Source organism: Rhineura floridana, chromosome 2, assembly GCF_030035675.1.
Source record: "Rhineura floridana isolate rRhiFlo1 chromosome 2, rRhiFlo1.hap2, whole genome shotgun sequence".
NCBI classification, from domain to species: Eukaryota; Metazoa; Chordata; class Lepidosauria; order Squamata; family Rhineuridae; genus Rhineura; species Rhineura floridana.
In genome coordinates this window covers 198,345,265-198,417,353 of record NC_084481.1, presented here as the reverse complement: position 1 = coordinate 198,417,353, position 72,089 = coordinate 198,345,265, and the positions used below count along the sequence as shown (strand labels likewise).

At 43.3% G+C, this 72,089-nt stretch overlaps 1 pseudogene; it reads right to left on the bottom strand.

Moving 5' to 3' along the window:
• Positions 1 to 56,275: 56,275 nt before the first annotated feature.
• LOC133378032 (calcium uptake protein 1, mitochondrial-like) lies at positions 56,276 to 63,316 on the bottom strand (annotated as a pseudogene).
• Between the last annotated feature and the right edge of the window lie 8,773 nt (positions 63,317 to 72,089).

Here is a 72,089-nt window from a genome sequence, read left to right as displayed (position 1 = left end):
ACTACACTTCCCAGGATTCTTTGGGGGAAACCATGACTTTTTAAAGTGGTATGTTACTGCTTTAAATGTATACAGCAGATGCGATCTAAATTGACTTGTTGGGGAAAATTCTGAAGGGGCAAGCCTGCCTAACACACATAGGCTATCCCCAGGAGCTAGAACCCTGAGTGTACAGGTTTCTACTTCACAGAGACAGCCGATGCACATTTGGGGGAAGGGTAGAGCTGATGTTGGACATGGCAGCATGTGAAAGGCCGGCATGTTCAGTCCGGGTGTCTCTCTCCACAAGATTGAGATTGCATAGAAAGAAATACCTGTATGAGGATACTGTGATGCCAGTGATCCACTTTAGGGGCAGGTGTTGGAATAACAATAGCAGGAATTCACACCACAAAGTGCAAGCAAAGGATGAATTTGTTCTTAGAGTTATAAAACAGTAACTGTAATCACAAGGGTAAAGCAGGGCACTGAGTTAATTAACACCTCTGGGTGCATCCAGAGAGCCTTGACTGCAAAAAGGGACTCACAAAGGCTCTGCTTAGCAACAGGGTAGAACCAAAGAAGTTCCCTTCCCTCCTTTTTTGTGCTTTTATAAAAAAAAACTCTAGCATGTTCAGTATGTTTTCCAGTAACATGTTTATTCTGTTAGAAACCTGACCTGATTTGTAAGCTGCTATGTACAGCAGTCTTACTGCTATAGTTTTATTCAGCCTGCCTACTTATGACTCAGTAAAGTTTGCCAAGCCCTCCACTTTCTGGATTCAGACTATTTATTCAGCTGCTTCTGCTACCAAGCAGGTAGGGAACGTACAAACAATATGGTGAGGCTGCTTAGGTTGCTCTCTTGATAAGCTATATTAACTCTGGAATAGCAGGCATATTGTCTTTATCCAGCAATAGACGTGTTCACTGGAGTCCCTTCATTTCTAGTACTGATCATCATCTTAGACCATACCACCCCCAACCCCTTTAGGATTTCAAGATGGTGCTTGCTCAAACACATGTTTGGAACCCTGGGGGAAGGGGCTAAAGGTGTGTGCAGCAGCAGAGTTAAGCACCCCCCTGTGTGTGTGTGTGTGTGTGTGTGTGTGTGTGTAAGTGTAAGTGTGTAATATTTTTTCCAATACGAACAGGCCTATTAGGCCTGTGGAAGTAATCAATAAAAAATAAAAGGGGGGGAGGGAAAAAGATAAGAGGCTGGAGAGGAAACAGAACAGAGAACAATAAAAAAGACATAATTATCAAAAAGGGGGGTAAAAAGAAGGAGAAAAAGAAATGCATACATTTTATAAGAAGAAGGGGAGAAGGGAGAAATAATATATTCTTACACAATTCTACAGAAAGGAACCCAGAATAGTGCATTTATCATAACTTCCAATGCATACCAATTGATAGAGCACCCCCTCTCATACTCTGTGTCATAAGAATGACTTATGGTCCTTCCAGGTGGAGACAATAACCACTTAACACGAGTATATCGAATCCAAGGCACTATGATTTATTGCAATAAAGGCAAACCATACATTCACACAAGGGGTGAGGCATGAGAGAGCACTGAGCCCCCCAAAACAGGGATTTTTGTACCCTCTACAAAACAAGCTGGTTAATTTTACACCCATGTTTGTTATGCTCTGCTTCATCAGTAGTCTAGTTAATCTTTTCCCAAGGGTTCAACAGTTTAATCCTTACTTTTGCAAACTCAAGTTTAAACAGTGAGTCACAATCTGCTGACCATGCCTTAAACTTTTAAACAAACAAACAAATACAAGCAGTATCTGACCCTTTGTCATGCTGTTTATGCTGTTTGCATTTCTTGCACACATCTTTTGGTTATACTTTACCAGCTTTACAAGGCAAACAGGAGACAGATAGTTAGCAAAACATCTTGAGCCAAATTCCTTAAATCATTAGGACTTTGCACATCTTAAGGAATTAGACTTTACTTTAGCAAATAGCATTCCCAAACAGGTACTTTGGAGTACCAAGGGCTAAAATTTTCATTTAACACTCTGTCTCCACTCCAAATTTCACTCCACTATGTCCCACCCCCCCTTTAAAAAGAGGTCATGGGGTGCATTAACATATAATAGTTAGGCCTTCAAAAAAAGTGTGCTTGTAATGGTATTTATGAAGCTTGGAAGTGCAATTAGCAATAGCAGGGAAGGAGTTGGGTTTGAACAAAGTGAGAAGAAGGAGAATGTTAGAGAGGAAAGGAGAAGAAAAATAGGTCCTGCAAGTTACTGCTCTAGATGAAACTGTTTATATTTAGTGGGGAATTACTGCTTTGATTAGTGTCACATGAAATAATGCTGAAGCCTATGGCCGTCCAGATGACTGCCATCATTCCCCTGACCATTGGTCATACTGGCAGGGGCTGATGAGAGTTGGGGTCCAACAGCTGCTGGAGGGCCACATGTTCCTCATCCCTGCTGCAGCCGACTTGTGAATACAAAACATCGTGTATAAAGCAGGAATGGGGAACCGGTGGTCCATCAGATGTTGCTGAACTACAACTCCTATCGTCCCTGACCATTAGCCATACTGGCTGGCTGGGGCTGTCATCCAAGAGGATCTGGAGGACCACAGGACCCCCACTCCTGGCATAGTGCTTTCCAGTCCATATCTTTATCTGCTTTTTTTAAAGCAACCTTCTTACAACTGGCAGAAGAAAAAACAATCCCTTACAGGCCTTGATAGGGTTCTCTGAGTAAGTGGTGTGGTCTTTTTTCCCTGTCATTGACTTTGCAGAAACAGGTTTTTCTTGCTCAGCCATAAGTTGAAGGTCAGTGAGCATCTGCGTTTCAATGAAAATGTGATTAGCACTGCTAAGGCAGTGAGTGTCTCATAATTATTAGACAGACAATATGGAAAGATAAATGGAGAGTTGCAGCTAATGGTTCTAAAGGCAAGTAGGTCACTTGGCCGCTTGTTGTTTATTCTGCCAAGAGATGTTAAGATCTATTCATTACAACCATTAAAGAGTCATGTATACAAGAAAACATATAGAGAAGGAAGTGGCAGCAGCTCTGCTGCTTAGTTTAAGTAGAAGATGCATTGCAGAAATAGTGAGTATGCAAAGGAAACGGAGAAGAGGTAAACCAGTTATTAATCCAGACACACCCTATTTATGGGTCTTGTCTGCATTCTACATTTAATATAATTATACCACTTTAAACACTGTACATATTTTAATTTATTTATTTATTTTGCAATTTCATGATGCCTTCGAAACATTTGGTTAGTCTGAGGCCACATTCAAACCATACATTTATTCCAGTATTATTCCACTTTAAATACTCATGGCTTCTTCCAAAAAAATCCTGGAAAGTAAAGTTTGTGAAGGATGCTGAATGTTGTTGGGATATCCCATTGCCCTCACAGAAGTACAATTATCAGAGAAGTTTAACAGTCAGTTCTTCCCAGTACACTCTATGAGGGGAAGAGAAGTCTTCTAACTCTTAGCACCCTTAAAAAACTACACTTCCCAGGATTCTTTGGGGGAAGCCATGACTGTATAAAGTGGAATAATACTGGAATAAATGTATGGTGTGAATGTGGCCAGAGTTGTTAAAACTGTCATTCTACAGGGTGCAGATCATCCACCACAGCTTTCCAGAAGTTAAATCATTCAGTGGATGCATTTTGTCTCCAATGCACATGGACATAAATGGTAAACCAGAGATGGGGCACCTGTGGTCCTCCAGTTGTTGCTGGATTACAACTCCCATCATTCTTAATAATTCACTAGCCTGACTGGGAATGATGGGAACTGGAGTCTAACAACATCTGGGTTTCCCATCCCTGTATTAAACACATGTAAACATTAGCACATAGTAGATATAAACCCATATACAATACTCGGCTTCCCATTTCACAGGACAGTGAGACTCATTTTCAACTGTTGATTCATAGTAGGACTATTATGTTTTGCTAGCATATCTTTAACCTGCAGAATTAAATAAGCTAATGCTAAAGTGAAAGGTCTCTACATTGTTCAAAACTTTGTGGGATTGTGGAATAAAATGGGGGGGGCAAAATTGCCCTCCACTTTTGCAACTGCCACACTTTGTTTCACAATGGTGGCACTGTTCTTAGCAGCTGATTATTGTCATTGTTTCCCCTCAAGGCATTGTTCCAAGGAGGTTTCTGGGGGGAAATGGTGGCCATCATCAGGAGCTGCCCTCCTCCCCTCGCCTCTGGATCCCCCTTAAATGATGTTATATCATTAGGTATGAAAGGATCTATCAATTTTAGTTCTCTCCATTTCTCATTTTTTCAACCTTAAATTTGGTTCTCCACATTTTTGCAGCAATTTGCTATTTAAAAAAAAAAAGATCTTCATGAAAATTCTTTATTTTAGTGCACATTTCTCCTAATAAACACATCTTTGTCTAATGTTTTTCCTAATATAATTTTTATATGTTATTTTCATTAATACAGGCATACCCCGCTTTAACGTATGCAATGTGACTGGAGAGTGTACTTTTAAGTGAAAATGTACTTAAAGTGAAGCAATTGTCTTCACTTGTACTGCACTCAATCACCACTAGATGACAGCGGCGTCATGCCAATAAAGTGTCCGTTATTGCGAAGCGCGCGTACTTTAAGCGGGGTATGGTGGAGTATGGAGCATGTACTTTATAGCGAGGCTACTTTAAGCGGGGTATGCCTGTATACTCATTTTTATGCATACTTTCCTTTAATAGATGCATTTTTGTACACATTGGTTGGAGAAGTGCATCACAAAATTTGGGTAAGTGTGAACAGCTGCAGCACTAGGGGGACTGAAGAAGACCTGCACTGGGAGTGAGTGTCTGAGCATCTAAGTGCTCGCTGCTCGCTTCTCTGGGTTCCTGCCTTTTGAGACAGCTGACGTCCCTGATAAGTGCTACAAGGACTGGGACCCCCTGCTTGACCCTTGCTCCAGAGAGAGGCTGCAGTTAATCTTGCACCCTCTTGCATCAGCTCCTGGCTGGGTCAAGAGGCATAAAAGCCAAGCTGCCCTTTGGGTCCTTGAGAACAGCTGCAGCACTAGGGGGACTGAAGAAGACATGCCCTGGGAGTGAGTATCTGAGCATCTGGGTGCTTGCTCCTCGCTCCTCTGGGTTGCTGTCTTTTGAGACAGCTGAAGTCCCTGGTAAGTGCTACAAGGACTGCCCCCCCCTACTTGACCCTTGCTCCAAAGAGAGGCTGCAATTATCTTGCAGTCTCTTGCATCAGGTCCTAGCTGGGTCAGGAGTAGGGTTGCCAGGTTCATGGCCTGAAACTGATCGTGTATCTTTAGGAGAAGAGAAAGTCAGCCAAGTGCAGGTGTTGTTGCAACACTGTAATGAGAAAAACCACAAGGTGGAATTCTCCCTTCCCCCTGCACACCTTTTAAAGATACGGAAGACTTCTTGGTTGCCATGCCCAGCCTCCAATATTTCAGCACGGGACTTCATGGCCTCCATGATGACCATGGGGCTGTTTCAAGTTGTCACCGGCCCGACGCATAGGGTGGGGCACACCCTCAACTTGGTTTTTGCTCCAGATGGAGGAAGGGGTGGTTTGGAGATGGGGGAGGTGGAGGTCACCCGATTGTTATGGTAAGACAATTCTACTGTTGCAAGAACACCTGCACTTAGCTGACTTTCTCTTCTCCTTAAGATACAGGATCAGTCTCAGGCCATGAACCTGGCAACCCTGGTCAGGAGGCATAACAGCCAGGCTGCCCTTGGGTGGTGGGACTGCCACTGGTGGGGTCACCACCGAAGGGGTGACACCAAAGGAGGTTGCTCTTCGGGGGGCCTCTTAGAGAGCACGAGGTGACTCCTGGTGAAGTTTAGGCTTATGGCTCCAATCCTTCCCTGCAGGGGTGGTGGACAGATTAAGATGATCTGCCCATGGAGACTAATAGAATCCACAGGATTCCTGAATGCCCTGGGAAAGTTCTCAGTAGATAGAGCAGGTGACCCTGTAGAAGCCCTTGTCACACTATGGAACAGCGAGGCACTTCAGGCACTTGGCATGGTTGCCCTCAAGTGCCCTCTCAGGCATTGTGGAGCCTGGTTTGCACCTTGGTACACCAGTGAGCTAAGGGCAATGAAACAGGTTGGATGATGGCTAGAGCAAAAGTGGCGAAAGACATGCTGTGAGGCTGATCGGGCACGAGTAAATAAAACATCATAACTGTGCCTACTGTGCAGCGGTAAGGGCGGCAAAGTGGGCCCACTTCTCTGCCTCCATCGCATCCTCAAGTAGCCATCCAATAGAGCTTTTCCGTATTGTCAGGGGTCTGTTGACATCAACTCCAGGAAATGGAATTTTAGACCCTTCGGAAGTCCACTGTGAATTATTTGCAAGGCACTTTGACAGTAAAGTTGCTCGCCTCCGTAGCAGTCTTGATGCCCCATCAACATCTACTGTAGTCCCCAATGAGATGTCCAGTGCAACATCTGCTGCAACTTCTTGGGAACAGTTTCAATTGATGCGGCCTGATGATGTGGACAGGGTGCTTGCGATGATGCGGACAGAAACATGTCCTCTCAACCCTTGCCCTTCTTGGCTTATTAAAGCTTGCTGAGGGGGGTTGACTGAGTGGATCCAGGGTGTGGTCAACGCATCATTGCGGGAGGGAGTGGTTTCAGCCACCCTGAAAGAGGCAGTGATATGACCGCTCCTGAAAAAGTCCACCCTGGACCCATTGGTCTGCTACAATTACCGACCAGTCGCAAATACCCCCTTCTTAGGGAAAGTGATTGAGACAGTTGTGGCGCAGCAATGGCAAGTACTCTTGGATGAAACAGATTATCTTGACCCATTCCAGTCTGGGTTCAGGCCTTGTTATGGGACTGAATCGGCCTTACTTGTCCTGATGAATGACGCGTATCAAGAGAAGGACAGGGGGAGTGTGACCCGGTTACATTTATTTTTATTTTTTATTTTATTTTATTAATTGTGCTTTTATACCACCCTTTAGCAATAAGCTCTCAGGGCGGTGTAGAACAATAAAAACAGGTTAAAATACAAGTGAGTATAAATAAAATGCACTATAAAACATATGTGAAAACAAGATTGCAACAAAAAAAAAATTAAAATTAACATTTGAAATTTAAAATTTAAATTTAAAAAGCCTGGGCAAAGAGGTAGGTCTTTACCTAGCGCCGAAAAGATAACAAATAAGGCGCCAGGCGTATCTCGTCAGGGAGGTCGTTCCATAATTCGGGGGCCACTACTGACAAGGCCCTAGTTCTAGTTATTGCTCTCCGGGCCTCGCTATGCGGAGAAGGGCCTTCGACGTCAAGCGCAGCGAGCGGGTAGATACATAGCGGGAGAGGCGTTCCGCCAGGTATTGAGGTCCGATGCCGTTAAGGGCTTTATAGGTAAGAACCAACACTTTGAATCTGGCCCGGAAACATATTGGTAGCCAGTGCAGTTGGGCCAGAATAGGTGTTATATGGTCAAATTTCTTTGTCCCAGTAATAACTCTGGCCACAGCATTCTGCACTAGCTGAAGTTTCCGAACCGTCTTCAAAGGTAGCCCTACGTAGAGTGCATTACAGTAATCCAATCTAGAGGTTACCAGAGCATGGATAACTGTGGCGAGGTTCTCCCTGTCCAGGTACGGTCGTAGTTGGGCCACCAGCCGAAGCTGGTAGAACGCATTCCGTGCCACAGAGGCTACCTGAGTCTCCAGTGACAGGAGCGGATCTAATAAGACCCCCAAACTACGGACCTGCTCCTTTAGGGGGAGTGTAACCCCGTCTAGGGCAGGTCGGACATCAACCATCTGGGCAGAGAGCCCCTCCACCAACAGCATCTCAGTCTTGTCAGGATTGAGTCTCAGTTTGTTAGCTCTCATCCAGTCCATTATCGCGGCCAGGCAGCGGTTTAGTACATCAACAGCCTCACCTGAAGAAGATGAAAAGGAGAAGTAGAGTTGCGTATCATCAGCATATTGCTGGAAACGCACTCCAAATCTCCTTATGACCTCACCCAGCGGCTTCATATAGATATTAAAGAGCATGGGGGACAGAACTGAACCCTGCGGGACCCCATTTTGGAGTACCCAGGGATTCCAGTAATGCTCCCCAAGCACCAACTTCTGGAGACGATTCTCGAGATAGGAGCGCAGCCACTGCCAAGCAGTGCCTCCAACTCCCAAATCCGCAAGACGCCCCAGAAGGATACCATGGTCGATGGTATCAAAAGCCGCTGAGAGATCCAGGAGAACCAACAGAGTTACACTCCCTCTGTCTTTCTCCCGGCACAGGTCATCATACAGGGCGACCAAGGCTGTTTCTGTACCAAACCCCGGCCGAAAGCCCGATTGAAATGGATCTAGATAATCAGTTTCATCCAAGAGAGCCTGGAGCTGGCGAGCGACCACACGCTCTAAAACCTTGCCCAGGAATGGAACATTTGCTACCGGTCTATAGTTGTCAAGGTTTTCAGGGTCCAAGGAGGATTTTTTAGGAGCGGTCTCACCACCGCCTGTTTCAGGCAGGGTGGTACCACTCCCTCTCGTAAAGAGGCATTGATCACCTCCTTGGCCCATCCGGCTGTTCCATTCCTGCTAGCTTTTATTAGCCAAGAGGGGCAAGGGTCCAGAGCAGAAGTGGTCGCCCGCACCTGTCCAAGCACCTTGTCCACATCCTCGAGCTGTACCAACTGAAATTCATCCAATAAAACAGGACAAGACTGTGCTCTGGACACCTCATTAGGTTCAACTGTTACAATATTGGAGTCAAGGTCCCGGCGGATGTTCATGATCTTGTCTTGGAAGTGTCTCGCAAACTCATTACTGCGGGCTATTGATGGTATTATTGCGTTCTGAGGACCAGAGTGTAAAAGTCCCCGAACAACTTTATAAAGTTCCGCTGGGTGGTTAGAAGATGACTGAATGGAGGCAGCAAAGTACTGCTTCTTCGCTGCCCTCACCGCTTTCACATAGAGCTTGGTAGAGGCCCTCACAAGTGCAAGATTACATCCGTCGGGAGTTCATCTCCATTTGCACTCAAGCCGTCTCCTTTCTTGCTTCATCACTCTTAGCTCTGGGGTAAACCACGGAGCCACTTGAGCTCTGCAAAGGAGAGGGCGCACTGGGGCGATCGTGTCAGCTGCCCGGGTCATTTCTGTATTCCACAGATCGACCAGGGTTTCGACAGGAGCATCAGTTTTATCAGCCGGAAAACTCCCCAGAGCCTTCTGAAAACCCTCAGGATTCATTTGTCTCCGGGGGCGGACCATCTTAATTGGTCCTCCACCCTTGCAGAGGGAAGAAAACATTGTGAGTCTAAACCTCAAGAGGCGGTGATCTGTCCATGACAAAGGAATAGATGTAAAATCCCTCACTCCCAGATCACCATCCCCCAATCCAGTGGCAAAAATCAAGTCTAGAGTGTGCCCCAAAATGTGCGTAGGGCCAGTAGCAAATTGAGACAGCCCCATGGTTGTCATGGAGGCCATGAAGTCCTGAGCCGCCCCAGACAAAGCGGTCTCGGCATGAATGTTGAGATCCCCAATAGCAAAAATTTGGGGGATCGCAACACCAAACCCTCGACCACCTCCGTCAGCTCAGTTAGGGAAGCTGTTGGGCAGCAAGGAGGACGGTACACCAACAGTATTCCCAGTCTGTCTCACTGACCCAACGCAATATGAAGACACTCCAGACCATTAGTCACCTGGATAGGGTGCCTAACAAGAGGTATCGAACTTCTATAGACCACAGCGATTCCCCCTCCCCGACCCTCGGATCTACCCAGATGCTGAACCGAGTACCCAGGTGGGCACAGCTGGGAGAGATTAATGCCTCTCAGATCGCTCACCCAGGTCTCGGTAATAAACACCAGATCGGCCGCCTCATCCACAATTAAATCATGGCTGAGGGAGGTTTTATTATTTACTGATCTGGCATTAAGAAGCAGCAACTCGAGATCCGAGAGTTGGCTGATAGAACTACCAGCAATCCTGTTGGTGTGGGGAGGACCAGAACATGGCACAGCCACCAGTTGTCTGGGCCGAGTTCCCCTAAACTGGCATGTCCTCCTCACAACGCCATACCTCCCATTACCCGTCACTACGCTAATAGGGGCCCTCTGGTCCTCCCTCCCTGTACCCTATCCTCCCGCCCAGGCACATGATAAAAATAAAATAAACAACAAAACTCATAATCTTTACACAGTCACACCCTCACTCATACAACCACTCATACAACTAGACAGTAACAGCGGCAGCGACGGCGATTGACAAACAGTAGTAATGGTAGCCGTCACAACAGGGGCCAAGAACAATAAATAGGCCCAGAAGCGCTAGATGGATGGATGGAGCCGACCCAGAAAACAACATTTACTTGATCTCTCAGCAGCTTTTGATACCATTGACCATGGTATCCTTCTGGGCTGACTTGGTGTGATGGGTATTGGAGGCACTGTTTTACAGTGGTTCTAATCCTATCTCCAAGGTTGTTCTCAGAGAATAGCATTGGGTGATTGTCTTTTGGCCCCCTGGTAGTTGAGCTGTGGGGTGCCACAGGGTACCATCTTGTCCCCCATGCTGTTTAACATCTATATGAAGCCCTTGGGAGCAGTCATCAGGAGATTAGGGGTGAGATGTCAGCAGTACGTTGACGATACCCAGCTTTATTTCTCTGTAACATCTGAATCGAGATAGGCCATGCAAGTCCTGGACCACTGCCTGGACTCAGTGGTGGGCTGGATGAGGGCCAATAAAGTGAGTCTGAATCCTAGCAAGATGGAGGCGCTGTGCGTTGGTGGTTCCTGAGTTCAGATAATTGGTCAGTTGCCTGCTTTGGATGCCGTCATACTCCCTCTGAAAGAGCAGGTCTGTAGTCTTGGGGTGTTCCTGTATCTATCTTTGTCGCTAGAGGCCCAGGTGACCTCTGTGGCTAGGAGTGCTTTTTACCAACTTCAGCTGATAAGACAGCTGCGGCCGTTTCTGGACAGGGATAGCCTGACCACTGTTGTCCACGCACTGGTAACCTCTAGGCTCGATTACTGTAATGTGCTCTATGTGGGGCTGCCCTTGAGGTTGCTCCGGAAGCTGCAGCTGGTGCAAAAGGTGTCAGTGAGACTCCTCACTGGCACAGGGTATTGCCAACATGTCACCCTGCTGCTGAAAGAACTGCACTGGCTGCCCATTTGCTACAGGGCCAAGTTCAAGGTTCTAGTTTAGGTGTACAAAGCCCTATACAGCTTGGGACCAGGATACCTGAAAGACTGTCTTATCTCTTATATACCCAGTCGAGCACTGCGCTCTGCAGGTGAGGGCCTCCTGCAGATACCATCTTATCAGGAGGTCCTTTCTGAACAAGATAGGAAGCAGACCTATGTGTTGTGGCACCTACCCTGTGGAGTTCCCTCCCCTTAAATATTAGACAGGCGCCATCTCTGTTATCTTGTTGGTGCCTACTAAAGACCTTCCTCTTTCAACAAGCCTTTTAAGTTGAGACCTTATCCCAGTCTGCGTCTGTGTTGGAATTGCTTTTTAATATGTTTTTAACCTTTTTCAAAAAATGATATGTTTTTAACCTTTTTTTTAAGATGTCTTCAAAGTTTTTTTAAAAAGTTTTTATAGATGTTTTGTTTTAATATATTTTAAAGTCTGTTTTTATAATGTTTTAAAATGTTTTTAGTGCTTTTGTTTGCTGCCCTGGGCTCCTGCTGGGAGGAAGGGTGGGATATAAATAAATAAACAAACAAACAAATAAATTTCAGTGACAGCTGTGTTCAGGTTCTCATACTTCTTTGGAGTGTGCAAATTTGATAGATTCACCTTTAAATCCAAAGTGAATCAATTTTTTCTCCCATCGTTATATGCCATTAAGGAAATGGATAATGGTAGCTTCTGGCAGGATCACTGCTGCCATCGGTGGTGAAACACGCTCACACACCATTTCACACATCTCCCCAAAGTCACCAAAATACTTCCTGTATGGCTTCAGGACAAGGGGCTGCATAGTAAATGCAGCAGACAGCAGACAAAATAGAGTCTTCAGTAATGTGTGAGTAATGTGGGCGGGGCTTAGACAGTTAGGTTTGGCTTGAAAATAAGGGTAGTACAAGCTTGCTCCTATTTGTATTTGTGAAATGGATAGGGATGGAAAGATCCACCCATTTTGGTTCTCTCAGTTTCTCATTTTTCCAGTCTTAAATTCAGTTCTCCACATTTCTGCAGCAATTTGCATTTTAAAATCCTCATGAAAATTCCCCAGCATTTTAGTTCCAAGTTCTTCTAATAAAAAACACATTTTTACGCAGTTTTGACTAATGTACACATTTTTGCAAGCCATTTCTCGTAATATCATGCATTTTTGTATGTCATTGTCACTCACATATTCATTTTTATGCTCACTTTCCTGTAACATTTTTGCATTTTTGCAAACATTTAGTGAACTGCATTGCAAAATTCAAATAAGTGTACACTTTAAAGAATAGCTGTGTTTTGGTTCTCATATTGTTTTGGAAAGTGTAGATTTGATAAATTTGGCTTAAAATATGAACTGAATCTAATTTCTCACCCATCCCTAGAAATGGGAAGGCAAGATTTTCACAGTGGATGCTACTATTCTATGATTCTATGTGGATCATTATGTGCCAGACACCACATTGAAGTCCATATTTTATAGAAGCTTTTTAAACTGTCTTCTCTGTGTAGGGTTTCCAAGGTGGAGATTCTGCATGTCACAAGTGAACAGGACTGATTTTACACTGTACTTTATTCAGTTATTCTGAGGATTTCTTACCTGGTAATTTGTGCATTATGTTTGATCTTTCACACAATGAGCAAGCTAGTTCCAGAAATCTTGTAGAATATAGTGCAAGTTTGGCACAACTTTTCATGATAAATGATACCAGAAATAATCCATTTGCAAGCTTGGATGAGATCTTAGACCTCTTACACAGTGGGGAGCTACAGTGCACATGTGTATAATAGGTGAGGGAGTAAAACAAGATGTTGCTCATTGCAGCAGTGTTTAAAACATTTGCACAAAATGTTGGTATATTGGCTGAAAAAGCTACTGTTCCTTAATACAACAGGTATTGAAGTGTGAAAGGAATTTTATAAATCCAGAGAGAAGCACTACCATTTTATTCTGTTAAACTAATGCAATGAGTCCCATGTCTGAAAGCAGCCCTATTTAGGGAACATTTTTCAGCCCAAGTGCCCCATTCCCTCATTTAAAGGGCCGTATCCCGATGGGAGGAGGGTCTGAAGAAAAAGTGGGAAGAGCAATGGATGTGGCTCTTTCCTTTATATAGTAGCCAACATTTCAGCCACACAAAAGCCAGAGCTTTCCATGGGTGCACACACACACCTAGGAATATAGGAAACTTCCTTGGACTGAGTCAAACTCTCGGTCCACCTAGCTCAGTATTGTCTACACAGATTGTTGTTGGAAGATTCAGGACAGACAAAAGCAGCTTCTTCACACAGCGCATAATTAAACTATGGAATTTGTTTCCACAAGAGGTGTTGATGGCCACCAACTTGGATGGCATTAACAGAGGATTAGACAAATTCATGGAGGATAAAGCTATCAATGGCTACTAGCCATGGTTAGAGGTAGCGTGCTTCTGAAGGCCAGTTGCTGGACGTCACAAGAGTGCTGTAGCACTCAGGTCTTGCTTGTGGGCTTCCCATGAGCATCTGGTTGGCCACTGTGAGAACAGGATGCTGAACTAGATGGACCACTGGCTTGATCAAGCAGGCTCTTCTTATGTTGTTATGACTGGCAGCAGCTCTCCATGGCTTCAGTCAGGAAACTCCCAGCCCTACCTGGAGATGCCAGGGATTGAATGTAGGACCTTCTGCATGCAAAGCAGCTGATCTACCGCTGAGTTATGCCACACGCACGCATACACACGTATCCACTCTTCTCCCAAGCAAGCAAGGGCACATCACAGTGTGGCAAACCAATTAAGGAGAGAGTGGAGCAGGGCCAGTGAGGGACGCAGCCAGAGGAAGAATCCCAAGGGCCATCCTATAAAGACACCTGGAGGGCCATATTCAGCTCGCATGCCTGCAGTAAAAGCTTGTAGGAAACATTAGAATGTGCAGCATCCACCTCTCCTGCCTCCAATAACAAACAGATCTGTCACTCTCTAGCTGTGCACCAAAGGCAAACAAAACAGAAGCTAGAAGAAAGGGTCTGTTTTATCAAAGGTCAGCAGGAGAAGATACTACAACAGAATACTCCCTTGCTGCCAACCAACGTGCTCTTACATGAAGCCTCTGTATCCCAGCAGTTTGCTGGAAGGTGTGCAGCTTTCCAAGGCTGCCAGTGTAAAAGATGTGTATCCTCTGCCCCCAGTTCACAAAGGCATAACTGTCAGAGTGTCTCCAGGCCAGATTCTGGCATCATTTATTTATAATTTTCTTATTTAAACAGCAGATGAATAATAATAAAAAGATCATATTCTGAGAGGCATGGGGGGAGGGTGGCAGGGAGGGAGTCTCAAGGGGACATGCTCTCCACTATCTGTCACCAGCTGTAGTCTCCATGCAGGAGACAGCATCCTAATAGAAGCCGGCTAATTTCTTTAGAAATATCTCATTAGTCCCACCCTTCCCAGACTGCCTCTCTATTAAAATGTGATAAATGAATTCTGCCATTGCCAATTCCAGTCCTGTCCCCTTAATGAAATGAAGATGCGTCATGCTGGCGAGCACTCAGGATAGAGATAATTATTCATGGGCCAGTGGAAGTATTTCAATCACTGAACCCATAAGCGCTTTGCAGTTAATAGAGATTGGCGCTCTCGCACACGCTCTCTTTCTCTCCTTTGTTCCGGAGGGCTCTGTAGAGAGGAATCTATGAGCTCCTTAATGAAAATGTCTCTCTCACTCACTTATTTTAGATATTTTTCCTTCCCCCTTCCCATCCTTTATTAGGAACTTTTAGTGACACAATGGTGCTGATGGGAGCAAGTGTTCAGTATGGCAAGGCTTTCCCCAATGTGGAATGTTACCCTCACAGCTTGATGTTTTTGAGTCAGGCTGTAATGTTCCTCCGCTGGCACCACCTGTCAGGCTACCACCCCTGGCTACCACCAGGGAGAAACATAGTTTTTATTTTTCTTTAGCTCACCCTAGCACAGATCTCACAAGTTCCCACTGCTAGGCAGCACCACCAGTCACTCCCCATAAACAATACTGCTAGAGACTTCGCCTTCGTCTCCCTATGGCTTGTTACTTTGTGTCTGGGTGCCCTTGCTGTCCACAACCCCCTTGTATCTTTGTCTATAAAGCATACAATCCTGGGTTGCTCTGGATACTTGATCAGACACTATCTCCCTTCACTGCTGCCACCGTTTATTTGATACAGTTTCCCTCCAGCCTTGGTAATTACCCTGCCCTCCCTTCTGGTCTGTGTATCCCCGGCTAAGGATCAGGCTTTTGGTAAACCAATAAAAGTATTTATTTGATAACACCAGGAAATAACAAGATTACTTTAGGAATGTTCAACAAGCATATGGTTTCATATAGTGTCACTCTTTATGTTTCCAGTCATATATATTCTGCCTAAATACCAGCCAAATATAATCCAACCCACAACCAACTCCAATCCACACTCCACAACCAATCGCCAACAACTCCCCCACCAAACAGAACTCTGAACCAACTGTCATCCTCTCATTTATACCTTCAGCCACTCAAACGCTCAGCCAATCATCATACAGCATTCTCCAGCATTCTGACCCATGTACTCCCCCCTCTAACTCAATCCACTTACCATATATACCTTAATAAACCTGCACTTACCATATTTACAGTCATAAAAATACAGAGGCATCACACAGGCCTCATCAAGCCTTATTTACAGAAGGCCTATAGCTCAGTGGTGGGCCTCATGATTTGCATGCTTAAGGCCCCAGATTCAGCCCTTGGCATTTTTAGCTAAAAGACTTCAGGCAACAGAGTAGAGAAGAGTTGGTTATAAGGTCATGGCATGCCTCAAATCCACAAACTCTTTATCATTATTTAAGGACCCATTCCATATCAGGTGTATGCTTGGACTGATGTTGCTGATCAACATGTATGGTAGGGACTAATGATGCTCCCTTCCATACAGTAGATGTAAAACAACCACTATCATAGCCTGATGGTTCTCAGTGGCTGATCTCAATAATCAGCAAAAGCCTGACTGAACAAATATATTTTCAGGAGGCATTGAAAAGTCAACACAGTTGGTGCCTGCCTTATTTCAAAGGGAAATTATCCCAGAAGGTAGGCAGTATAATAGAAAAGTCCTCGCTTTGGTTGTCACTAGATGGATTTCCACAGGCTGCAGCACAATCAGGAGGGCCTCATCCTGACATCAACACCTGGGCAGGTCTATACGGCTGAAGAAGTGAGCCAAAACAAATGACAGGCAGAACTACCTCCTGGTTAGTTAAAAAGAAGGCAGGCTGCCCTCATCAGGTGGTTGGCTGAGGGCAGACAGAAGTTGTAAGGGCAGTGCTCCATACACCCTAATGGACCAGCTTCCATTGCTTGGCCCAGTTGCAAACTGGCAGCCAGCAGTACTCCTTGAGCGATGGTGTCATTTGTTTGCAGTAGGCTGCTCTACCTAGCAGCCAAACAGCTGCATTTTTCACAAAATTCCCTTTCTGGATCAACCTTAAGGCCAGCTCCTTATAGAGCACATTGGAATAATCCATCCTTGAACCTACCAACACAATATTGCCAAGCTATGTCTTGTCAGAAGCAGCCATAGCTGATGCATGAGCCAAAACTAGGAAAAGGCACTGTGCCCACTTGGGTTTCCAGTGACAGTGATGGATCCAGAATTACACCCAAACTATACACTTGCTCCTTAAGGGGAAGTGCAACCCTATCAAGAACAGGCAATCTTCCTCATTCCCAGACCTGGAAATCGCCTCCACATTATCAAGATTTAGTTTCAACTTTGGGCACTCATCCAAACCATCACTGCTTTAAGGCACTGGTCCAAGACTTGCACATCACACCAATTCAGTTGAAACAGAGAAACAAAGCTGGCTGTTGATGACATCATACCCCCCAATTCCTTGATGATGGCTCCAAATGGCTTCATATATTCATGTTAAACAGCATCAGGGACACAATGAAATCCTGTGGCACCCTGCAACAAGACAGGCAGGGTACTGAACAATAGTCAATCAGTGCTACCTCCCAAAATAGACCTTGCAGAGGTAGGGGCAGATCCACTGGAACACAGTGCCCCCAGCCTGAACCCACACAAGCGGTCTAGCAAGATACTATATGGTCTCAAAATACACTGAGAGATTGAGCTAGATTGACAGGGTCACACTCCCCCGCCCCTCTCCCGATAAAGGACATCCATCCATAAGGACAAACAAGGTTGGTTCCCTTTCAAACCAAGGCCTGGACCCAGAATGGTATGTGTTCAGATAATCAGTTTCCTCCAAGAGTGTTTGGACATACACAGCCTCTACTCTCCTGAGTACTGGAAAAAGTGACCCCACTCCACACATAATGGGATAGATTCAACATAGCACTAAGGGAATCATTCTGTTAGTGCAAGGATTTCTCCTTGTGCAATGGAATATTCCCCCTCTTTTCCCTCGCATGCATCCCCTGTTCTGGGCGTTCTCCCAACTCTTTGGAGCAGATGGTGCATGGTGCACATGGGGGGTAGAGAGGAGGAAAGTCCCATTGCACTAGTGCTAAGCCTAGCATTACTGCAATTATTTAGTTGAATACTGCCCATATTTTTACTCTGCATAAATTACCCTACCCTAACAAGATAATATAGCATAGTAACTAAGTGTGTGAACTAAGAAGCCATTGGCGATAGTGGATAAAGAACAAACTCAAATTGATACTGCCTATTAGGTTGACGGAATGCTTGAAGCAGATCAGCTAACGGATCCCATATGCAGACTGTCAAGTTCTCCTACACATGCACAGAGTTGAGTTCCACTGAGCATTTCATCAGTGGCAGGCAGTTTGTGGGTCATAATGAAGCTGAGAATTTGACTGGCTTTCCTCTTAACTCTTTGCTCTTGACAAGCCTCTAGGGTTTCTCTGCTGATCTCCACAGCTGGTTAAGCTGGGCATTGATACGTCTCCAGCTATATTTGCATTCAGTTTCATTTGAAAGGGCAGCAGCAGCATTTTCCCTAGTACCACTGTTTTTCAGAGAGGCCAGGGAGGAGGAAGGCGGCAGCAGACATGAGCTAAGCAATACAGCAGACCAAATAAGTAATACCAACATATATTATATAACAGGGCATGAAGCATGAAAAACTAAATAGTTTTCACCAAACCAAAAAGGGAAATCAAATCTCCTTATTTCTTATTCCCAAATCAAGTCAGATTGATCTAACTAATATATTTAAAAGGCAAGAAATAGCCTGAAGTGATGGCAACAAATCAATGTACAAAGTATTCATCCTCCAGTTTAAGTGACTGTATCCATTCACCCTTAGAAAAGTGCATTGAGTTACACAATATATCCATTTGGATTCAGGGAATGAATTTTCCAGCTCAATTTGCAGTTGAATTTGGTTGTGATGGGAGGAGGAAATAACACTGGATTTGGTAGGAAATACGGTAAAAGCATCCTAATAAAGTAAGTGGAAGAAGCTGAGAGCAATGCCATCAGGAGTCTAGACTCCTAGCAGGGGCATCCAAGGCAGAATGGTCAACGCTGAGACACCAGACTAAGAGGCATCCAAACTCAGAGGAAGGCAATGGTAAACCAACTCTGAATACCTCTTACCACAAAAACCCTATGAACAGAGTATCCAAAATGCAATACGAGATAGCACTGGAAGAGGAGACCTCCAGGTCAGAAGGCACTCACCGAGCTACTGGGGAAGAACAAAGGACAAGTACGAGTAGCGCTGTGACTAATGATGCATCTGGATCAAAGCCGAAAGGAAGCCCAGAGGCTGAGGCGCACAGATGCAAAAGGGGAGTCCTGAGTTGTACAATATACGCAATAGGACCATGGAATGTGAGAAGCATGAACCAGGGAAAGTTAGAAATTGTCAAGAAAGAAATGGAATGCATCAACATTACAATACTTGGCGTGAGTGAATTAAAATGGAAAGGAATGGGACATTTTCAATCAGGTTACTACAAAATATTTTATGCAGGAAATGAGAAATTAAGAAGAAACAGGGTTGCTTTAATAGTGAGAGGTGATGTAGCAAGAGCAATTAGGAGCTATAATGCAAGGTCTGAGTGAGTAATATCAATGAGATTAAATGGGAAACCTATTAACATAACCATCATCCAAGTCTACGCTCCAACAGCGAACACAGAAGAAGAGGAATTGGAGAGATTTTACGCAGACGTACAGGAGGAAATTAATCACACACCAAAACAAGATGTGCTGATAATCATGGGGACTAGAATGCAAAAAAATAGGGAATAGAGAAGAACTAGAAATTGTAGGGAAATGGGACGTAAGAGATAGAAATGAAGCAGGAGAGAGACTTACTGAATTCTGCGAGGCCAGTAATTTGTTTCTTGCAAACACATTTTTTGAGCAACCGAAAAGATGACTGTACACATGGACATCACCAAATGGTCAATATAGGAATCAAATTGATTATATAATTGGTAGCAGAAGATGGAGAAGTTCCATACTTTCTGCAAAAACAAGACCAGGAGCCGATGGCGGTACAGATCATGAACTGGTAATATCGAAAATCAAAGCTAAAGAAGAACAACAGAGCAACCATAATACCAAAATACAATCTAAATAGCATCCCAGAAGAATTTAAAGATCATATAAGGAACAGATTTGAGGCTTTAAACTTAGTCGACAGAGAACCAGAAGAACTATGGAGTGAAATCAGAGACATTATCAGGGAAGAATGCAAAAAGGCAATACCTCTCGTTAAAAAGAGAGAAAGACCTCAATGGATGACTGACAAAACTCTTAAAATGATTAAAGAGAGAAGGAAAGCACAAGCAAAAGGAGATAGAAACACGGTCAGAACCCTAAAGGCAATAATAGATTGACTAGTACGTAGGGACAGAGAACTATTACAATAGTTATTATATAGAAATAGAAGAGGATAATAAAAAAGGTAGAGCAAGAGCCCTATTCCAAAAGATTAGAGAAATGAAAGGGAAATTTAAACCAAGAGTAGGGATGTTGAATAATCAACAGGGAAACACACTGACTGACTGAGATGAAATAAAATAAAGATGGAAGCAATATACTAAAGAACTCTATAAAAGATATGCAAGGATGGCATTCATTTACAGAGAAACTGTATGATAAACTCATTTGCAGTGTAGTGTTGGAGGAGAGCTTTGTGGATACCACGGACTGTGAAAAAGACAAATAATTGGGTGTTAGAACAAATTAAACCAGAACTATCACTAGAAACGGAGGTTATTGTACTTTGGACACATAATGGGAAGACATGATTCGCTAGACAAGACAATAATGCTGGGAAAAACAGAAGGGAGTAGAAAAAGAGGAAGGCCAAACAAGAGATGGATTGATTCCATAATGGAAGCCACAGATGTGAACTTACAAGATCTGAACAAGGTGGTTTATATCATGCTATTGGAGGTCGCTGATTCATAGGGTCAATATAAGTCGTAATCAACTTGAAGGCACATAACAACAACAAAATAAGTGGGGATGGAAGGATCTGCCATTTTGGTTCTCTCAGTTTCTCATTTTTTCAATCAAATTCAGTTCTCCAGGTTTCTGCATCTATTTGCCTTTTTTTTTTAACAAAAAAATTCCTCATGAAAATTCTTCAGTATCTTAGTGTGAATTTCTCCTAATAAACACATTTTTGTCTGCAGTTTTGACTAATGTACACATTTTTGTAAGCATTTTTGTATATTTGTACTGCATGTTCATTTTATACACTTTTCCCCCTCATATATGCTTTCAGTTTGCATGTGAATATTTATAATAATAGACAAATTCAATTTGCATCAGGTTGCAGGTGGTGGAGCAACTGCAAATGGTCCTGGATGACACTGTCTGAATCCACTTCAGTCTGGGTTTAGGCCTGGTTTGTGGATTGAATCAGCCTTGGTCACTCTGATGGATGGCCTGTATCAGGGGAGGGACAGGGGAATGTGACCCTGTTACTATTACTCAACCTCTGTGTGCGTTTTGTTACGACTGACCATGGTATCCTCCTGGACCGACTTTGTGGGATGGCCTTTGGAAGCACTGTTCTACAGTGGTTCCATTCCTACCTTGCATGGTCAAGTCTAGAGAATAGCATTGGAGGAGTGTTCCTTGACTCCCTGACTCCTGTGCTATGGAGTTCCACAGGGCGCTATGAATATGAGCCAACAGTGTGATGTGACTGCAATAAAGACAAGTGCTATTTTAGGCTGCATTAACAGAAGTATAGTTTCCAAATCATGTGAAGTATTAGTTCCCTTCTATTTGGCACTGTTTAGGCCTCATCTTGAGTACTCTGTCCAGTTCTGGACACCACACTTTAAGAAGGACGCAGACAAACTGGAACAGGTTCAGAGGAGAGCAACAAGGATGATTAGGGAACTGGAAACAAAACCCTGAGAGGAAAGGCTGAAAGAACAGGGCATGTTTAGCCTTGAAAAAAGAAGACTGAGGGGAGATATGATAGCACTCTTCAAGTACTTGAAAGGTTGCCACACAGAGGGCCAGGATCTCTTCTCGATCATCCCAGAGTGCAGGGCATGGAGTAATGGGCTCAAGTTGCAGGAAGCCATATTTCAACTGAATATCAGGAAAAACTTCTGAACTGTTGAGAGCATTACAACAATGGAACCAATTCCCTAGGAAGGTAGTGGGCTCTCCAACAGTGGAGGCCTTCAGGAGGCAGCTGGACAGGCACCAGTCGGGTATGCTTTAATTTGGATTCCTGCATTAAGCAGGGGGTTGGACTCGATAGCCTTATAGGCTCCTTCCAGCTCTATGATTCTATAATTCTGTGATCATTTTCAATTATATTTAATATCTATATGAAGCCATTGGGAATGGTCATTAGGGGTTTTGGAGCATGGTGTCATCAGCACACTGATGACACATAGCTCTACTTTTCTATAACATCTGAAACAAGCTCTGGAACAGTGTCTTAATGCAGTGGTAGACTGGATGAGTCTGAATTTGAATCTTGGGAAGATGGAGGTTATTTGAGTAAGTGGTTCCTATGTCCATAAGATAGGCCAGTTGCCTGTTCTGGATGGGGTTGCTTATTCCAAAGAATCCTGAAAACTGTAGTTTGTTGAAGGGTGCTGTTAGAAAATCCCTTTTCCCCTCATACAGCTACAATCCCCAATCAATCCCAGGAATTGATTGTTGAACCACTCTTGAAATTGTAGCTCTGTTAGGGGAATAGGGGTCTCCTAACTCTCAGCACCCTTAACAAACTACAGTTCCCATGAACCTTTAGGGGGAAGCCATGGCTGCTTAAAGTGGAATAATTGTGAAATATATGTATGGTGCCGATGGGGGCCTATTTTTCTGTGCTCTCTTTTTTGTCTCCTTGCCCTTTAGCACTTTCCCCCAAAACTTGTTGCTGTTGTCGCTCTGCAAAGTATTCCCCCCAAACCTGCTGATACCCTCCTGTGATTTTCCTGTATTAATGTATATATGGTAAGTGCTGTTTGTATAGAAGATATGTGGTAAGTGGAATGAAAGAGGAGGGGGGAGTAAATGAGCAGTAGAATGCTGGATGATTGGCTGAGTGTTTGAATGGCTGAGAGTATAAATGGAAGGATGACAGTTGAATCTGGGTGGACGTGAGTGGGTTGTTTGGTGGACGTTGGTGGGTTTTAGAGGTGTTTGGAGCTGGGTGTTTGGAGGTGGATGTGGGGAGAGTGTGGAGTTTGGGTTAATACTAAGACAAGTATCACAGGAATAGATGAAACCATATGCTTATGTGCCTTTATAAAGTAATCTTGTTATTTCTAATATTTAATAAACACTATTTTGGTTTACCGGAGGCCTGATCCTTGGCTGGGGAATATACAGACCAGAGGGGAGGGCAAGGTACTTACCAAGGCTGAAGGGAAACTGTAACAATTGGTGGCAGCGGTGAAGGGAAGAATATAACACCACAAGTATCCAGAGCAACCCAGAATTATATGCATTCTATATAGATCAAAGGGATTGGGACAGCTTAAGCACGCAGTCACAGAGGTAACCTGATTGAGAGAGACTCAGGCAGAGTCTCTGGGAATACTGATTATAGGACGTGACTGGTGGTGCTGCCTAGCAGGGGGATCTGGTGAGGTCTGTGCTAGAGCGGAGAGAGAAACCATAAAAAGGACAGTCCGGACTGGTGGAGTCCCTGGTGGTGCCTAGTGACAGGCAGTAGCCACGAGCAGGTAGGAACCTGACAGGGAGAGCCAGGGAAGGGCGCCACACCTCCCTCTTCCATGTGGATGGTTCCATTTTGGCCTCATAAGGATCAGCACTCAGAGAAGTTTGAAATCAGAATATGTGATTTCATGTGCAAGTTTGATATCTGTGCTTTTATGCTGCTTTGACATTTTGTTGTTGTTTTTTAAAATCTTAATTTTATCATTATATGTAATTACTATAAAGTTGTTTAAACTATCCTGGGATCCTTAAAATATGTAAGAAAATAAATAAGTCTGCTGTAAGGCTGGCAATGAATGTTCTATAGTTCAGACTTTGATATCCTTGGGGAGGGTGAGAGAGAGAGAGAGAATCACCCTTTCTGTGAAATGTTGTTTTTGCAGATGCAGGATGGAGTAGGGAGCTCTTCAGCTAAGATTAAACTATTGACAGACCAAGTATGATTTTATTCTCAACACACTTTTTGTAATAGCACTGCATCACAAAATATGGGCATTAGAATGTGCCATAAAATATCTGTAGAAATCTCTTCCCATTCTATTTTATTTTATTTAACAAAATTTATATACTGCTTGAATGTAAAGACCTCTAAGCTGTTTACATTAAATTATCAATAAAACAGTTAAAACAAGTAATTAAAAACATATTTAAAACAATAAAACAGCTACTAATTAAAAAGATTAAAACAGATGATCATCTATGTATCTGGAAAGGCTTGCCTAAACAGAAAGGTTTTAAGCAGGTGCCAAAAAGAGTATAGCGAAAGCACCTGCCTGATGTCAGTGGACAGGGCATTCCAAAGAACAGGTGCTGCCACATTAAAAGAATGATTTCGTACAAGTGCAGGATGAGTATTGTGGCACCTGTAACAGTGCATGTTCTGCAGAGTGAAGTGCTCACGTGGGCACATTTGGGGTAAGGCAGTCCCACAAGTAAACTAGTGCCAAGCTGTTAAGGGCTTTATATACCAGTAATAACATCTTGAACATGTTGCGGTAACAAAATGGCAACCAGTGCAGATCTCTGAGCAGAGGTGTTATATGCTGACATGGTCTCACCCCTGTCAGCATTCTGGCTGTAGCATTTCACACTAATTGCAGTTTCCGGGTCAAGTGCAAGGGAAGCCCTATATAGAGTGCATTGCAGTAATCCAGTCTTGAAGTCACCAGTGCCTGAACTACTGTGGCCAAGCGGTCCTGGTCCAGGAATGGCTGTAGTTGTCTCACCAGGTGCAGCTGATAGAAGGCACTTCTAGCCATTGAGAGTACCTGGGCCTCCAGTGACAGAGCTAGATCCAGAAGCACACACACCCCGACTATACCCACTCCTCCATTCTATGGCACATTCAACCAATGAAATGCCTAAAGTGGTCCAAGCAGAATTCACAGAAGTAGCCCTTCATTAGGGATGGAAGAATCTGTCGATTTTGTTTCTCAGTTAAGTAACAGGAAGCAGAGAGTAGGAATAAATGGACAGTTCTCCCAGTGGAGGGTTGTAGAAAGTGGAGTCCCCCAAGGATCAGTATCCTGTGCTTTTTAACTTGTTTGCAAATGATTTAGAGTTAGGGGTGAGCTGTGAGGTGGCAATATTGTTCAGAGTTGTTAAAACAAAAAAGGATTGCAAAGAGCTCAAAAAGGACCTCTCTAAACTGAGTGAATGGGCAGTAAAATGGCAGATACAATTCAATGTAAACAAGTGTAAAGTTATGCATATTTGAGCAAAAAAATCTTAATTTCATATATATGAACTGGCCATGACTGCCTAGGAATGAAATCCTGGGGTCATAATAGATACATCGACGAAGATGTTGACCCAGTGTGCGTTAGCTGTGAAAAAGGCAAATTCCATGCTAAGGATCATTAGGCAAGGTACTGAAAATGAAACTACCGATATAATTCTGTTACACATATCTATGGTGTAGCCGCATTTGGAATACTGTGTACAGTTCTGATCGCCTCACCTCAAAAACCATATTGTAGAACTGGAAAAGGTTCAGAAAAGGGCAACCAAAATAATTGAAGAGATGGAGCAACTCCCCTATGAGGAAAGGTTGCATCATTTGGAGCTTTTTAATTTAGCAAAACTGCGAGTAAGAGGTGACCTGATAGAAGTGTATAAAATTATGCATGGCATAGAGAAAGTGGATAGAGAAATGTTTTTCTCCCTCTCTCATAACACTAGAACTCATGGACATCCAATGAAGCTGGAAGCTGGAAGCCCAGGACAGGGAAAAGGGAGTACTTCTTCACATGCGCATAAATAAGCTATCAAATTCACTCCCACAAGAGGCAGTGATGGCCACCAACTTGGATGGATTTAAAAGAAGATTAGTCAAATTTGTGAAAGACAAGGCTATCAGTGGCTGCTAGCCATGATGGCTAGCATAAAAACACTATATTAGAAACTCAACTGGAGTGCATACCACAGATCAGAAAAGGTACCGCCAGGGCCAAGAAGATGCCAGCATGGTTAACGAGCAAAGTCAAGGAAGCTCTTAGAGGCAAAAAGTCTTCCTTCAAAAAATGGAAGTCTTGTCCGAATGAAGAAAATAAAAAAGAACACAAACTCTGGCAAAAGAAATGCAAGAAGACAATAAGGGATGCTAAAAAAGAATTTGAGGAGCACATTGCTAAGAACATAAAAACCAACAACAAAAAATTCTATAAATACATTCAAAGCAGGAGACCATCTAGGGAGACGATTGGACCCTTTGATGATAAGGGAGTCAAAGGTGTACTAAAGAACGATAAGGAGATTGCAGAGAAGCTAAATGAATTCTTTGCATCTGTCTTCACAGTGGAAGATATAGGGCAGATCCCTGAACCTGAACTAACATTTGCAGGAAGGGATTCTGAGGAACTGAGACAAATAGTGGTAACGAGAGAGGAAGTTCTAAGCTTAATGGACAATATAAAAACTGACAAATCACCGGGCCCGGATGGCATCCACCCGAGAGTTCTCAAAGAACTCAAATGTGAAATTGCTGATCTGCTAACTAAAATATGTAACTTGTCCCTTGGGTCCTCCTCCGTGCCTGAGGACTGGAAAGTGGCAAATGTAACGCCAATCTTCAAAAAGGGATCCAGAGGGGATCCCGGAAATTACAGGCCAGTTAACTTAACTTCTGTCCCTGGGAAACTGGTAGAAAGTATTATTAAAGCTAGATTAACTAAGCACATAGAAGAACAAGCCTTGCTGAAGCAGAGCCAGCATGGCTTCTGCAAGGGAAAGTCCTGTCTCAGTAACCTATTAGAATTCTTTGAGAGTGTCAACAAGCATATAGATAGAGGTGATCCAGTGGACATAGTGTACTTAGACTTTCAAAAAGCATTTGACAAGGTACCTCACCAAAGGCTTCTGAGGAAGCTTAGCAGTCATGGAATAAGAGGAGAGGTCCTCTTGTGGATAAGGAATTGGTTAAGAAGCAGAAAGCAGAGAGTAGGAATAAACGGACAGTTCTCCCAATGGAGGGCTGTAGAAAGTGGAATCCCTCAAGGATCGGTATTGGGACCTGTACTTTTCAACTTGTTCATTAATGACCTAGAATTAGGAGTGAGCAGTGAAGTGGCCAAGTTTGCTGATGACACTAAATTGTTCAGGGTTGTTAAAACAAAAAGGGATTGCGAAAAGCTCCAAAAAGACCTCTCCAAACTGAGTGAATGGGCAGAAAAATGGCAAATGCAATTCAATATAAACAAGTGTAAAATTATGCATATTGGAGCAAAAAATCTGAATTTCACATATACGCTCATGGGGTCTGAACTGGCGGTGACCGACCAGGAGAGAGACCTCGGGGTTGTAGTGGACAGCACGATGAAAATGTCGACCCAGTGTGCGGCAGCTGTGAAAAAGGCAAATTCCATGCTAGCGATAATTAGGAAAGGTATTGAAAATAAAACAGCCGATGTCATAATGCCATTGTATAAATCTATGGTGCGGCCGCATTTGGAATACTGTCTACAGTTCTGGTCGCCTCATCTCAAAAAGGATATTCTAGAGTTGGAAAAGGTTCAGAAGAGGGCAACCAGAATGATCAAGGGGATGGAGCGACTCCCTTACGAGGAAAGGTTGCAGCATTTGGGGCTTTTTAGTTTAGAGAAAAGGCGGGTCAGAGGAGACATGATAGAAGTGTATAAAATTATGCATGGCATTGAGAAAGTGGATAGAGAAAAGTTCTTCTCCCTCTCTCATAATACTAGAACTCGTGGACATTCAAAGAAGCTGAATGTTGGAAGATTCAGGACAGACAAAAGGAAGTACTTCTTTACTCAGCGCATAGTTAAACTATGGAATTTGCTCCCACAAGATGCAGTAATGGCCACCAGCTTGGATGGCTTTAAAAGAAGATTAGACAAATTCATGGAGGACAGGGCTATCAATGGCTACTAGCCGTGATGGCTGTGCTCTGCCACCCTAGTCAGAGGCAGCATGCTTCTGAAAACCAGTTGCTGGAAGCCTCAGGAGGGGAGAGTGTTCTTGCACTCGGGTCCTGCTTGCGGGCTTCCCCCAGGCACCTGGTTGGCCACTGTGAGAACAGGATGCTGGACTAGATGGGCCACTGGCCTGATCCAGCAGGCTCTTCTTATGTTCTTATGTTCTTATGTTCTTATGGCTATGTTCCAACTCCATAGGCAGAAGCAGTATGCTTCCAAATACCAGTTGCTGGAAACCGCAGGAGGGGGAATGCTCTTTGCATGCAGGTCCTGCTTGCGGGTTTCCCAAGGGCAAATGGCTGGCTGGCCACTGTGAGAACAGGATGCTGGACTAGATGGGCCACTGGTCTGATCCAGTAGGCTGTTCTTCTGTTATCTCAGTTTCTCATTTTCCCAATCTTAAATTTAGTTCCCCACATTTTGGCAGCAGTTTGTGAATTTTTTTTAATCCTCATTAAAATTCTTCAGCATTTTAGTGTGAATTTATCTTAATATACACATTTTGCAAGCAATTTCTCACCATATATTACATTTCTGTATGTTATTTTCACTAACATATTCATCTTTATGCACATTTTGAAAATATTATTCGATTGAAGAACTTTATCGGATAAGGGCAAATTTTGAAGGATGGCTATGTTTAGATTCTCATATTGTTTCAGAAAGTGAAAATTTGATAAATTCAGATTTAAATGCAAACTGAATTGAATTTCTCCATCTCTACCCTTCACTGGGAAAACAGCACAGAGAAGGAGAAAAAGAATGGTTAATCTCCTCTCTTCCCAAGATGTGATCCTGATCTGCGCCCCCTGACAAAAAACATGTTGTTTATAACAGTTTTAACAAGACAGAGATGCATGAAAGCTTCTCCATCCCCATGTCTAGTCTCGCCCCTAGCAAGAATGGAACAGTGGTGAAAAGGGTACTATATAATTCTAATATAAAGCAAAGCCTTATTCATTTTTAACTTAAGATTTCTGCACTCCAGGGCATTAATTGCAGATGTGGATGTGAGAAGTAGCCACTCACTTTCCAGGACACATTGCAGCCATTAGCACCTTGAGAAATTACCATTGCCGCAATCACTAACATTTCTTCAATTAGTACTAAGGGGGAAATGAGACATTTTTCTTTGTTAATGCTTCTGTCTCTTCATCTTATTTGCCCATCCATTTTATTCTTCCTGTTCATGCTCAAGCCAGGAAGCTTCATCCAGCACACTTCCTGCTTACATCCAGCAAGGCTAAAAATCATCACCACTTTACCCGATGTGTTCCCCAAAGAGACAGATGCTTCCCAAATTGTGCATAATTGTAGAATTTGAGTCTCAGCTTCCTCCTCTGGGGTTCTTCTGTGTCAAGCAATTATTGACTTGATCCTTTTCAAGCCTGCCAAAGAAAACTTTATTTGGAGGACACAGGAAGACCAAAATACTTGGTTTCCCCCAAACTGGATAAAATATCTGGAAAGAATAAAACCTCAGATGGGAGGTAGAAAAGGAAAATGGGCAGAGCAGGCCACAAAATGTAGTAGAGCAACATAACAGTGGGGCAGGAAGAGGCTATTTTGGCCATATGTGATGTATGGCCAAAAGTGATTAAAGCTCATAAAAGGAACAAAGAGGTGGAGTGGGGTGGTAGCAAGGCTTTCCAGTATATCCCAATGCATATTGAGCATCTGACTGAATCATTTTCAGTTGCATAGTAGGGGTCATTTTTTGTCAATTACCCATGTGGATATTGTTCTGCTGATTATCCTGAAGATTTTTGACATCCAGTACTATCTGACTGATTTTTGTCAGTGAAAAACTGTAATTGGTGGCTGGATGTGTGATCTCATGTGCAAGCCAGGCAGAAAGATTTAAGAAACAGTGTCTCAACTCACATAAGAATCAGTATTGAAATGTGCACACAAGTGCAGGTGTCTGTCAGTCCCGACAAGTGGTGTCTCCTGGCCTCTTCTGTCCTGTGGATGAAAAGGCAGACTGATCTGGGAGTACTCCCCCTCCCCCATATGTTCAAATTGCCATTCTGATTTATGAAGGCAAACGTAATTGCTACACAGGGCTTCTAGCAGAGAAGATAGGCTGGTTATATTTTGGCTCAGTTTTAAGCTTCCAGTAGCTGCTATAACAATGGCAGCTGAAGGGGTACCAGACAAAGATTGTTACCTTGTCACAAAGTACACTTCTGTGCAGGAGTTCAGTCAGGGCCAAGGTATTTTGCTGTCTGACGATAAGGACATGATGGTGCCAACCCTTCCGCCCCGCAAAAAAAATTTTCTATGTACTGACATTTGAATCTTACTTCAGCAATAGTGTCCTTCACCACACTTGAGGGCAGCAAGCTAATGATGGGAGTGAAGCATAGGCCACATGGAACACAGAGCTCTACCCTCCAACAGAAGGGTAGAGTCAGGTGGATTTGAAGGCTGCCCCCAGCACTTGCCACCTGAGGCAGTTGCTTCATTTTTCCTAATGGTAGGGCCGGCCTTGAGTTCAGTGTTAGATCTGCAAAGCGAAGGAAAAAAGAATTGGGAACCAGAAAACAACTAGAGACTGCCAATAATGAAGGTGTGGATACTTAGTAAAAAATGATTTTAAAAGAAATATATCACTATCACAGCTGATTAATCAAAGGTAGATGTAATCAATATATATAGCAACAACTGTTAAGGTAAAATATCACAAATACATAACCAATACAAAAACAGCTTATAAACTGAAAAACCTAAACATGTGACCAAATGCATTTTGACATGGTCTTCTTCAGTGGTCAACACATGTATGAACAACTACAACATAGTTCAACATTAAATATGACAATGTAATTCAAGGTGCAGCTCCTGCATAGATAAAAATGTGGTATATACATACTGGAAATATAATATTGATCCAAATAAAAAGTCTGAATATTCTGAACTGCAAAGCTCCACCCAATTCTGTGTCTCCTAAGGGCTGGTAGTCATCTTTAAAATCCATTACACAGGTTGTTAGACTAAGCGCTACCTGGACATGGCAGTTTAAAACCAGTGCCTCTTTTACTTCTGCATCTTGCTCTTCCTCCTTGTCCATTGTACCAAGATCAGTAATAGTGTCTGCAGAGATTGCAGATGAAGAGGTATCACATCACATACTCCTGCTCAAATTTGCCACATCTTCCACCTTTTAACATAGGAGTTATTGATTATTTATTTATTAAACTTCTAACCCACCCTTCTTCCCAATGATAACGTGGGGCATGCTCAGTAAGAACCAACTGTCAGTGTTCTAAAAGCCAGACTCAGAGCTGCTTGTCTTGCCTAATCAGGGGGCCACACCCACACCAGACTTTGATTTTACTTGAGACAGTAATGCTTCCCTCAGAGAATCCTGGGAAGTGTAGTTTGTGAAGGGTGCTGAGAGGAGACTCCTGTTCTACTGAGAGAGCTCCAGTGGCCAGACTGGTTTAACAGTCAGCCACTCTGACTGAAGGTCTGTGAGGGGAACAAGGCGTCTCCTAGCAACTCTCAGCACCCTTCACTAACTACACTTCCCAGGATTCTTTGAGAGAAGCCATGACTGCCCAAAGTGAAATAAAGGCCTGGTGTGGATGTGGCCAGGGACAGCTTTGGTTTAAATTTGGGTGGGAGGCTAAATGTGCCTGCTGTAGAATAAAAAGGTGAGGGAAACGCTGAAAAGGAACGATACTGTTCACAATGTCTTCCTTTTGGAAAGAAAAGGGGCTTCCCTTCTGCCCAGTTCCCACGCACCCAATCTCCTTCCTTCCCCATTCTCCACCCCTCCCTACCCCTCCCCTGGGTCAGTGTTGGACTACGACCTGGGAGACCAGGGTTCGAATCCCCACACAGCCATGAAGCTTACTGGGTGACCTTGGGCCAGTCACTGCCTCTCAGCCTCAGAGGAAGGCAATGGTAAAACCACCTCTGAATACAGTTTACCATCATCCTATTCAAAGGGTAGCCATAAGTTTGGTCGACTTGAAGGCAGTCCATTTCCATTGTCAAACATGATTGCACAGAAATAAATCCCATTGAACTCAAAAAGTATGCAAATGATCAAACCCACCATCCTTCCTCCTCCCTCCTATCCCCTCCCTCTTGCCCCTTCCCTCCCCCTTCCTTTGCCCCTCCATCCCCTTCCCCCTCCTCGCCCTCCCCTTCTTCCTCCCCATGGTCAGTTTTACCTATCTTAAGCGTGATTGCATGAAAGTAGGTACCACTGAACTCTATAAGCATGCAAATGATCAAACCTGTCATCCCCTCCCCCTTCCTTTGCCCCCCTCCAATGCGCTCCTTCCCCCTCCTCCTCCCCCATGGTCAGTTTTTCCTATCCTAAGCATGATTGCATAGGAATAAATCCCATTGAACTCAATAAGCATACAAATGATCAGACCTGCTTTTCCCTTCCTTCTCCTCTCCCTTTCTCCCTCCTTCCCCTCTTCCTTCTTCCCCCTCCTCTGCCCACTCCAGCCCTCCCTCCCTCCCCCCCCAGTCAGTTTTACCTATCCTAAGCATGATTGCACAGGAGTAAATTGCACTGAACTCAATAGACATGGAAATTATTATTATTATTTTATTATTATTATTATTATTATTATTTATTAAATTTATATACCGCCCGACTAGCGATAGCTCTCTGGGCGGTGAACATAAAATAGTATAAAAATACAATGAATAACAGAATAATATTAAAATACAATCAACAATGCAATAAACATTATTAAAATTAGATCAATGTAACTTAAAATGCTTCAGAGAATAGGAAGGTTTTGACCTGGCGCCGGAAGGAAAGCAGAGTCGGCGCCAGGCGTACTTCCTCAGGGAGACTGTTCCATAGTTCGGGGGCCACCACTGAGAAGGCCCTAGATCTTGTCATCACCCTCCGGGCCTCCCTGTGAGTTGGAACCCGGAGGAGGGCCTTCGTAGCAGAACGTAGTGCACGGGCCGGTTCATATCGGAAGAGGCGTTCCGCAAGGTATCGTGGTCCCGCACCGTATAAGGCTTTATAGGTTAATACCAACACTTTGAATCTAGCCCGGAAACATATTGGCAACCAGTGCAAGCTGGCCAGAACAGGTGTTATATGCTCGGACCGCTTGGTCCTTGTCAGCAATCTGGCCGCCGCATTTGCACTAGTTGTAGCTTCCAAACTGTCTTCAAAGGTAGCCCTACGTAAAGCGCATTACAGTAATCCAAACGTGAGGTTACCAGAGCATGTACCACTGATGTAAGGTCCTCTTTACTCAAATAGGGACGTAGCTGGGCTACCAACCGAAGTTGGTAAAACGCATTCCTAACCACCGAGGCTACTTGAGCCTCAAGTGAGAGGGAAGAGTCTAAAAAGACTCCCAGACTACGAACCCGGTCCTTTAGGGGGAGTGTAACCCCGTCCAGGACAGGGTATATATCCACCATCTGATCAGAGAACCCGTCCACCAACAGCATCTCAGTCTTGTCTGGATTGAGCTTCAGTTTGTTAACTCTCATCCAGTCCATTGTCGAGGCCAGGCAACGGTTCAGCAAATCGACAGCCTCACCTGAAGAAGATGAAAAGGAGAAGTAGAGCTGCGTGTCATCAGCATACTGATGACAACGCACTCCAAAACTCCTGATGACCTCTCCCAACGGCTTCATGTAGATATTAAAAAGCAGGGGGGACAAAACTGACCCCTGCGGGACCCCATATTGGAGAGCCCACGGTGTCGAGCAATGTTCCCCAAGCACTACCTTCTGGAGACGACCCGCCAAGTAGGAGCGGAACCACTGCCAAGCAGTACCTCCAACTCCCAACTCCGCGAGCCTCTCCAGAAGGATACCATGGTCGAAATAATAATAATTTAATTTCTGTGTCGCCTATCTGGCCAATGGCCACTCTAGGTGACGTACATGTAAACAGTTAAAACACAATGTGATAAAATACAGTAATACAATATAAAAACAATACAGCAGCAACAACAGCACTAATGCAGGGTAAGAGGCATTTCAGTCATAACAGTTAACCCTCCCCGGAAATCCCAAAGGCCTGTTGAAAGAGCCAGGTCTTTAAGGCTTTACGGAATACATTTAGGGAAGAGGCGTGCTGTAGATCTTGCGGAAGGGAGTTCCAGAGAGTGGGGGCCGCCACTGAGAATGCCCTCTCTCTAGTTCCCGCCAATCTAGCTGTTTTTGTCGGCAGGATTGATAGAAGGCCCTGTGTGGCTGATCAAACCTGTCCTTCTCCCCTCCCCCTCCTGCCTGCTCCCATCCCAGTCCTCCCCTCTGCATTTCCTCCCCTCCCTCCTCCTCTTCCTCCCCCCCTCCCCATTCCCTGTGGTCAATTTCACCTATCCTAAGCATGATTGCAGGGCAGTAAATCCCACTAAACTCAATAAGATTGCAAATGATCAGTCCATTCTCAGCAAACTTGGACAGGATCCCATTTCTTTCCTCCTGGATTAAAAAGCAGGGAAATTCACTAATGGGCAAAAAACCTTGTGGTTTAAGAACATACCTATAGCCCACAGATATTTCTATCAAACTTTAAAAAGCAGGGAAATTGGGCCGCTATAGTGAATGCACCAGGGGAGCAGGAGACCTGACCTCCTCTCTGAGATATTGTACTGCCCTACAAATTTATCAAAATGCAAACACCATTTGGGTTGGTCTTTCACAGTCCAATCCACTTCCTGTGTAGCTTGGAAGAATTTGGTGACATGTGCCTCTGAGTATATGGTGAGTGGTGGCAAGACCTGCAATCAGCGCAAATAATAGAAAGAAGACATGTGCTATGCTGATCTTGTTTTAGCAAGGAGGAAGCAACATTATTAAGACAGTTGATATAGTTCAGATGGTCACTTTAAATATGTCTGATTTCCTTTGCAATTTTAGTGAAGTTTCCTATAGGAAATCATTTTCTTTTGCTTCTAGTTCTGTGAATATGTGAAGTATAGCAAGACTTGGCAAAAATTACACTAAAAAAACTCCAAACATAATTTTGGAATACGTGAAGTACAGCAACACTTGGCAAAATTTACACTAAAAAAACTCCAAAAATAATTGTGGAATAATGGCACTGACTATTCTGCAGAATATTTGCCAGCGGACCTCAGGAGTGTTTCAATTTGCACAAGATAAAACAGTGGGAGGTGAAATATATTCTAGCAAAATTCTAGGTGTGCTCTATGTTTTTAATTGACCGTGCCCACCTTGACTTAAATAAAGTGGTTTAAACATAGCAGGCTGAAAACATGCATCCTCTTTTTCCCAACAGCTAGAGTCACTGCTGAAGTAGCAACATATTGTAATCAGTCTGATTTTACATTAAACTACAGTTTCAGATTCCACTGTTAATGCACCCAAAATAGAACTAGAACATAACCTCCAATTTGAAACACAAAGGGCTGTCTTTGCCATCATATGACATTGACCAATAAAAAGGCTTTGAAATTAATAAAAATAAATTTGACACATATTTCTAGGATGAATAATGAAGGAAATAAAATGTTCTAGTTTAGATTCTCTGTAGAAACATTAGTAACACAGGAAAGAAGCAAAGTAAGAAGAACACCAACAAACATACAAAAATATAATTCTCCATCTTTGGAGATGGCAGGTGTTGCCACCACTCACCATATGCTCAGAGGCACATGTTACCAAATTCTTCCAAGCTACACAGCAAGTGGATTGGACTGTGAAAGTCCAACCCAAATTGTGTTTGCGTTTTGACCAATTTGTAGGGCGGTCCAATATCTCAGAGAGGAGGTCGGGTCTCCTGCTCCCCTGGTGCATTCACTATAGCTGCCCAATTTCCCTGCTTTTTAAAGTTTGATAGAAATATCTGAGGGCTATAGGTACATTCTTAAACCGCAAGGTTTTTTCCCCATTAGTGAATAATTACTTTAATAGTCACAGCTTCCCCTAAGAAATCCTGGGAGCTGTAGTTCCTGGGAAGTGGGATTGATTGTTAAACCACTCTGAGAAATGTAGCTCTCAGACGGAAATAGGGGTCTCCTAACAACTTCAGTTCCCAGGATTCTTTGGGGAAAGCCATGACTGTTAAAGTGGTATAATACTGCTTTAAGCATGTAGTACAGATATGGCCTAGGTGCAATTTGTCCTTGGACAAAAGAGAGGCCAATGACCTTAAAGAGAAGGGCCAGAGCTCAGTGGCAGAGCATCTGTTTTGCATGCAGGAGTTTCCAACATCTCCAGTCAGGGCTGGGGCATGTGCCCTGTCTGAAACCTTGAAGAGAAGCTGAGCCAGAGCTTGGAAAAGTTACTTTTTTGAACTACAACTCCCATCAGCCCAATCCAGTGGCCTTGCTGGCTGGGGCTGATGGGAATTGTAGTTCAAAAAAAGTAACTTTTCCAAGCTCATGAACCAATGGTCTGACTTGACATAGGCAACCTCCTGTGTGCAGGACTGTCAGCCCAGCACCTCTCAGCAGCATCTCATTCATGACTCAAAACAAATCCTTCTGCTGAAGAGGGCTTTGGGCAGACAGATACAGAAGAGCACTGTGCAGCTGCCACTCAAATATCCATCCATTAATCAGACAAAATTGCTACCGTCAATTGGGATAACATCATAATAGGAGATAGCCGGAGAGGATCAATGTCTTTCGCTCTTACAATAAACACTTGGCCTGTTGTGTAGCAGTAGGAGATAATATCTGCCTATGATAAATTAAAGTCAAAGTCTGCTGTCATTATCTTTTCTCTCAAGAGAAGCACAAGTGAAATCCCCACAGTTAAACCCCCCATGCATTGACTCTCAGGAATCCAGGTTAGGGCAGAAAAATCATTGGCAACACAGCAGGAAATAATTGATATGTACACACAGATAGCACAGGGTACACTGTGACACTCTGGTAGAAATCCTCCTAGAGCACACACGATGACAGACTGATGTTATATAGATAATACAGGCAGGGATAAATTGGAGGCTAAAGCAGGAATGCAATTACAAATGCATCATAAAGAGAAGTTTTCCCTGTACTAAGGACTACCATTATTGCAGCTTTCACCTGAGTAGATGTGTTTCATTCTGTTCACAGATTGAAATGACTCATGAGAGCAGATCTCACTATAGGATTATGGGACAGTACCCTAGAACAGGCCAATTAGACATTTTTAAAAACACCTCTACTCACCCTTGGACTAGGGAACATGATAGGTAGTTGTGTTTTGTTTTGTTGTTTTGATCTTGTATCTTAAGTGCTTTTAACTTAAGCCCCTTTGAAGGCCTTAGAGGAAAAAGCAGTCTAAAAATATTTAGTTATCCCCCTACCCTCCTTAGCAATGTATTTGATCACTCATCCTGTTTAGACAATCCCCTTCATACATTTAAACCATGTGGGCTAGCCCTTGTCAGCTGTGTGACTAGGAAGCATATGAAACAGCCCTGCAAACGTACACACACAGAGCATTTCCATGCAAGGGGAAATCGGACAGATGACTTTGGCTATGGACCAGAGTCTGTGCTCATTGGATAAGAACAAAGTCTGATCCTTTAAATTATCCTTCTCCAGCCTAGTGTCCTCCAGAGGTTTTGGACTACAACTCCCATCAGCACCAGCTCAGGATGGGGGAGGAAATCATTTTAGTTTGCATTTAAAGGCAAATCTATCAAATATGCACTTTCCAAAACAACATAAGAACCAAAACACAGCCATCCCTTAAAATTAGCACTTCTCCAGATTTTGCCACGCAGTTCTCCACGCAACCAGTGTTTACAAAAATGCATATATTAGGAGAAAGTGCCCATAAAAATGAATGCATTGCTGAAAATAACATGAAACAATGCATTAGGGAAAATTGCAAAAATGTGTACAATAGTTAAAACTGCATAAAAATGTGTGTGAAGAGAAATTCATACTAAAATGCTGATGAATTTTCATGAGGTTTTTTAAAAAAACTGTTGCAGAAATGTGGAGAACTGAATTTAAGCCTGGAAAAATAAAAAACAGAGAGAATTGAAATTGACAGATTCTTTTATCCCTAGCAGCCAGACCGCCAAAAACCTCTTGAGGGCACCAGTTGGGGAAGGTTGTTAATCATGTTGTGGGGATGCTAGGTTGTATCCTATGCTAGTCATACTTAGAGTAGACCCACTTAGTAAACTAGACTGATTTGAGATTTCAGCCTGTTTTATGATATTTTGTGGTATTATTGATACTGTTGTAGTTTTTTTATTATTATTATGTTCTGAATTGTTTTTATCATATTATTTTGTTCTTGCTATGGAAGCTGCTTTGAGGTCACCTGGTGATGAAAAGCGGCATACAGATATACTAAATAAATAAATACTGAAATTAAGGTACATGGCTAATTTAGGGCTATTGATTTCAGTGGATCTGCTTAGTACATGGGTTCTCAACAAGGGGGGAATTCCCCCCTGGAGGGGAATTTTAGGGTTCCAGGGGGGGAATTGGGACCACTATTCAGCAAAGTGTGATGTCCTGTAGATTATGTACAATCTGTAAAATTGTAGTTTGTTTTTAATTTAATCTGCGACATTCAATAAAGTTTATTGAATGTCATAGATTAAAATCGATTCTTGAACATGCAGCATTATTTTCATTTGCAAAATTAAATTATTATTTAAAGACCAGAAAGTGCTCCAAGAAATTCTGTTATAATATAAACTAAGAAATTTTTCTCTCACGAGAAACACCACCGTCACTCGCGAAACGTCAACACGCTATGAGAGACTATCTTGGGAAGGGGGGAATTATATTCTGAACAATGGTGAAAGGGGGGAATGGAGCAAAAAAGGTTGAGAACCACTGGTTAGTAGAAATAAGTTGGATACAAAATAAAATAATAATAAATTTTATTTGTTAGTCGCCTATCTGTCCGAACTAACGGACACTCTACTGTTTCCAGAAGCTGCCCCATCTTTGGTATATAAGAAATAGTTCTGCCACAGGTTCTCATCCTCTGATTACACAGCAGTGACCAAGAACTGTTAATAATCACCTCTCCTTTCCTTTTGAAAGAAAGAAAGGAAGGAAGAAAGAAAGAAAGAAGTGCTTGTTGCCAAATGAGTTCTGTTTCTCAGTGAGGATTAAAATGGAAGTCCAGCAGGAAATGTGGGCAATGTGTGAGTGAGATAAGAAACCATTTCCCCAAACCATGAAGTCCCTACCGTAGATGGATTATGATTACTGACTTATGCAATCTTAGCTGCAACCAAGTGTTGTATACCTTGATTTACAACTCTCCCACCCCCACCTCCCCAGTCTAACACAAGCCAGTATCCCATGCAGCCGGGGGTGGTGTTGACCACTAGACTTGGTGGGGCTGCTAAGAGGTCACATGAGCATAGGCAATGAGTGGTCACAAGACTGTGGCCAAGTTGTGGTTTTCTCCCCATCCTCATCCCTTGTAAGATACTGTCGAGACTATTTGCTGTTTTACAAATAGTTAGCACCCAACTAAACTGAAAAATGTCATACTTTGGTTCAGAAGGGGTCCCTGCTGTCACAACTGCCTTACTGCTGGGAGAACAGTTGTATGGCCTCTGGTTCTCTCCCTGTTCTCCTCCTTGGGGGGGGGGAACTGGACACTTTAACATTGAAGTTTTATTAATATTTAGCACCTAAGTGTTAGAAGGACTCCCTACTGTCACAATTTCTGGTTTCATGCCACAATAGCCATACATAACTCAGAGGTAACAACCCACTGAATTTCATGGGGCTTCCTTAGTTAGTCTTAAGATTGCCACACAGGACTGTTAACAAGGGATCCCATACATTTTCAGACCTATGGGAAAATACTATTTTCCCCCTCCCCCCGTTTATTTATTTCTTTTCCCCCAGAAGGTAGAATAAAATGCAGGGAAATTAAGTGGATTAGGACCTGGGAGTGTTGGTGTGTGCAGTGTTGCGTGAACAACGCAGTTGCACTTTAGAGTAAGTTGGTCAAGAAACATCACAGAGGCAAAAGATCATGTTAAGAGTCTTTACTTAGACATTAAGGCTTGCAGATTACAAGTAGATCCATTCCCCCCCTCTGGGTAGTACTGCTCACTTCAAAAGCAAAACACAGACAGCACAGTAACAGAAGACTGTTGGAACTTTTCCCAGCTGATATCTCCCTAGTTACCATGACAACATGTCTGGCCTTGGCTGTCCGTTCCCAGGCCAGGCACAGCTGATAACACTGCTTCTTCTTCAGACTCCTTGAAACTTTCAGACTTGATGAAAAACAACCTATGGTATAGCCTAATGGGTCAACAGGGAGGCCACCATTAAAATCATCACTCAACCATGAAATTCACTGTGTGAGCTGCCAGTCATTGTATTTATTTATTTATTAAACTTGTATACCGCCCCATAGCCGAAGCTCTCTGGGCGGTTTACAATAACTAAAAACAAATACAATTTAAAATACATCTTTTAAAAAACAATTGTATCTCAGTGTATCCTACCTCATAGGTTTTTCGTGAGGATAACATGAGAGGGGATTTAAACCCTGGTCTCCCACATCCTAGTCTGACACTCTAACCACCATGCCACATTAGCTCTCACACTGGCCTTGGGCCAGGTACCAGCTCTCAGCCTAACCTATGTCACATGGCTGTTGTAGAGATAAAGAAGGAGGAATAAAATGCAAAAGGGGACTTAGTGCTTGTATCATAAGCATCAAATATTGGTTCCTTTAACCAGAATGAAGCATTGTTGTACAGTAAAGTGCCATGATTTTCTGCCCATCCCCGAAATGGATGCAAATTAGCGCAGCTCTTATGCTTCAGCCAATCTTAATCTGGCCTGATTATTGCATGTTTTAGATGAATAAATCCCACCTGTGTTCAACTGATTTTACTCCCATGTTAGTGTGCACAAGGGAATAATTCCTATGAAGAGTTATCTTAGGTCTACAGCCACAGGGGATGGGAGATTGTGGAAAGCAGAGTGATTTGCTTTCATGTTAAAATGAATAAGTAAGAACTTTTACTATTTTACTTTTGCAGGTAAAATAGGAAGGAAAAGCATATACTCAGTATTTTTTCCTAATTCCTCAATGAAAAACAAAAAAATTGTTCACACTTTCCAGCATTCTGCCTCAATGGCAAAACCATGGAGATAACAGGATTTTTAAATGTTATAGAAAAATTTTCCGAGAGAGGGATCCCTATAGCCTGGTGTCCAAAAACCTCACTCAGCAATCACAGCTCTGACATCATATACTGGCCAAAAAAATACTGAAAGGTTGGAGCAGCCACACTGGCTATAGGGGCAAATAAAAACTGTAAGACACCTAGATGTAATGAGGAGGCTTATTGTGGCATGCCCCAGTCCCTCTGTCCCATAATTCGTGTCTCAGACCCCTTATTTCTGGGGTGCTTATTGCTTTTGCAAACTGCTTACCTAGTACGGAAGTCTAAAACATTCACTTTAGAGCACTAAGCTCAAATTGAAGGCTGTCTGATGCTGTTTAGGAAGGAGCTTTTTCACTCTGCCTAAAAACAGAGACTGAGAAAGGAAGTTTAATTAGTCAAAACAAGCAAGAGAAAGAAGGCTTTCACACACTCTGAGAGGGCAGGGGAAGGCTTCACTGCTGCATTATCAGCTCTTCTAGGGACAACTCCAAGGTCACTGTGAGATAAACAAAAGTCAGAACTGTGAGATCAAAGACACTTGCCCTTGGGAAAGATTAAAATCTCACAGGTATAGGTGCCACCTGTGCCCCCTCCCAGAGGGTCTTTTGGGGTATAAATAAAGAACCCTCGATCTGGGCAGATAAGCCTCAACACCAGCTAGATGCCTCGGCACCAGCCTGCAAGGAAAGAGTGGTGCGGTGTAAATCTAAACTGGGCCACAAGGGATCTCTCTGTTTGCTGTCTGGGGGCTTCTGGAGGGGGAAAACAGAGGACGTAAAATAAGCTCTGTGCTCCTTAGTTACTTTAAATGCTACCTTTTCCCTGCAAGCCAACAGCTTTGCTTCAGTAAAACACTAAATTTTCCTTCTTCAAAAGTGTGTTTCATGGTCATTCAGATCTTGAACTTTCTTGCCTCAGGGAAGGGAAAAACGTTTGGCAAAACATAGTGTTGACTGAGAATAGCGGTTGCCAACCTTTTTGAGCCTAGGACTGCATTTGGATTTTTGGAAAAGTACCATGGGTGCCATTCACACAATGGCTGTGTGACCTAACAAAAAAGGAGCTACAGTTCTCAGAATTCTCTGGGAATAGGGACTGACTTTTAACTGAAGCTCCTAACAACTCTTAACACCCTTCACAAACTATACTTCCCAGGATTCTTTGGGGGAAGCTATGGCTGTTTAAATTGGAATAAATATATGGTGTGAATGTGGCCAATGACAACAGGCGAGATGGGAAAACTGCACAACCAGGGCACATAGCCAACAGCACTAGTAAGGTATATAAATATATACTAGGGGATGCCACCCCAGTCCGCTTTGCTCACCAACACTCTACCCTACAGCATCCCCAATGCCTCCCCTCACTACCTCTGTCAAGTGCCCCCTAGCCATCTCTCCATCCCCTCTGCCATGCTACCCCTACCATTTCCCCCACTGCCTCTGCCATCACCCACCCCTCACCAACCCCACCCCAACTCCACCACACACAGATCACCAGAGTCCCCCGTGCATGCACCCTGGTCACTGAAGCTCTCCCCCTACCCCTCCAAGGATCTCCAAACCTCCCCCTTCCAAGGGTCTTAAAACCTCCCCCCTCCAGGGGTCTCCAAGCCTCCCTCCAAGAGTCTCCAAACCTCCCCCATAACCCTCCAAGGGTCTCCAAGCCTTCTCCCTCTAAGGGACTCTAAGCCTCTCCCCTCTCCCTCCAAGGGTCTCCAAACCTCCTCCACCCTCCAAGGATCTCCAAACTCACCCCATCTACAGGCCTCCAAACCTTTCCCTCTAAGGGTCTCCAAGGCTCCCTGCCCCCCCAGGTTTCCAAACCTCCCCTCCCTCTCCAAAGGTCTCCAACCCCCCTTGGTCTTCAAGGGTCTCCAAACCTCTCCCCCCTCTCTCCACAGGTCTCCAAACTTTTCCCATTTCCCTCCATGCGTCTCCAACCTTCCCCCTCCCTCTCCATGGGTCTCCAAACCTTTCCCACCCCCTCCATGGATCTCCAAACCTCCCACACTCCCCACTTATGGCCTTGCTGCTGCTGCTGCTGCTGCTCACTCATTCACTCACTCAGCCCTGGCTAGGCCCCACCTGCTGACCCCCCTGCCACCCCTCTTATCATCACTGCCTCCTCCTCATTATCATCATAGCCAAGGTTTGCCTCTCCTTGCACTCCTCGCCTGTATCATGCTACCTGTGAAAGCTTACAAAAATTATTGTATTTTTGTAAGCATTCACAGGTAGCAATATATATATATAACCACATGGTTTTTCTGCCTGGAGTCAGATGGGTGCGACCTCCTGACCATAGCAACCCTTTTGGACTGAGATTGGCTCAATGGTCCAAAGAGATGATTGGCAGAAAAGTATCCAGGACTCTCTCTGCATTGAAATGGATTATGGAACAATGTGTAGGATAGGAAAGAGTGTGGCTTCAAGATTTCGGGGGGAAACCTTTTTTAAAAATTGGGCATTTCACTTGGTAGGGCTGACCCCTTGTTGCCTTAATGGATCATCCTCCACTGCATACAGCAGAAGCCTAGAGCTAAAACAGTTCACAGTGAGTCAAAATTGCCTTTCCCAGCTGCCAGCTATATAATCCTTGGCTTGTGCAGCCAGAGTATTCCACTCTCCTAGCAGACCCAGCACTACACTTCATCTTCAAAGTGTTAATGTACAATGAAGGGTAAAGTCATCACATTACATTAGTGCTATCTTGAACATGAGCAGCTCCTCTTGACAGACTCCATACAGCAAAGCAGCAAGGGTGCCCATTTAGTAAAGTCAGGGCAAGTCCTTGAATTACATAAGTGACTCCAAATTCCTGTTATATTACAAGAGGCCACAGCTGCCTACTTTCTGATCCGGTTTTTAAATATGAAGCCAAGCACTTAATAATCATATGTGTGAACATTACTTGCCTGACCATTCTCTTGTATCTTAGAGTGAAACAACACGTTATGGGACCATAACGACATGCTGTTCTTCCCAACAGAACCAATATCCAACAATGCTACCCTGAACGGGCCTGGTTGAATAAAAGAATGAATTGCTGGCCCCCATCCTAATTTCCAGGGGGAGCATATTCCAAAGATGTACCATTCCAAGCAAAGACACTTTCAAGCACTTACATATTCTGCTTTGAGGAAAGTATTTACAAGATTACTTTTTCCAGACAATGCCCTCAGCTGCCTGGGATGGCAAATTCACAGGAATGGCAACAAATTTACATTATCTGTATAAGCGGCCAAAACGCAATTGATGTTATTGCCCACTATGTTTTATGCTGTCTATTGCATAGTACTCCCAGTTTGTTTCCTGACAGAGTTTGGTACTAGTGTGTGTGGGATTACAAAGTTTCAAAAGATTTGCTGTTTCTAGCAAATGTGAATACTTCCGTTACTGACAACCTTGCTCGGTTTGCTGTGACAGCTGAGAACATTAGGAATAAGTTTGTTCATTGCATTCTGCAGTAGTGGAAGCCATCTGTTATATACTCTAAGGAAGACACAGCTGAAATCTTTTTTTTTAACCAGTTAACCCATGTAACCCTCATCTCAATGCATTTGTATGTACATTTTGTCTTTCTGTTCTTGGGTTGTAATAATACTTTTATAATGGCCTATGGTTAAAATAAATGAAATTGACTAATTTCTGAACCTTGAAAATAGCAATCCTGTTGAAACAACCAAAAATATCATTTGTGAGTCATATAATACAATTGATGGCATGGTCCATTTGCTATGCATTATAACTCCTAAATCAGCTGTGCCCTAGTTGGGTTCATCTTTGCCATTGATGTTCCACCTGACTGGAACACCTGACTGTGCAGGAATCTCAGGTCACATCCACACCAATTATTTAATGCACATGGCTTCCCTCAGAGAATCCTGCAAACTGTATTTTGTTAAGGGTGCTGGGAATTGTAACTCTGTAAGGGGTAAACTAGAGCTCCCAGGATTCCATGTGCTTTAAATGTGCTTTAAAATGTGTGTGAATGTGACCTCAGTCCCATGATACAGTATGTGAGTAGTTGTCCCTTTGCAGAATGCTGAATGTATGGATATCAACATGATGAGGCCAACGGTACCAGCTACATCACCAGCAGGGGCAATAGTGTGTCCTCACTGACCCTTACTGACCATGTGTAAACAGATTGTACTTTATACTAGAGTTGTCAGGTTCAGGGCCTGAGACTGATCCTGTACCTTTAGGAGAAGTGAAAGTCAGCCAAGTGCAGGTGTTCTTGCAACACTGTAATGGGAAAAACCACAAGGTGGAATTCTCCCTTCCCACTGCACAACTTTTAAAGATACAGAAGACCTCTTGGAGGCCGGGCCTGGCAACCTACTGGAAATACTGCATCCTAGAGTATTGAAGGAACTGGCTGAAGAACTCTCAGAACCACTCTCTATTATCTTTGCGAAATCATGGAGGACTGGTGACGTGCCGGATGACTGGAGGAGAGCTAATGTTGTCCCTACCTTCAGAAAAGGCAAAAAGGAGGAACCGGAGAACTACAGACCAGTCAGCCTAACATCAATCCCTGGAAAAACTCTGGAGCAGATTATAAAGCAGTCGATCTGTAAGCACCTTGAAAACAATGCAGTGATTACTAGGAGCCAACATGAATTTATGAAGAACAAATCCTGCCAAACTAATCTTATCTCATTTTTTGATTGGGTAACCTCCCTTGTAGACTGTGGGAATGCTGTGGACATAATATACCTCGACTTCAGCAAAGCTTTTGACAAAGTGCCCCATGATATTCTGATTAGCAAGCTAGCTAAATATGGGCTGGATGGAACAACTATCAGGTGGATCCACAGTTGGCTACAGAATCATACTCAAAGAGTGCTTATCAATGGTTCCTTCTCAAACTGGGTGGAAGTAACAAGTGGGGTACCACAGGACTCGGTCCTGGGCCCAGTACTCTTCAACATTTTTATTAACAACCTGGATGAGGAGGTACAGAGCATGCATATCAGATTTGCAGATGATACAAAATTGGGGGGTGTAGCTAATACTGTGGAAGACAGAAACAAAATTCAAAGGGACCTCGATAGGCTGGAGCATTGGGCTGAAAACAACAGAATGAAATTCAACAGGGATAAATGCAAAGTTCTACACTTAGGAAAAAGAAACCAAATGCACAGTTGTAAGATAGGGGGTACTTGGCTCAGCAATATGACATGTGAGAAGGATCTTGGAATTGTCGTTGATCACAAGCTGAATATGAGCCAAGAGTGTGATGTGGCTGCAAAAAAGGCAAATGCTCTATTAGGCTGCATTAACAGAAGTATTGTTTCCAACTCGCGTGAAGTACTAGTTCCCCTCTATTCAGCACTGGTTAGGCCTCATCTTGAATACTGTGTCCAGTTTTGGTCTGCGCACTTCAAGAAGGATGCAGACAAATTGGAACAGGTTCAGAGGAGGGCAACAAGGATGATCAGGGGACTGGAAACAAAACCCTATGAGGAGAGACTGAAAGAACTGGGCATGTTTAGCCTGGAGAAGAGAAGACTGAGGGGAGATATGATAGCACTCTTCAAGTACATGAAAGGTTGTCATATAGAGGATGGCCGGGATCTCTTCTTGATCATCCCAGAGTGCAGGACACATGGGCTCAAGTTGCAGGAAGCCAGATTTCGACTGGAAATCAGGAAAAACTTCCTGTTAGAGCCATACGACAACGGAATCAATTACCTAGAGAGGCAGTGGGCTCTCCGACACTGGAGGCATTCAAGAGGCACCTGGACAGCCATCTGTCGGGAATGCTTTGATTTGGATTCCTGTATTGAGCAGGGGGTTGGACTTGATGGCCTTATAGGCCCGTTCCAACTCTACTATTCTATGATTCCATGATTCTATGTCACAGAAATTCATTTCCTGGTCTGGAAATATGAATTTTAGGCAATTGTAATTTATTTATTTATTTATTTATTTATTTATTAAGTTTATTAGTCGCCCATCTGGCTGGCAATCCAGTGACTCTGGGCGACGTACAAAATTAAAACATATAGTTACATTAAAATATTAAAATCTCAACCAATAATAGTAAAACCTAACCCACCCCAAAAGCCTGTTTGAAGAGCCAGGTCTTCAAGGCCCGGCAAAAGCTCATCATAGAGGGGGCATGACGGAGATCATCTGGGAGGGAATTCCACAGAGTGGGGGCCACAATTGAAAAAGCCCTCTCCCTAGTCCTCACCAGTCTAGCTGTTTTAACTGGTGGGATGGAGAGGTCTTTCGAGGCTGATCTAGTTGAGCGGCATCACTGATAATGCTGGAGGTGCTCCTTCAGATAGACTGGGCCAAAACCGTGCAGGGTTTTAAGGGTCAAAACAAACACCTTGAATTGGGCTCAGAAAACAACTGGTAACCAGTGCAACTCCTTCACCACTGGAGTGACGTGATCTCGCCGGCGGCTGCCTTTAATCAGGCAAGCCGCCGCATTCTGTACCAGTTGCAGTTTCCGGACCGTTTTCAAGGGTAACCCCACGTAGAGCGCATTACAGTAGTCTAGGCGAGAGGAGACCAGGGCATGTACCGCAGATGGTTGGGAAGGTAGGGGCGCAGCCTCCGTATCGGATGGAGTTGATACAGCGCTGCCTGGCTCATAGCCAAAACCTGAGCCTCCATGGACAGCTGGGAGTCAAGAATGACCCCCAGGCTGCAGACCTGGTCTTTCAGGGGCAATTGTACCCCATTGAGTACCATGTCAACATCCCCCAGCCTTCTCTGGTCTCCCACGAACAGTACCTTGGTTTTGTCAGGGTTCAGTTTCAGTGTATTGTTTCCTTCCAGCCACTCACCGACTCCAGACACTTGGACAGGGTTTCTACAGCCAACCTTGGTGAAGATTTAAATGAGAGATAGAGCTGAGTGTCATCCGCATGCTGGTGACATTGCAGCCCAAATCTCCTAATGAAAGTTCCCAGCAGCTTTATATAGATATTAAACAGCATCGGGGAGAGGATGGAGCCCTGTGGCACCCCAGAAGTGGGAGGCCAAGGATCTGAAACCTCATCCCCCAGTGCCACTCTCTGCTATCTCCCAGAGAGGAAGGAGCGGAACCACTGTAATACCTAATGCCTAACCTCTCCAGGTGGTCCAGGAGTATACCGTGGTCAATGGTATCAAAAGCCGCTGAGAGGTCCAGGAGGACAAGGAAGGTGCATTTGCCCCTATCCAATGCCACCTGTGCCCTCCTCATATCATCTACCAAGGCGACCAAGGCCATTTCAGTGCCATGTCCTGGCCTGAAGCCTGATTGAAATGGATCCAGATAATGCTCCCATCAAGTAGAAGCCAATAATTAAAACTCTGTAATTGTTTTCTGGCTCAGATTTTAATCGAAGATGGAGAAGAATCCAACTGACAGTAGCCCTTGGGACCTATGTTTCCCAGGTCAACCTTCATATAGTGTACCATGTAGCAGCCCACTGAAGGGAGGAAGTGACTTGCCTTCTCTTGCTTGCAGCTGCAATTAGGTAACATGTGAGTAAGGTGGGGGAGTGAGAAAGGATTTGGAAGATTGTGGGTGGGTAGGGCTTGGGTTTGCATTGAGTCGGCAAGGAAGGGCCTAAAAACTAAGAGGCAGGCTAGTAACAGAGCTGGAAACATTCAATCTTTCTGAGCTGTCTCAGAAAAACCTTTAGTAAAACCTGAGTTGTTTATGAGATTTTCATGGATGGAGAACCTATGGGCCTCCAGATGCTGTTGGACTATACCTCCCATCATCCTGACCATTGGCCATGCTGGGTGGGGCTGATGGGAGTTGGAATCCAACAACATCTTGAGGGCCACAGGTTCCCCAGCCATGCTCAGTGTCTTCCAGATGAATTGTTTAGTCAGCATTCATCTTGATTTGTTTTGACAAAGTTTGCACAGAGGTTGTACAACATCCACTGTCCACTGAGGATTCATTCCAACTTGTGGAGGTTATATCACATCACATCAAGGGACGGTTATCCCATGCTTCACAGTGCATTTTCCTGTCACTTTCTTTACCACAAGAAGTCCCATTTTTTCAGGCAGGGGAAATAGGTTGCCCAGTAGCACCAAATCCGTCTTAATTATTCAGCTTAAATGTACCAGTATATGATTGAATCCCATCTGCAAAAAGCAGCATAAGAAAGCTCAGAAAAATCAAATGAGCTGGAGGAAGCTCTCCTATTTCTAGTTTCCATGACACCAAAGATTTTAAAACCATAGTACATACACCACCCTGCTTGTAGTTCACCCTCATTAATGTTTCATAAGTTAGTTACTTTATTTTCTTTTTAAAACTTTCCTGTGTATTGATATACATACATTAATTTGGTTTACTCCAGCTTTCTCGCTTTTCCAGTTAATTCCTTATCACTCTGGAGGTTTTTTTCAAAAAGACAGGTTTATTATTTGCTTGTATTGTCGCTAATTCTCCTCAGCTGTTGTAAGAAGCTGTGTAACAAGACAAAAATCTAACAATTAGAAGTGTAATAATTCTTGTCAATATCAAATTACCCGCTGGCTATCTGGGGATTATTAAAAAGGAGGATAAGGAATAAAATATTATGAATAGCAATCACTTTTGTACACATGCTTGTTTGCAATTGAAAACAATTATTCAGATGAAGAAAATGCTGAGATAGCATTCTGGGGGGGAATTTGAATAATTCACTTGATTTACACAATTCATGGCCAATCAGCACAAGCTTCTTTAAAATTAAACTAATAATCATAAAATAAGAGTGAAGAGGATAAAGACAAATGGCTGTTGGGTCGGCAATATGCCATGTTGAAAACCTGCTCTGGGATATATCTATTTTATTGTTGTTGTTTCTTCTCAAAAAAAGATATTATGACACCTCAGCACTAGACCTTGTGCCCATCACTCACCCCTGCTCTGAGGATCAGTCTGGGTGACTCAGTCAAGGCCACCATGACCCAGAAAGACGTCACCAAAGGGGGACAACGAGCCACATAGCAAGTCAGCACTAGAACTCAGCCAAGCAAGGGGGAACATGATCACAGGAAGCTGCCTTATACTGAGTCAGACCATTGGTCCATCCAGCTCAGTATTGCCTATATTGACTAGCAGTGGCTGTCCAGGATTTCAGGCAGGGGTTTCTCCCAGCCCTACCTGGAGATGCCAAGGACTGAAACTGGGGCCTTTTCCATAAAAGACCTTAGAAACCCTAGTGAGGTGTTGAGGGAGTACAAAAGGAAGAGAGAATGTGGAAAGCCAATGGGCATCTCTACATCCCATTAAGTATCATGGATGGAGGCGATTTGAGAGGCCCAGGCCCTGCATAGGCTAAAGTGAGTCAGCCCTAGTCATAGTGATGGGACAAGAGCCCTGAGAGAGAGGAAAATGCAAAGTTAGGTAGACTGGCAGAGCATCTCAACTATAAACCAGTGTAAAGAAAAATGGTTGACTTGTGTGACCTTGTCTGGTTCAGGCCAGCTCTTCTTTTCATTTGGGGGAAGGATAGACACCTATGATGTGGAGCCGTCCTCTGTTTTGGCCAGAGCTTGGAAAAGTTACTTTTTTGAACTACAACTCCCATCAGCCCCAGCCAGCATGGCCACTGAATTGGGCTGATGGGAGTTGTAGTTCAAAAAAGTAACTTTTCCAAGATCTGGTTTTGGCACAGGTGGCAGTATTTTAAGAGTATTTGTTATGGTTATTTTTGGTATCTAACCTAATGATCTTTTTGTAAGCCATCATGTAGCATGATGACAACATTCCACAGGGGTGGGTCAGGGCAGGTGTGAGGCAAGCGAGGTGAGGGTTTGAAGCAAACAAGGATGGCAAGCAGGTGAGCGAGGCAGGCAGGTGTGAGGTGAACAAGCAAACAAGACAGGTGAGCGAGGTGGGTAAGGCAAGCCACAGAAGAAAAGTCAGGAAAGGCTGGGGTACCTCCTGAGCAATCATCTCAAGAAGAGAAGGCTTGGCAACCCATCGTGAGGAGAGAGAGGAAAAGGCATGGTGACGTGTGGGGCAGAGGGGGGAGGCTTGCCGACTGACTGAGGAGTGAGAATGGGCAAGTGTTAGGTGAGTGAGGCAGCAGCTACCACTGTGCAGCAACACCTGAGGGTTCCCCTTCCTGGGATTAGGGATGGGGGTTGGTGCACAAAGCATGCAGGGGCAAACCCCTAGTACCTCATAATAACCAGATGTTCCTGAGAAATAATCAAAGAAGGGTACTGCCCCACACTCTTTCCTCTAAACAACCATTATATCTGTATTGTGAGAAAGGAGTTTCCGCATTGGAATGTGGGATCATTCCCCCACAAGCATGACCAAGGATTAAAAAGTATAATATGCTTACCAGCTTGCAGTCTTGCTGCACAATTGTGTTTTTATGCTATGTAGTCCAGCAAAAATACAAACAGAACTGCCTGTTTATGGTCCCTGAAGATTCATATTACCCTGATCATGCAAAATCCAAATCCCTTGGCAGATGCGATTAGCAGCCAGCAGCCAAATCTTTTCCTATAGGACCACAGCAATAATCAACTTAGCATGAGTTAAGGGTTCATTAGGACAGGTGGCATGGAAGCAAGATGGACAGATAAGATAAATAGACGTAATACATATTCATTGTGTATATACGGATGTGATGTTGCTGGAAAGGAATTGTCAGGTGCCTAAATCCCCACAAAAAATATTTGCACATTTCAAATGAATATCAGCAGAGGAAGAGATGCCAGTGAACATACTTTTTTCCAGCTATGTAGGAAGCCTCTAGATTCTCCTGAAGAGTTCAGAGTACAAAAAGGAAGGGGGTGTAGAATGAATCTACGGATTTCAACTGTCAAACTGAATCTGCTGATAGGGAAGGAAACAATAAGATTTAGTCAGAGATACCCAAACTGTCAATAGAGAAATCATCATCTGATCTGATAGCCCATTTCCCACTCCCTCATTGTTTCCATTTTTCTTTTTTAAAGGCTCTTGTCTTCAGTTGCCATGAGAAATCCATCTGAATTTGGCTTACCATGAAGGCTGTACCACATAGTGAACTCTTTACATAAGAACATTCCCCTCCACCGAGTGGAGGTTTGCCTTAAGAACATAAGAAGAGTCTGTTGGGTCAGGCCAGTGGCCCATCTAGTTCCAGCATCCTGTTCTCACAGTAGCAAACCAGATGTCAGTGGGAAGCCTGCAAGCAGACCTAAGCTCAAGAGCATGATCTCCTCCTACGGTTTCCAGCAACTGATTAACAAGAGGACCTCTCCTCTTATTCTATGACTGTCACATCTATCAGCTTGCCAAATGAAGTAGACCCCACTGTGCTGCAACCCAGTACACACAAAATAATTCATTGCATATATGGTGACCTTGTGTAACCTGATGCGCACATTACTCATGTGTAGGGCATACCCATATACCCACTGGAGTAGGGGTCATACTTCTAGCCCTGCCCTTGAAGAGAGTTGCGTTATGCAGCAGAATTCATTGGAGATATAAAAGAATAAGAAAGAGACTGGTGTTTATCTTAAACAAAATAAACTCATTTTTATTAACAAAGTACATGTGGATAGGAAAGCCTAATCATCTGCACTAGCTTAATTCAAAAGGGAGGGAGAGAGAGGATTATGGGAAGAAGGAGGAGGAACTGGAAGCGATGATAGCCCTGAGAATGTCAGTCTAACCCATCAGAGGCATGCTTAAACCTGAGGAAAGTAAAAAGGAGAGAGAATTCAAGCAGGGGCCCTTTCAACTGAGTAACTATATCTATTGCCCCTAACAGTCAATAGATTCATAAGAACATAAGAAGAGCCTGCTGGATCAGGCCAGTGGCCCATCTAGTCCAGCATCCTGTTCTCACAGTGGCCAACCAGGTGCCTGGGGGAAGCCCACAAGCAGGACCCGAGTGCAAGAACACTCTCCCCTCCTGAGGCTTCCGGCAACTGGTTTTCAGAAGCATGCTGCCTCTGACTAGGGTGGCAGAGCACAGCCATCATGAACACACAGAACACACAGTGAGACAATGCATTGATTGAAGTGAAATTTCCAACAGCCCTGACATCCTTTCTTTTTTTTCTTTTTTCTTTTTTGCATTGCACATGGTCGTATGTATCAAAAAGCCAACATGCAAGCTGTTCCTCGTATGTAGTGGCTCTGTACAATCAGGACAGCCACACATTCAGGTGTCCCAGTTGTGTGGAACCCCTACATGCAAGGAGGAATTTGCATGTTGCTTTTCTGTACAACCATGTGAAAACACATGGTTGTTAAGGAAAAAAGATCTGACATTGGGGGTGGCTACACTCCAGTCTGTATACAGGTATGCCCATCATGAGAGTAACATGTGCATAGGGTTTCTGTCTCAAAGCCAAGATGATCAAGGGGCTGGAGCAACTCCTCTATGAGAAATGGTCACAACATTTGGAGCTTTTAAGTTCAGAAAAAAGGCGAGTAAGAGGATGACATGATAGAGGTGTATGAAGTGATGCATGGTGGGGAGAAAGTGGATAGAGATAGGCGTTTCTCCATCTCTCATAGTACCGGGACCTGAGGGCATCCAATGAAGCTGAATGATGGAAGATTCAGGTCAGGCTTCACAAAGTGCACTGTTAAATTATGGAATTTGCTACCACAAGATGTATTAATGGCCATCAACTTGGATGTGGGATTTTGAAAAAAATCTGGCAGATGAGGCTAACAATAGCTACTAGTCATGACGACTCTGTTCTGCCTCCAATATCAGAGATGGTATGCCTCTGAATACCAGTTGCTGGGAAACACAAGTGGGAGAGTGTTGTTATGCTCATGTAGACTTGTAGTTTTCCTATAGGCATATAGGTGGTGACTGTGAGCACAGGATGCTGCCAATATGCTACTTGAACCTGCTTCAAGGTACTTGATTTATAAAGCCATGTATAACTTGGGGCCTGGATACCTGAAAGAATGCATTCTCTTGTACAGATCTGCCCATTTGCTAAAATCTATCCGGGAGGGTCTCCTAGCTGTACTGTCTTTAGCTAAGGTTCACTATGCAACGACATGGGGGAGAGCCTTTTTGGTGGTGGTCCCCCAACTTGGGAAACAAGTGGTGATTATTCTTTTGAGTTTTCATAAGCTGCAGAAAACCTGGTTATTCACCCAAGTTGTAGTTTAATGCCAGGACTGACATTTACTGTATTGTTGGCTGGTTCAACATTATCTGCCTTATTTTCTTAAGTGACAAACTGCATTTGTGATACGCAGCAGGTAAGAAATATTTTATAGAATAGAATGGTATAGTATAGCATAGCATAGCATAGCATAGCATAGCATAGAATAGAATAGAATAGGAATACATGGACCTTTGGCTCTGATCCAGCAGAGTTCTCACATAGATCCACATTTGAAAAAATGAAATAAAATGAATGTGTAATGGTAACTTAAGATGTCATGCATATAATAAAACATGGAGATGAATATACTGTCATCATGCTAAGTATAATTTGTTTATTAAATTTATATCCCGCCTTTTCTCCCAGATGGAAGAAAAACTTTCACTACTCCTGTTCCCCTAGATTTCTGCTCTGATGTGGAAGTATGGTAAAATATTCTCACCATTTGGCAATGTAATTCATATGGCCAGCTTACTAAGTGGTTACATGCTGGGATAAGTCTCCACCTGCTAAATGTTCATGTGTATGCATTCTATTATTTCTGTTTTTGAAATGTGGATCTCAGATTGTAATTTTCAGTAGATCAAAAGGTTATTCACATCTTTACACTGTTTTCAGGCAGTGTAGAGGGGAGGAGAGGATTGAATCAAAGCCTGGGACCAGGGTACCTGAAGGACTGTCTCTCGCTAAGTGAACCTACTCAGACCTTGGCATCTTCTTTGGAGGCCTCTCTCTGAGTGCTCCTGCCAAGAGAGGTATGGATAGGGTTTCCATATTCCAGTTCCACAAATCTGGACATGCTAATTTGCATACTGTGCAAATTATTTGCTAATTATGCAAATCAATCATATTAACAGTTGCATTGTCCAGTTGTTTTCTCTTTTGTGCCTAGCAATTACCACCCAAAACTGGGGGAGGATGTCAGGAATCTTTTTTTAAAATAAAAAACCCTGATAATTTCAGCCTTAAATGCCTCGACTTTTTTTTCCAACACTATGGAATATTTATTTATTAAGAGGATGTATATCCTGCCTTTCCACTGTTAAGCTTACAAACAGGACAGCTTACAAACATAATAAAAACAATACAAATACACAATGAATGTAAAAACAAAATAAAAACAGACATAAAACCAATCAATGCAGCAGTATAAAAATCCAGCACAAACCAGCAAAGCATAAATTACAAGCAAGATTGTGACTGAACGGTTTCCTGTACCAACAGTTAGGAAATGTGAAATGAACACATCAGTACACATTGTAATGCAGATAGAAATAAAGATTTCAATATTATCAGTTCAATCATCTTATCTAAAGAGAGTAGTATCTGAGCATGTGAGAAGTGTCTTTAGTACGCTGATTCTCACATACCAGATCAGGGAGAGGGGAAACACAGCTTTCTGTGATAAAGGCTGGAACTTGTTAGAGACTTGAGTGTTGGCACCTCTTTTTTAAAATAACTGCAGTGAATTCTAGACACCTGGCAAGCTGTGCTAGCATTAGACAGGGCAGCTGTTCTATTCCTATTGCTTTTTTTGGGGGGGGGAGGGAGGAAGCCATTCCTATTGGTCTTAAGGGGGGAAAGGTTACATCTCCCACTGCATTGAATATATATGTATATGTGTATATATACAGTATATATAGTCTCTCTGGTGTGTTACACACACACATCCATGCCTCAGGAGGAAATGAAGTAGGTTGGTTGATCTTTGGTGGGGAGATGCCTGCCAGTCATTTTGAAGAAGGATATGTAATAAAAATACTTTTGGTGGGCAACAGAGTGAGTGAGGCAGCATTCCAATGTAACTTCACTTGGGAGTAAGCACCACTTAACAGGGTGGGGACAAGGCTGAAAAAAGCAAATGCTAATACCTCAGCCTTTTGTACAGAAAGGTTTGCTTTTGTATCTGTATTTGTTCAGGGGGCATTTGATGGATTCAAACCCCTTTATTCCATCCTCCATGATGGCAGGCAGACCCTCCCATTGTATTCACCATTTAAGACACATACCTCAGACAGGGCCAGCACTAGGCATTACTGGGCCCTTGGGCACCAGCCTGTCCAGGGTGCATGGCTCCTACCTGTTCCACCTCTCTCTCTCCTGTGTTCTACTGCTGTGCACACTGTACTTGCAGAGCTGCCATCAACCAAGATGGCCATGGAGACTTCTGTAAGGGGCTGATGCCCCCGCCACCATCTTGGTTGATGGCACACATGTGCAGTAAGCTATGTGCGTGCACATGCCTGCCATCAACCAAGATAGTGGTAGGGGCATCAGCCCCTTAAAGAAGCCTCCACCGCCATCTTGGTTGATGGCAGCCCTGCGCGCACAGTGGATGCAGCGGCAGAACACAGGAGAGAGGTAGGTGGAGTGAGCAAATGGGCAGGTGTCCTGGAAGCTCCGTCCCTGCAATCCATGGCAGGGACCCTGCCATGGATTGCCAAAGGGGAGCACTACTCTCCCACCCTAAGGAGACACAGAGGCAATTGAGATGAAGGCTGGTTCTCCTTGCTAACTCAACCAGAAAGTCTATGGATAAAGGGCAGAGCTGCATGTGTTTATCAAGTGAGCATGTGCAGTTTCTGCATATGCAACAGACAGGCAGACTAAAATTCTTGATTTTCCCAGGACAGCTGTGGTGTCCCTCATTGGCTAAGTAGAATGGAAGGTGGCAGTAGGCCGATTCCTCACAAAATGGGCATAAAACTGCCTCCACGTTTTGCCTTGTATCTCTGGATCCATGAGGGCTAGAGACTAGTTTTTTTAAAAAAATGAAAGCTGGGAATCTGGGCCACCTAATGGGCTAAGCAGGTATCAGGGAGCATGGTTAGAATCTGGGTAAAATCCAGCTAACCAGGCAATATGGCAACCCGAGATGTGGAGGGCTTTGTCAGTAGTGGCACCCTGGCTGTGGAATACTCTTCTCAGAGAGGCTTGTATGGCATTTACTATGGTGTCATTTCGATGCCAAGCAAAGACCTTTTTTATTTTTATTTTCCCAGACCTTTTAACATGTCTTATTTTAGAACTGTTTTTAGAACTTATTTTAGAACCGTTAGTGCTCTTGGTGACTTGTACTTTTCTGCTGAATGATACTTTTATTGTTTGTCTTTCTTGTTAGTGAATTTTAAACCAATTTGTTTCTTGTTGTGAACTGCCCAGTCGTGAACTACCCATTTATAGAGTGGTCAATAAATAATGTAAATTTATCTCTAAGCGGTTTACAGAAGATAAAACAACAGCAAATATTATAAAAATATATAATAAAGCCACAATACAAAAGCATATGTAATACAAATTAACAAATAAATATTAAAACAATTGCCTTGCACTTCTCCACTCAACATCTCTCAACCTCTTGGCTCTCACCCAGGACTCCACCGATCCACCCTGGCTCTCACCCAGAGTCCAACACACACAAATTGCCCCAAAGTCTCACAAGCTTCGCAGGGGATCCCAAAAATGGTGAACAGAAGGATGCAAGGGCAGCTGGAGGCCCGGGCCGCCCCTGCGCTGGAAGGCACCGTCGACAAGGATGCCGTTCTTGCTGAGGCAGCATAGGTAGAAACTACTTACTGGAAAGGACTGTAGATATAGTCAGAAAAGGAGATCAGGCCACATTCTCCAAGTGCATAAATTATCTCCATCTGCAAACTTTTCAAGTTCCTGAGAAATTCTCTCTGCCTTCCCATCATAGCGTTTCACCACAAACTGATCAAGGCCAATATTTTCTGGTTGCTTTTCATTTGGCATTATAGATCACACAAAATCTTGTGGGGTCATAAACACTTCTGATTCTCCATGCTCAAATTACTTTCAAGGTAGCAAAATATCAAAAGATTTTATCTGGAGCAGAATAGGCTCGGGTCCTCTTTTCATACTCCATTACTTTACGGTCCTGAAATCTAGAACGCTTGTATCTGTTGTTATGATGTTTTGATGTGTTTTTATCACTTTTGTTTGCCGCCCTGGGCTCCTGCTGGGAGGAAGGGTGGGATATAAATCAAATAATTAATAAATAAATAAATAATAAATGACGCTTCTTCTTTTCTTCTGCCTGCACATCTTCATCACTTGACTATACAGCTTTCCTGTCATCATTCCCTTAATTATCTGCTACTTCTCTGTTCTTCACCTTCTCCCCAGGCTCTGCCCATCATGTTTCACAGATGACGACACTTCTGCGTGGGCTCTTTTCCAAAGAAGTCCAACGCTTGCCACTATAGCTGTTGTTCCTGCAATATCCACCATCATTAGCCTACGCAGGCCATGGAGAGAATGCGCTGTTCCATAGTGACGCCTAGAAATGGCTGTTAAACCTGCCACAGCAGGGAGAAGACAGAAGTGCAACATCCTGAACAGCATATAGGCTGAACGACGAATATCAAAGGTGTCCCTTCCTGTGACTCCACGTAGACACTGTAGAGAGAGCAGAATGGAGAGGTATTAGCGGGACAACAAAGGAAACCTCCTATCTGCCTGGCGGATAGTAATGCCACTGTATATGCATAAATCACAACTGTACATGCATATGTGATCTCTAATTATGCAAGGTTCCCAGTCTTGTAAGAAAGCACATCTGCATCCTCTTTTGGAGCTCCATTTGTTAGGGATAAGCAAAGGCCCGATTTCTGATTCACTCTATGATCTTTCCACTGTAGTCTATGACTATGGCTCTGAGCCATTCTGTATAAAATGAAGCTCTGTGTTTCCCATTCACTGTTATGGGATATTTAAAAATGTTTCCCTTTTGACAGAAGCTGATGAAATTTGCAGCCACAGGAGTTTGTAGAGGGGATTAAGCCTGCCGAATTGCAGATCCAAGGGCTTTTCTGTGGAAAGTAAAAGGTATTCATTTTCTTCCATAATCCATATTAGGACAATACCTTTATTAGGTCAAATAAAACTCCAAAATCCCCCCCCTCCAGTAGAACAGTGACAAAAAAAAGTTGAATAAAGCTGTCAACTTTTAAAAAAATCCTCCACTGTTATGCTTTAATAACAATAATTCAGTGCTTCGCAGGTAGCATTTAGACAACTTCACACAGAGACATAGGAAAACATACAGTGCAACAGCAAGAGAGTACAGAAAGGCAACATCACGAGGCTTTGTAAGGCCATGGTATGATTCAAGGTGTTTTGTTGACATTGTGGTTTGATGCCGGGAGGAGCAAAATCACCCCAAATTACCCTGCTTTGCTTTGTTATACAGCCCCAGCACAAAGCAGTAGCTCACCCATCCCATTTATACCTTAAACTAAATGTAGAAGAGTGTAACTTGTACATCAGCCCACACTCCCTAGCCATGAGACCACAATGTCTCTCTCCCAGATGTTTCTCTTGATCATTCCAGAAGCATCCATTGATTTCCAAAGCTTCACTTTTTTTAAGAGTTCGTGTGTGGCTATATGATGTATGAGAGAGAGAGGAAATAGCATAAGGACTGTACTTCAGTGGCAGAGCATCTGCTTTGCATGCAGAAGATCCCAGACACAATCTTTGCCATTTCTAGGTAGGGCTGGAAGAGGACCCCCCCCCGAAACCCTGGAAAGCCTCTGAACTAGATGGACCAATGGTCGGTGATTCAGTATAAGACAGCTTCCTATGTTTCTATGAAATATAGCATGGCATATAGGATGGCGAAGTGATAGTAAACAATTTCCTCCTCAAGGATCTGCTAGTTTGTCATGCTAAAATTTTAATCTCTTCTTGCCTATGATGCACCTTTATTTTGCACAGGGCTAAACAATTCTTAATAACAAATAGTCGATTAAGGTTGCAGAGGAACCATACTGAATAATCTTGCAATGTCTGGCTCCTGTATTTGTTGTTGTCGGCACATATCTGTTTGATTTCTACTGTTTTCCAGGAGATCAAAAGTCAACAACAGCAAGAAAGCTAGATATTTCAGCTGTACCAGGCACCAGGGTATTTGCATTTTATGACATGCATCTCTGCTGGCTTTGTCTTATTAAAAAAAAAATCATTGAATGCAATATAATGATTGTTGAAAGACTTTTGAACTGATTTCACTCCAAAGATGTTAGCATTATAAGTACACAATTACTGTACATCTTTTTGTCATCTGTATTCTCACTGAAAGGATATAAATTCTGAATCTAGTCAAGTGAATCCTGAAATGTCACTAGAGGTGATGAGAAGGGGGGGGGGACAGGATTGACACCACCACCTACTCAAAAGGCAGTTTGATCTTCTACATAAACTTGTCAACAAACATAAAGGCTTTTCTGTCTGTTTGCAGTTGTTTTTCTCAGCATCTTTTATCTATCTCCCCGCTTAGGCTTTTCCATCCTCTCCTACTCTTTCTTTTCTCTTTTTGTTTAATGAAATTGTCACCTATGCACACCAGCATTGATGTTTCAAATTGCTGGAAGAGAAGAAGAGACAGAATCATAAGAGCTTTACAAACACTTCAGATTTTTTCAAAGGGGAACAAATTAATGAGTAGCTTAAAAAAATGAAAAAGGAGAGTTGAATTCAACATAGCAAAACAGCCTTTCTAACCCAATCTTCACCACTAAGGGCCAAACTATTATATGTTTACACATTGCCCCCACACCCACAATAAAGACACAGGACAAGAAGTATGGTTAATTGTCACAACTTTATTAGCATACTAATAGAGAATTTGCAGTGCTTAAACAAGGACTGAACCTTGAAGCCAATCAGATCTGAGGAGATAAGAGGTTAAACATTCCACATCTTCTCACGATGGATATGAGCCTATCATGGCCAACTCACCATAAAGGTGAGCTGAGGGGGCCCGTGTTATTCTATCCCACACCTGCTGGACAGCATTTGGAACCTCCATTGGGGAGCCATTCAACAGGCACAGCCTCCAGGGCCCAAGAGCACCTCACTAACCAAACCCTACGACCCAGGTATCAATGTGAGGATGGTTCCTTAAATGCCCTTCTATGCCTCGGAGTACTCACCAGGTCTGTCAGATAATTTCCCTCCTTGCCTCCAATAACTACCGGGAAGTTGTTAAAAAAAACCCAGTTAGTAAACTGAATGCACACCCAGCACTAGATTGAACAGCAGTGTAAGGTAGGCAAAAAAAGGCACCCCAATGGCCAGCAATAGTTCTTGGGCCCCCAAAGGCACATTAGTCACTGCCACGGCCACACCACAGCAAAGAGGCCAGCTGGAGGGTGTGCCGATGTTGAAATTGGGACATGCACTTCATACACACACAGGGTCTGTTCAGATGCCAGTATAATCTGGATCTGAGGCTTTTTGCAAATCCTTTTTATTTGGACCATTTGCATGAAGTTTTTGCCAATGCAATTACATTCAGCTGCTTTTGCCTTTAACTTCGGATTAAATGGATGCGACAAAACCCCGAAATTGCTTTTAAAATCTGCACCTGCTTCGGTGTGCTTCTACCGTGTATTACCTTTTAAGCGCCTTTTTTTGGCTGCACAATTTCTTCGCCATTAGATCCTCCCTTTTCTCCACCCCTTTAACTGTCTCTGGGCATCATTTTGTTTCCTGCCGTTGACAAAGCAACTTCCGGTCGCTCTTGCCTTCCTTTCTCCCGCTTCCCCCCCAACACATTTCCTCCCCCGCTTCTTTAAACAAAATCACATTCCCCACCCCTTCATTCTCTCTCTTCTGTAGCGACACCAACAACTCCCCGAGGGTAGCAAGGAAGAGCTGGAGCTTGTAAAATTCCTTCCTGGCTGCTTCACAAAGACAAATCTATCTTTTTGGAGCTGGCTCACGCTCTCTGTGTTTGGCCGGTGGTGCTCCTCACCTGGCTGAGGAGCTGTGGTTTTGGCGCTGGGCGCCCTTCGGAGTTGTGTCTGCACAGCTGTTGTTTACATCTAGCCTGGCGTGTGTGTGTGCGAGAGAGAGAGTGTGTGAGAAAGCATGTGTGTGGAGGACCTCTTCTGCCTCGTCGCATCCCTCCACTCCCCCCACTAAGCTGGATCTCTCCCCCCCCTTGGGCTGATGCATGTGCCCTTTTTGCAGCCATGGTGAGACGAGGCTGGCAAAGGCGTTGCTGGGGTAATTTATAAGAGCCCAAAAGCGCAGGGGAAAGGGGAGCTGCCTTGGCATCTCATCTCAGCATCTGCTCCACTCACAGAGAGCAATAATATTAAACGGTCAATACTTCCTTTTAATGTCTGCCTAAAGATAATTGTTTGGGGTTTTTTTATGTTTCCCAGAACGCATGCTGAGGCTTGTCCCAGGGTGCCAAAGGCACACCAATCTCGCGCAGGAACAGCCTAACAGCCATGGATGGGAGCAATTCCCTTTCTTTCAAGCGCCTATTCCTCCCTTCGTTTAGGGAAACACCGCCCCTTCCCTGCCTCCGCAGTTAACATGCTAATGTGTGGGCACGGCAACAAGGAAACGCTGATAGCAATAAATGCACACGCATGTGAATGCTACAAAGAAAAACAGCCAATTTATTCGTAGCGAGGGCAGAAGTATGTGAACTATCAAAACCAATCGTGATGGAAAAAGCAGCATTTTTAGTGTGGATCTTGGCTCATATGTGAACCAGCCCACAGTCACACTTCAGAAGGAAGCCTCATATTCTCATCCTGGCAAGGGATGGGGCAAGCTTGCCCACAATTAATATGCAGGAGCGTCATCACATTTTGTAAGAAACATAATAAAAGAAACCCTAAAGGCTCCTTAATCTAGGTCAAGCAGCTTTTGGGAAAGGGTCATCTAGAACACAGAAGTAGCAGCGAAAGAGCTGTTTAACCCCTTCCCAACTGCTATATTTCAGCTGCTATTTACCTTACACTGGAAGGCTTATAGGGTTCTAGATATGTCCTCCTTCCATCTCCCTGCCACAATCCACCCCTTTCCAAAGCTGATTTGCCTAGAATAAATAGCCATCAGGGTTTTCCTACATACATTTCCCTGTAGTTATAGTCATCAATCTTTATTGTTCATTCATTACCCTATCCTGTTGAAAATAGTTTCCTGCTTGCTTACAGCAGGTGGTTGAAAATTGCAGGCTCTCTTACCCTCATGCCGCAGGAAGCTACTGGCCTCTACTCAGAATTTTTCATAAGCCACCATTGGTCTTCTATTTATCATCCATTGCATTGACTGGGATGCCACCACAATAAATGATTCATGCTTCATAATGCATCTGCCAAATGAGTTCAAAAGGTTACTATCCACTGTGTCTCTGTGCTGACCTTTTCAAAGAGAGAGAGAGAAAAAAACTATCGTAATTTAAGTTTTTTAAAAAACTCTTCCCTAATGGAGGACATTTTCTAAGAAGACCTAACTCAAACATGCATCGTAACCTCAGGTAATTCCCTCCTTTTCTGCTCCCAGAAATACCTGCTCTACCAATCACTTAGTAAAACCATCATATTGAACTAGTTGCACCTGGAGAAGAAAGTGATCTTGCTTGGACATATTTGCCAATTACTCTTTTTGCATTTCTCCTTCAATTATGGATAGTGGGGTCAGAAACAGTGATAGGAAACAAAATCAATTCAGTTCACATTTAAAGGTGAACCTACCTAATTCATACTTTCTGAAGCAATACATAAACCAAAACACAGCCATCCTTTGACATTCACTTTTCCAAATTCTGCAATGCAGTTCTCCAGCCAAGTAATGTGTTCAAATATATATATAGAAGTGTGCATTAAAATGCATATAGTAGTGAAAATAGCAAACAAACATTATGTGAGGAAAACATGCTTTGAAAAAATGTGTATATTAGGAGAAATTCACACGAGTGCTGATGAATTTTTATGGAGAGTTCATTTTAAAAAACTGAATGGATTTGGAAATTTGGAGAGGTGAACTTAAGAGTGAAACCATAAAAAACTGAGAAGCTAAAACTGGACAGATTCACCCATCTCTAGAGGTCCATGGAACTTCAGTGTTACACAGAAGAGAGGGAAGACCAAACAAGTGAATGGTATCAAAGAGCCACAAGTGTGCCAAGTCTTGGAAGCTGATGAATATGTAAACTCCAGATACCTAATGTTTTCCAGGTGTGCAGCACCAAGTAGCTTGTCACCAATTAATGAGCCACCTGGCCCAGTTTTTAAGCAACTAGAGGACAGATTACCAGGGCAATTATTAGCACAGTTTTTCGTGGCTTCTAGTTTCAGAATGGCTTCTAGTTTGAGACACAGAGAGAAAAAGAGACAAGAAGCTCAAGCCAGGTATAAAAGCAATTGACTGAAAAGGGGAGTGGCCAAATAAGCAAAGGGAATTCATAGGGAACACAGTTCCACCAACCTCTGATCATTGTATTAATGTGAAATGTCTGTCTCCACACATAACCTAGCAGTCTGGTTTATCCTGTCTTCAATCCTGAATAGTTTTTAAAATAGAATTATTAAATAGCTACATTGATTCCTGGGTGAAGATGCCACACATGAAATGTGGATTAAACAAAGAGGCATGTGGTTGTATATGTTAAGTGTCAAGTGCAGAGAAGCCTTCAAAGGAGAAAAACCACCAGGTCTTGTAAAAATTCCTTCAGGGTAAGTGGCCTATTGCTAGGGTTGCCAGGTTCAGGGCCTGAGACTGATCCTGTATCTTTAGGAGAAGAGAAAGTCAGCCAAGTGTAGGTGTTCTTGCAACAGTGTAATGGGAAAAACCACAAGGTGGAATTCTCCCATTCCCGTGCACAACTTTTAAAGATACAGAAGACCTCTTGGTTGCCAGGTCCAGCCTCCCCCAATCTCTGAGTGGTGAGATTTCGGGGGTCCCTGCGCTCCTCCAGGGTTTGCCTTTGGGGAAGAAGGTCAGCAGAGACTGCGGTGTCTTTATGAAATATGGTTTATTTATTTACACACATTCCAACCTGAGCTCAAGGACGGAGGGGTTCAATGCATCAGCAGTCCAATATCCAGCTTTTTCATCTGGGTTACAGGAGGCACCCCAAAGGCCATGGTGCAGAGAGCCAGTCTCTCTGCCTGCCTTCCAGTTCCCAGCAATTCTCTAGACACACCAAAACTACAAGCACAACTACTGCTAGCTGCCAGGAGTGGGAGGGAGACTCTCCTGCAGAGTTTAAATGACAAATATGGTCTTCCTGGCCCATTCTCCATTGCTGGGCAACTGATAGAGCCCATTATCTTACCTGGCCACTCTATTTGATTAACAAAGGAGATTCATCTGGCTGGCAGAGTCAGCCCCCAGGGCATAGGATTCCAAATCAGAGGCTGGAAAGGGAACCCACAAGAATCATCCATCCCACCCCCCATGCTCATAACACTATATGTATGTATGCGTATATGTGTGTGTGTGTGTGTGTATACACACACACACATACATACATATATATATATCTACATACATACATACATATGTATATATATATATATATATATATATATATATATATATATATATATATATATACATACACATATATATATAAAGGTTTAAAGATCTATGCTGCTTAGACAGTTTGCTTTGGCCCTTGCTGTTCCTGAAAAAAGCCTGAACTGTTTTCTTCCCTAAACTGAGGTAACTAGACAAGATGCAGGCCCCATGTGCACTGTACATTTGAACAAGTACCATACCACTTTAAACATGTCTTCTCCCAAAGAATCCTAGGAACTGTAACTCAGGGTGCTGAGGTGTGTTAGGTGACCCCTATTTCCCTCAGTTCCCAGAGTTCCCTGAGAAAAGGAATTGATTGTTAAACCACTCTGGAAAAGGTAGCTCTGCAAGATACATTTAGATATGCTTGCTTTTATCCACCTGTGCTACATTAGTTCCACAGAGATATGTGCCCTGTTGTGCATCCATCCAAATGCACATTCTCATCCCCCTGCAACTAGTCAACAATATTCCAGCTCAGTTCCCTTGGGAACTAGGTCACATTCTACCTGTCACACCAACCCCTTTGTCCTGGGCACCTCCTTGAAACGGGTGCAAAATTAGTAAAAAGGGGAGCATGAAGGACAAAAGCTTCCCCTCCCCATTTCAGCACAAGTTTTCATCCAAAATTCATGTATCATTTAAACATATACTTACAGCACCCTCTGCTGGTAAATGAGAAAAAGGAAAAGGATGAACTACATTTGTTGAATATGTAATACAAAAGGCAAAATATGTGGTTTAGCAGGCTGTTGTCTCTCAGACCCTGTACAGCAGTAGAGAAGCACTAAAGAGCAATGCACAGTAACAGCAAAGGTTAGAATAGGGCACAAGAATGCACATACACAAATACTTCCTAAACTCCTGGGATCTCTTTCAGGATGCAATAGAAATGATAATACTCACCAGTACATCACTGTCCGCAGTTGTTCCTAGGCACAGCCAGAGAGACTTTTTTCCCCCGTTTTCACATATGGACAGTTGGGTAAAAAGTAAAGGTGTCCCCGCACTTATAGTGCGAGTTGTTTCCGACTCTTAGGGTGACGTCTTGTGACATTTACTAGGCAGACTGTATATATGGGGTGGGATTGCCAGTTCCATCCCCAGCCTTTCTTTACCCCCCAGCATATGCCGGGTACTCATTTTACCGACCACGGATGGATGAAAGGCTGAGTGGACCTTGACTCGTTTTACCAGAGATTCGACTTCCTCCTTCCGTTGGAATCGAACTCCGGCCGTGAGCAGAGCTTTGGCTGCGTTACCACCACTTACCACTCTGTGCCACAGAGAATCTTGGACAGTTGGGAGGGGTATCATAATGGTTGCAGCAGCTCTTATATCAGATTCTGATAGAGCAATAGGCATTATGGCACTTTTTGGCATTATGCATTATGGACCAAGTTAAGCATGTTATAAATTAGTACCACTTGAGAGTAGGGATGGGCAGAAATGTGATATAGTTCACATTTAAAGGCAGATTTACATAATTCACACTTTCTGAAACAAGATGCGAATAAAAACACAGCCATCCTTCAAAATTTGCCCTTCTCCAAATTTTGCAATACATTTCTCTCTGGCCAAGTAATGTGTACAAAAATGCATATATGGTAAACATATAAATGCATATATTAGTGAATATAACATACAGAAATGCATTATACTGGGCATGTTTGTTTTGCAAATGTGTGTATACTAAGCAAAATTGCATACACAAATGGGTATATTAGGAGAACTTCTCATTAAAATGCCATTTTTTAAATGCAAACTGACATGAAAATGTGGAGAACTGAACTTAAGATTGGAAAAAATGAGAAACTGAGAGAAACCAAAATTGACAGATTCGCCCAGCCCTACTTGAGTGGTTATTATTTATGTATATATTTATTTGTTAAATGTGTATCCTGCCCCTTCTCCAAGAAAGAACCCAGAGCAGCAAACAAAAACATTAAAAGTACTCTAAACATCTTTTAAAACATCTTTTTTTAAAAAAAGGTTTAAAAACATCTAAAAAATAATTCCAACACAGATGCAGATGGGGATAAGGCCTCTACTTAACAGGCTTGGTGAAAGAGAAAGGTCTTCAGTAGGTGCTGAAAAGATAAGAGATGGTGTTATCTTAATTTATATTGTTATATTGTATTTTATTGTATTGTATTTTGCTGCATTTTACTATATGTACGTCGCCTAGAGTGGCCACCGGCCAGATAGGCGACATATAAATTAAATTTTATTTTATTATTATTATTATTAAAGGGGAGGGAATTCCAAAGGGTAGGTACTACAAAAGTAAAGCTCCACTTCCTATATTGTGCAGAATAGAGTCACCACCTCAATGGAAATGAACACTATAGTCCACGCCGCAGATGATCTGTTCTCCACCTCTCACTCTTGCTCTCACTTTCTTTGTAGCCACTGTCCATTCCCCCTTCCATTTTAGGGATGCTTGAGAAATTTGATATTTGCATATTCCTAAATGAAATATCCTGATCTGCATCTCTTGTAGATCAAAACATTGCTATCAAGCATGTTTTATGCATCCCCAAATATTTTGATGCAGCTATCAACATTTTAGTATCACAATATTTATTTGCTTCCTTATTTTTAAAACTTATATCTCACCCTTTACCCTAAGATGCTTTTATGCTGGGTCCTGATTGCAGGCTTCTCATAGGCATCTGGTTGGCCACTGTGAGAACAGTATGCTGGACTTGATGGGCCATTGACCTGATCCAGCAGGCTCTTATGTACTTATGATCTGTGGGCAGTTAACAACAATAAATATATAAAAGAATAAATATTAAAATAAAACAGAAAACCAGTCTGTCAGTTTCTGAGATCTAGGCAGTCTATGCATTTAAATATATAAGTGGCTATCAAAATACATATATGAATACATATGTATATATGCGCCTATGCTTGCACCACTCACCCTTTTGCACACGCATCCCATTTTAAACAATGGCAGGGGTTTGAACAAAGCAAGGATGAAGGAACACTGAGGCAAAAAGGTTTGGTTTTAAACAATGGTAGGGGTTTGAGCAAAGCAGGGATGGAGGAACACTGAAGGGAAAGTCTTGGTTTTAAGCAGCAGCAGGAGTTTGAACAAAACTGATATTGAGTAACACAGAGGAAAAAAGTCTTGGTTTTTAACAACGGTAGGGGTTTGAATACAGCAAGAAGGGAGGTGAGAAAGGCTCTGTTGCACCCATGTTAATGTTTTGGTGTTAGCTTCTGTGTTGTAGCCATCTCTGCTATTTCTCCTTGATAAAGCTTTTTTTTTAAAAAAAAAAACCTCTGTGTTCCTTCCTTCACAATCTCTGTTGTTTAAAACTGCTACTCTTCCCCTCTTACTGTCCTTATCTGTCCTCACTGCTTTGCCGGAACAGGAGAGGATTTCAGTATTGTTGGAGTATGCACAGACACAGTTAGAAGGTCACATCCCCACTTTGCTCCTCCCTCTCCATGTTACCATGGAGATGAGGCCTGCGCCTCCACCGTGATGACATTCTTATGCAAATATAGTACAGGAGAAAGGGTTTTATGAATATGGAAATAAAACTGAATGGAATTATGAGCATAAAATAAAGCATGTGAAAGTAATATCAACCAAGAAGATTCATCTATACTTCCCTACTGCATGCTGAATTGTTTGTTTGTTTGTTTGTTTATATCCCGCCCTTCCTCCCAGCAGGAGACCAGGGCGGCAATTTTTTGAAACATGAGGTTGATTATCTCATGACTGGTGTTTGCACCACACTGACCTTGCCACTGCCTCATCCTTCCTCCTCTTTGTTCCACTATGGAGCAGCAACACAAGGACCAGAGGTCAGGCAAATGTCCCTCCCCACCCCATCATATGATACTGAGTGGCAGATATCCAATTGGGATTATATGATTGACAAGATGGCTGCATTTGGAATACTGTGTACAGTTCTGGTCACCTCACTCAGAAAGGATATTGTAGAGTTGGAAATGGTTCAGAAAAGGGCAACCAGAATGATCAAGGGGATGGAACAACTTTCTTATGAGGAAAGGCTGCAGCATTTGGGGGTTTTAAGTTTTTAAAAAATGTGAGTAAGAAGGAGATGTGAAGTGATACATGGTATGGAGAAAGTGGATAGAGAAAAGTTTTTCTCCCTGTCTCACAACACTAGAACTCATGGACATTCAATGAAGCTGAATGTTGGAAGATTCAGGACAGACAAAAGGAAGTACATGAGGCGTATAGTTAAACTATGGAATTCACTCCCACAAGAGGCAGGGATGGCCACCAACTTGGATGATTTTTAAAGACGATTAGACAAATTCATGGAGGATAAGGCTATCAATGGTTACTAGCCATGATGGCTGTGCTCTGCCACCATAGTCAGAGGCAGTATGATTCTGAAAACTAGTTGCCAGAAGCCTCAGTAAGGGATAGTGCTCTTGCATTCAGGTCCTGCTTGTAGGCTTCCCATGGGCATCTGGTTGGCCACTGTGAGAAAAGGATGCTGGACTAGATCAGCCATTGTCCTCAGAGCTTGGAAAAGTTACTTTTTTGAACTACAACTCCCATCAGGCCCAGCCAGCATGGCCACCAGACTGGGCTGATGGGAGTTGTAGTTCAAAAAAGTAACTTTTCCAAGCTTTGATAAGGCAAACCAACATGCAATGAAGGGGAATGTGGTATACAATGAAGAAGGTGGTGCGGATAATCACCAAAAAGATTGTACATTTGGGAGGAGTTATGTAGTAATCAGCAATAGATGTTACAGATGGGGCCTGGGAGCAGGGAGATCATAAAGAAATTACTGAGAAGAGGAATTCTTAATGTGTAGCCCCAAGGAGAAACCTCTTTTTTTATTCTCACTTGATCTTTGATTAGATTCAGATTACTTGTTTTCCAGTCTCGCCACATTTTTGCATGTGGACCTGAGTCATATGAAGAGATCCAGAATTCCTTTGTAAAATACTGGACATGACATAAACATAATCTCCCCCATGTTGGCAAGAAATTTCTACCCAAACACTCTGATTGTTTGCACTATAAGGAGCAGAAAAGCTAAAACAGGGCCCTCAGTTTTCAAAACTAGGATTGGCTGGCTGCGAGCCTTTCACTTCCTCTTTCAAAAGCAGAGGTGAAATCAAGAAAGGAAGTCCAACTTGCTTTTAGTTCTTTTATTTTCCATGGACTTCAGTTCCGAGCTAGCTGAGTGCATGCCCTAAAATTAATCCCAATGCAACACAATTCATGTTCATAACAAACAAATCGGAAATCACAAGAAAGCCTCGAGGCAGACAAACAAGAGGAAAATTGTATTACAAATAGGTTGTGATGGGGCAGGCATGCAATTAAACATACCTGGGAATAATAATAAATTATCCATGAAGCTTCAAAGGAGCCATCAAATAACTACAAGAAAAAAATAAGCACTGTGAGCTGGCTGTGCTATAACGAAGCCATTAATTATTACATGACATACTCAGAATCCTGTTGTTCTAACCTTTCAATGGAATCATTCTATCTTTCTATAGTTTTAGAGAGCTGTTTTTAGGACAGAATGGAGGTGAGTTGGCCAAAGTCTATCTACAATTTTCCTAAGAGTCTTAAGAACATATGGCCTGCTGAATCAGGCCAATGGCATCCAGCATCCTGTTCTCACAGTGGCCAACTAGATGCCTAGAGGAAGCCCAACCAGAGCTTGGAAAAGTTCCTTTTTTGAACTACAACTCCCATCAGCCCAATCCAGTGGCCATGCTGGCTGGGGCTGATGGGAGTTGTAGTTCAAAAAAGCAACTTTTCCAAGCTCTGGGTAGGACCCTGAGTGTGACGGCACTCTCCCCACTTGTGATTTTATTTATTTATTTATTTATTTATTTATTGGATTTCTAGACCGCCCAACTAGCAAAAGCTCTCTGGGCGGTGAACAACAAAAAATACAAATATATCTCATAAAAATTACATAATAATACTACAAAACATATAAATACAAAGATCAAAATTTCATAATAATTTCCTGTATAAAATTTAAGTTAAAAACGCCATAGAGAAGAGGTAGGTCTTAAGCTGGCGCCGAAAAGACAACAGCGTCGGTGCCATACGCACCTCATCGGGGAGATTGTTCCAGAGTTCGGGGGCCACCACTGAGAGGGCCCTAGATCTCGTCACCACCCTCCGACCCTCTCTATGAGTCGGGACTCGGAGGAGGGCCTTTGATGTAGAGCGCATTGTCCGGGCAGGTTCGTATCGGGAGAGGCGTTCCGACAGGTATTGTAGTCCCGCGCCGTATAGGGCTTTATAGGTCAAAACCAACACTTTGAATCTGGCCCGGAAGCATATTGGCAGCCAATGCAAGCAGCCAAAACAGGTGTTATGTGTTCCGACCACTTGGTCCTCGTTATTAATCTGGCCGCCGCATTTTGGACCAGCTGTAGCTTCCGAACGGTCTTCAAAGGCAGCCCAACGTAGAGCGCATTGCAGTAGTCTAATCGCGAGGTTACCAGAGCATGTACTACTGATGTAAGATTCTCTCTGCTCAGGTAGGGACGTAGCTGGGCTACCAACCGAAGTTGATTTCCAGCAACTGGCATCTCGAGCTATGCTGCTTCTGATGATGGAGGCAGTATGCCACTGGTGTGACTACAGCTTGTTGGCAGCTTGTGGGAGTAGATAGTGCCACTCAGAAAACTGAATTTGGCCCTGGGGGACTCCAGTTCAAATCCCTATTCCATACTGGGCTCTACTTTATTGTGAATAATACAGAAGTAATTATTACTAATTATACTAATTTGAGCAAAAACACCGTAGAATCTTCACACTGTTAGGG